Source organism: Papaver somniferum, chromosome 1 (genome assembly GCF_003573695.1).
Source record: "Papaver somniferum cultivar HN1 chromosome 1, ASM357369v1, whole genome shotgun sequence".
Lineage (NCBI taxonomy): Eukaryota > Viridiplantae > Streptophyta > Magnoliopsida > Ranunculales > Papaveraceae > Papaver > Papaver somniferum.
Genome location: NC_039358.1, coordinates 152,596,212 through 152,658,923, shown reverse-complemented (window position 1 = coordinate 152,658,923; position 62,712 = coordinate 152,596,212). Strand labels below are relative to the sequence as shown.

Below are 62,712 nucleotides of genomic sequence, written 5' to 3'. Positions count from 1 at the left end.
TTCCTCAACACATCTTTCTCTTGGTGTTGAGATGTGCAAATTCCTCAACACCACTACTGTGTTGCTAGAAAAGCTTCCTCAACACATTTTCCTCTTGGTGTTGAGACGTACAAATTCCTCAACACCACTACAGTGTTGCTAGGCAAGCTTCCTCAACATATTTTCCTCTTGGTGTTGAGACGTGCAAATTCCTCAACACCACTAGTGTGTTGCTAGGAAAGCTTCCTCAACACATTTTCCTCTTGGTGTTGAGACGTGCAAATTCCTCAACACCACTACTGTGTTGCTAGGCATGCTTCTTCAACACATTTTTCCTCTTGGTGTTGAGACGTGCAAATTCCTCAACACCACTATTGTGTTGCTAGGCATGCTTCCTCAACACATTTTCCTTTTGGTGTTGACGTGCAAATTCCTCAACACCACTACTGTGTTGCTAGGCAAGCTTTCTCAACACATCTTCCTCTTGGTGTTGAGACGTGCAAATTCCTCAGCACCACTACTGTGTTGCTAGGCAAGCTTCCTCAACACATCTTTGTCTTGGTGTTGAGACGTGCAAATTCCTCAACACCACTATTGTGTTGCTAGGCAAGCTTCCTCAACACATTTTCTTCTTGGTGTTGAGACGTGCAAATTCCTCAACACCACTACTGTGTTGCTACGCAAGCTTCCTCAACACATTTTCCTCTTGGTGTTGAGAGGTGCAAATTCCTCAACACCACTACTGTGTTGCTAGGCAAGCTTCCTCAACACATTTTCCTCTTGGTGTTGAGACGTGCAAATTCCTCAACACCACTACTGTGTTGCTAGACAAGCTTCCTCAACACATTTTCCTCTTTGTGTTGAGCCGTGCAAATTCCTCAACACCACTACTGTGTTGCTAGGCATGCTTCCTCAACACATCTTCCTCTTGGTGTTGACGTGCAAATTCCTCAACACCACTATTGTGTTGCTAGGCAATCTTCCTCAACACATCTTCCTCTTGGTGTTGAGACGTGCAAATTCCTCAACACCACTACTGTGTTGCTAGGCAAGCTTCCTCAACACATCTTTCTCTTGGTGTTGAGACGTGCAAATTCCTCAATACCACTACAGTGTTGCTAGGCAAGCTTCCTCAACACATTTTCCTCTTGGTGTTGAGACGTGCAAATTCCTCAACACCACTACTGTGTTGCTAGGCAAGCTTCCTCAACATATTTTCCTCTTGGTGTTGAGACGTGCAAATTCCTCAACACCACTACTTTTTTGCTAGGCAAGCTTCCTCAACACATTTTCCTCTTGGTGTTGAGACGTGCAAATTCCTCAACACCACTACTGTGTTGCGAGGCATGCTTCCTCAACACATTCTTCCTCTTGATGTTGAGACGTGCAAATTCCTCAACACCATTGTTATGTTGCTAGGCAAGCTTCCTCAACACATTTTCCTCTTGGTGTTGAGACGCGCAAATTCCTCAACACCACTATTGTGTTGCTAGGAAAGCTTCCTCAACAAATTTTCCTCTTGGTGTTGAGACGCGCCAATTCCTGAACACCACTAATGTGTTTCTAGGCAAGCTTCCTCAACGCATTTTCCTCTTGGTGTTGGCACGCGCAAATTCCTCAACACCACTACTGTGTTGCTAGGCAAGATTCCTCAACGCATTTTCCTCTTGGTGTTGGGACGTGCAAATTCCTCAACACCACTACTGTGTTGTTAGGCAAGCTTCCTCAACACATTATCCTCTTGGTGTTGAGACGTGCAAATTCCTCAACACCACTACTGTGTTTCTAGGCAAGCTTCCTCAACACATTTTCCTCTTGGTGTTGAAACGTGCAAATTCCTCAACACCACTACTGTGTTGCTAGGCATGCTTTCTCAATACATTCTTATTCTTGGTGTTGAGACGTGCAAATTTCTCAAAACCACTACTGTGTTGCTAGGCAAGCTTCCTCAACACATTTTCCTCTTGGTGTTGAGACACGCAAATTCCTCAACACCACTACCGTGTTGCCAGGCGTGCCTCCTCAACACATTCTTCCTCTTGGTGTTGAGACGTGCAAATTACTCAACACCACTACTGTGTTGCTAGGCAAGCTTCCTCAACACATTTTCCTCTTGGTGTTGAGACGTGAAAATTCCTCAACACCACTACTGTGTTGCAAGGTAAACTGCCTTAACATATCCATCCTCTTAGTATTGAGACGTGTAAAATCCTCAACACTCATCTTAGCCGTTCAAAGAAGCGTTATCTTCTCCGCTTCATAGCCAGCCAACAACGCCATCTTCTCTGCTCCATAGCCAGCGCCAACAGTCCGCTCCACAGCCGGCGCCAACAGTCCGCTCCACATCCGGCGCCAATAGTCCGCGTCCTAGCCAACGACATTCACCTTTCCATAGCCAGCAGCGCCATTGACCTAGTCAGCCAAAGCAGCGCCATCTACCTTTCTGTAGCCGGCCAACACCCGTTCCGCGGACCAAGTTGTAGTGCTACCTCTGCTGATCAGTATCCAAAGTTGCAGCGCTGACGCCTACCCACTATGCCCAAGACGAATTTATGCAAAGCCACCAACGAAACGGTCACAGATTCTTCAGGCCTCCCGACAAAGGTTAGCCAAATCTTCCTGACAATCTCTTCATGACTTGCCGTTTCGATTTTATCCTTTTCTGCCACCATCTTATGCTTACCCCGCAACAATGCCACTATTACGTGCCAAGCAGGGGACTTAATATTGATGGTGGTTTTTAGCTTAGGGTTAAAATCGTAAAATCTTGCATCTGACGTCACTCTGCAAGAAAACGGTGCCGTGAGTGCTAACCTCTCCACCGGCATATTTATTGAGTCATTCGATATATTTACATGAAATTTATCCAGACTGGAGAATGTAGCAACCATCCCAAACACTCTGTAAATTTCGTCACATCGCCAATACAAGACTCACTGAGTACTTTCCTGTGCTATGTTCCCCGGAAGAACCCTTAAGGCCATCGCACGAAATGCTATGTTCACTCGCGGCGGAGTAGCCTGAACCTCCAAGTACCAAAGTTAAGGCCATTGCACGAAATGCTCAGACGGAAAGCACACTGCATTCTGCAGATAAGGATTTTTGTGGCAGCATACAAAATCCAGCCAATTATTGTGATAACTCACAAAAAGCTCATAAACCCGACTAATTTGCAAAACTAGGGTTTCGCGCCCCGCGTAGTACACTAGGCCCCGTTGGTCGAAAAACTATGTTTAGGCGATTAAATCCTCCACAATGCTCTGGAAGTGTGGCCACGCCATAGCTTGCAGGCCCCACTTCCCATCGACCAATCAGGTCGCTTTAAATCCGCGACACTCACACAGAAGTGTAGCCACGCCCATGCCTGGCCGGCCCTCTTACATTAACCAATCAGGTTACAGTGTTGAAAAGAAGGAAACCGCGCCAGATGGCCGCAAAGCCAATTAGTTTCCAAAAAATGCACCATCATGCCAAACACACATACCAGGCACACATGCCAGATCACATGCCAAACGCGCCAAACATGGCCACTCACCCCATGCGATGTGCCATATAGGATAATTAGGGTTTCGACAAGCCAAACCCTAATTTAGGCAAGATTTCCACACCAACGTGCCAAAATTTCAGTGGCTATAGCTACGCGCGCAACTGCGCCGAAGGCATGCACGATCCATGCCAGTCATGCCGCAATGCCGATAGTACAAGTTAAAGGCGCCACTGCCAATTAAAGGTAGCCATGATCGACGGCTACCTTTCCTCCTGAGATGCAATCTTAAACATCCAAGTTCGCCACCAAACTAACAGGCTTATGGCAACTTTTGAGCAACCATGCCACCAAACCCTAAACTTTGGCCGCGACATCAAACCCTAAATTGGCCACGACGCCTAATTTCGGCCACAGTGCCAAACCGTAAATTGGAAACGGCGCCAAGCCTTAACTTTAGTCACTGAGCCAAATCTTAAACTTTGGCCATGCTCCAACGCCACGGCCACTGGCATGTCGCTAGGCCACGGCCATTAGCATGTCGCTATGCCGCGGCCACTGGCATGCCGCTATGCCACGGCCACTGGCATGCAACCATGCCACGTCTACTAGCATGTCGCTATTCCACGACCACTGGCATGCCACCATGCCACAACTACTAGGATGTTGCTATGCCACGGCTACTAGCATGGCGCTATGCCACGACCACTACCATGCCACAACTACTAGCATGTCGTTATGCCACGGCTACTAGCATGTCTCTATGCCACGGCCACTGGCATACCTCCATGCCACAGCCACTAGCATGTCGTTATGCCATGGCTCCACCACACGCTACTATGACAATGGCGCCACTTCGCTATACAACAAGATGCGGCCATAATCAATGGCCACTCTTCCTTATGAGATGTAATCTCAGCCATCAAAATTCGCCACCGAGCCGTTCAGCTCGTGACAAGTTTTAGGCAACTAGCCAAAACGAGCCTAACATCACATATGTTATTTACCTACGACAAGCCTCTCATTCTTAACTTGCCACACGTAGCAAAGTGCTACATGTTTTCCACGGAAACACTCGAGACATCAAAACATGTCACAAACTGGGGGGATACTCATCAGGGTATCGGTCTGGCGGTTTACAACGTGCGGCGTGCAATACGCCCGTTACAGAAAGTGTCATAAAGCGGGGCGGTTAGTAATGGCAAGAAGTAATGGTGTAAAACGTATCCTTCATTATGGAAACATAAATTCCAGGAGTTACCCGTTACTCCCTTCTTCCACCACTCAATCGTTTCCACTTCCTATAAGACCAGGGTACGTTTTGTTGCGACTTGTATAAATAGGTCTCACCTATTTTCCACCGAACAACAAGTTTTGGTCAGGAGAATAATACAACATCCAGAAATCATCTAATAGCTTTTCATTCAGCTAGCCAGTTCAACTTTCTGATACAAGTCACGAAACACCCACCTTCCAGAATCAACTATTCTGGTCTCAACACTTTCTTCGCTTCCCTCCCTAAGACCAGCCCTTCTCCTTCACTTTGTGACCGAAGCAAGCCCGAAACGACCATTTCTTGGTTTAGGAAAGGATTGTACAGATTGATCTCTCGAATCAAAAGTACTCCCGTGCAGTACATTGTTTAGGGTTTAGACTTGTTTCTCACCCACACACACGAAATTACCGAAATCAGCAGAAACATTTTTCACCCACAAACATCATGCATGCTACTTCAACACATTTTTCCTCTTAGTGTTGAAACATGCAAATTCCTCAACACTCACTACTGTGTTGTCAGACATTACTTCCTCAACACATCTTCATATTAGTGTTGAGGTGCACAATCTCCTCATCACTCACTCGTGTTGTCAGGCGTCATTGACTCAACACATTATAGCGTTGGCGGCTCCACCACCTCAACACCATCCTTGTATTCAAGGATCAACTTCCTTAACACTCATCAGTCGAGGCTCCACTACTTAAATACATCATTTTAGTGTTCTCGGCATCAACGTACCAGAAGGGTGATTGTTACTTGCCTCGACATTTTATTAAACATATCTTGCTCAAGAGCCGAGCCAGCCTCTATCCTGGTAATGTACGCCAAGCTTCTCTCGTGAATATCTTTGATTGTCACCATCTAATGCTTACCCCGCAATAGCGTCGCTATTACGTGCTAAGCAGGGGACTTAATGTTGATGGTGGTTTTCAGTTTAGGTCTAAAAATGTAAAACCCTATATTTAATGTGTCGTCTGCAAAAGGACTGATCCATTTAAAAGTAAGGAGTTCCCGGGCCTTTCTACTCACACATATACTGAGCAATTCAGTATATTTATTCAGAATGGTGCATGTAGCAACAATCCCAAACATTCTGTAAACTCTCGCCTACATTATTTATTAGTGTATGGTTTATTAAGTATTTTCCTATGTTATGTTCCCCAGCTGAACCCTTAGTATTGGTATGACATGAAAATTAGTGTTCACTCGCGTCTGAGTAGCACGAATTTCCCGAAGTATCAAAATTAAGATCTGCATGAAAATGCTCAATCAGACGACATGGTAACTGCTCTCTGAGAATAAAAGAATTTTGTGTCAACACACAACGTTTGTCAAATCTTTTCAATTTTGTGATAACTCACAAAAATCAAGTTTTGACCTAATTAATTTGCAAAAATTAGGCCTTTTTGCGCCTGTGCAAATATCTCGAACCCTATTGGTCGAGGACAAACCTAGGAAAGCTAGGAAACTAATCCTCCATGGAGCTAGTAGGAGCAAAGTCCTATCAGAAAACAAGAAATAAAAGAGGAGCTGCAGAAAATAGGAGCAACAACAAAATGAGGTGTGGCCATGTCACATGGCCGACCAGTTTAGGCGCCACCCGCAGATGGCCGCGCCCCATGTTGCTTGACCATCCCCCTCCTTCCTATCGACCAATCAGGTCGCTCTAAAGCCTCCACGCGCACTAGAGATATGGCCACACCCCTATGCTGCTTGCCGGCCCTCCTCTTTCCCATCGACCAATCAGGTCGCTCTAAATCCGCCACATGCACATGGAATATGGTCGGGCCCATACTTGCCGGCCCTCTTTCCATCAGCCAATCAGGTCGCTTTAAATGTGCTACACACACTTAGAATCTGGCCAGGATTTGCCGGCCCCCCTTTCTTTCCACCGGCCAATCAGGTCGCTCTAAACCCGCCACAGTATTAAAAGGGGGAAATTACACCGGATGGCCGCAATGCCAATTAGCTTTCCAAATCGTGCCAGTATGCTAATGGCATGCCAAACATGCCATTCCACGCCAAACATGCTAATCGGCATGCCAAACGCGTCATTCCGCGCCAACATGCTAATTGACATGCCAACGTGCCACAACAAGCGCGACTGCGTGATAACTCACTTTTTGATCGTGGCCAACGTCATAACAAACCCCAATTAGGGTTTTCTGATCAAAACACGACTTTTTCTTCAATGTCATTAGTCGAAACCCTAATTTCTGGTCGTGGCCCAAATTACGTCACTCTGTCCCCACAACATGCCACGAGCCATGATGTGCCCAGGAAACCCTAAAAATGGCGCCATGCCGTGGTCACCCATGGTTATCCTTGTGCCTGTGGTCATTCCCACATTATGGCCCTGTCATAATTCCTTTGGCGCAAGCACTGCACAAAGAATATCACCGTGCCGCAGCCACATGCCACACACGCTAATTAGGGTTTTGGCATGCCAAACCCTAATTTAGGTAATGTTCCTACACCAACCATGCCAAATAATGCTACCTAGGGAATTAAGTTTAATACGGCAACCAGAGCCAATATTGCCGATCCATATTTGGATCCAACACCAATATTCCAAAGATATAACGACTGCGGCAACGCCAGGCGCTATTTACGCCACTATCACACTGGCATATGCCAAACGCGCCACTATGCCACTGGCATGTGCCAAACACGCCACTACGCCATCACCAGGTGCCAACGAGATGTGGCCATTATCAACGACCACCTTTTCTCATAAATTGCAATCACGGTCGTCCAACTTCGCCACGGAGTTAACCGCCCCATGATAAGTCTCAGGTTCACACGCCATTTTCCTGCGGCAAGTTCCATGGCTTGACTTGCCACAACATGATCATCCGCCACCTAGCTGGCGCACGATTGATCAGAATAATTAGGTCTTGCACACAAGACCCACTCAGCAATCTGCTGCACATTTTCCACGAAAATACTCGAGACATCAAATATGTCACAAACTGTGGGATGCTCATCAAGGTATTGGTCTGGCAGTTTACAACGTGCGGCGTGCAACACGCCCATTATAAGAAAGTGTCAGGAAAGCGGGCAGTTTATGGCGGCAAGAAGTAGTGGGTGTAAACTAAACCGTTTCCTTCATAGTGGGGACGTGGTTTCTAGCATATACACATTACCCCACTTCTCCATCACTCAATCACTCCCACTTCCTACGAGATCAGAGTGCATTCAATTATGACATGTATAAATAGGTTTCTACCTATTTCAACCGAGGACAAGAGTTTTGGTTAACAACAACACAAGTATCCAGAAAAACACCAAAGAACTGACAGCTTACATTCCGCAAGCCAGTTCCATATTCTGATACAAGTCATAAAACAGTCACACCTTCAAGTTCAACCATTCTAGTCTCAACACCTTCTTCACTTTCCTCCCTAACACCAACCCTTCTCCTTCACTTTGTGACCGAAGCAAGACTGGAATGGCCATTTCTTGGTTTAGGCCAGGATTGTACAGATTGATCTCTCGAATCTCAAGTACTCCCGTGCAGTGCATTTGTTTAGGTCTAAATTCGTTTCTCATCAACACATCCAAATTTACCAAAACCGGCAGAAACAGTTTTTACCCAAAAACACATCTTATTCATTGCATATCTTTGGATGACCAATATATGTGTGTAGTTGCATCTTTTCTGATGACTACACCCAAGTAGATCTAACGACTATAAAACTATAAACATTCAAGACTCAAGGGAAAATAAGATGAACAAAACTTAGAAATAAAGAAGAACACAAGCATATAATGTGGTTCAACCATGTTGGCCTACATCTACGGTGAAACAAACTATCTCTTTATTATTGAAGGTCTTACCCTTAGATGAATTACAAATCTCACTTATACTTTTCACTATATTCTCCTCTAAATCTCTCCCTAGAATTCTCTGTAGAAAGACCATCTAAGATTACATGTCCATCTTCTTCTACATGGACTGGTATTTATAGACAAAATGGACTTGTGAAGGTGCAAGCCGATGTGTCTCGGCTAATGACGCTATTGTACATCTTGTCTTTACTCGGACTGGTCTTCTATCATTCTCCTTATAGGTGCATCGTTCGTGTATTCTCTCCGAGTTGTCTCACCTTGTTAGTCCTTCGTGTTGTTCTCTCTTTTGGGGTATCGTACTACACCTTCTTCGGATAATGTTAATCGTCCGAGTATCTTACACGATGTACTTCTATCACATCTGTGTCACACATCCTCTAATCCTTCATTAAATATTTTGTCATCTTTTTAGACTTGACCTTCTGGGTGATTTGACTACTCCCTACACGCTTCGTTCATGAGGCTATGTAGCAGATGTATCGATTCAGTTGCAATCTCCTTTTTGGGCATGATTTGGTGCTTCCTTCTAACCTTCTTATCATGAGATCACCTCATGTGATGCTTCCACATGGAGATCAGTTATTTTACCCTCATAATTTGTTCATTTTCTTTTCATCTTACTAGGGGTGCGATGGGAAGAAAACGTTTGATTGTTTCACCTTTTCTCGCCACGTGTTGAAATTTTCACCACGTCGTCATATTTAATGCGTTTTTACCTGTTGGACTGGAAGCGCCGGTTTATTGTCCAGAGGTTTTCATCTCCTATTTAACTCTCCTAGGACAGAGAACCATGTTTTTATTTTTTCCTTCCGTTTTGCAGTGTTCATAACTTTTTGTTTTCTTTCTTCTCTGTCTTTTCTTGTTCCTTCTTAACTTCTTGGATATTATTAAAATCTCCAATATGTCTGGTAGGAATTATCCATCTCGAAGACGATAAGAGTTACTTAAGGTTGTTTCCTGTATTAATGGCGTCGCCGTGATTACTGTTTTGTTGGTTTATCGCCATTGTCTCAGAACTCTTCTCCTTCATGGTTTCGCCGTCATTGTTTCTGGAAGGTTTACTTTCTTCATTAATGGTTTTTATCAGTTCGTGTTTCTGATATTTTCCTCTTTTTATGAATGTTTGGTTTTCACAGTGCTGATAAAAGACCGATTGATACTCCTTCTGGTACCAATCGTCCTTCTGGGATGTCTAATACCACCTATTTGGAGAATCTGAAGGTTAAGTATCGTCTTCAGAAGTTTCAAGTTTCGTTTGCCAGTCCGGAGGTTCAAGCCGGAGTTTTGATCAGAGATATCGCCGAGCAGCCATGCATTCCGAATGAATCATCGTGACTGACGGTCAGCTAGAGGCTTGGCTTCATCTTCCCATTATTGTCCCTTAGACTCGTTTCAGTATGAGGTGCTTTGCCATATTAATCCTCAACGAGGCATATTCCATCCTAATGGAAATTTTTATTGGATCGTCCGAGAGTGCTCTCGCCGAAGCCAAGGTAAGGTTATCGAGCACGAGAAGAATGATTTTATTCCCGCTCAGAAAGATCTCTATACTGTTGAGAATTTCGTGGATAAATACTGGTGTCAACAATTGGAGAAATTTGATAGCTTTGGAGTGGGAATATCACAATATTCCCGTGCTTTGAGGGGTCCCTTGCTCCTGTCCGATTTGGATCCTCCCCATGCCAGTAACTATACTCTCCATAAGACAAATGATCCAAAGTGGTTTTCAGTTCCTCTTCGGATCGTGGGTCCTTACATTTATGGCTGGGACGATGTGGGTGGTATTCTTTCTGAGCTCCCCTATATGCACGACCATTTTCCGACTTATTATCCCTGGAAACTAAAGTGGTTTGCTCCTTATGGAAGTAAGCGCCGTGTGAGGACTATTCGAGCTGCTGAGGATGCTAAGGTAGAAAATATTGTTTTACTATTTTAAGGTATATATACATTGCCCCTGTTTTATAGTTTAGCATCAGATTTTATTTATGTGCAGCGAGGAGGCCTGAAGATGGTTCTGGCCCGTCAAATACTATTGGGGATGTTCCCGAACATGGTTGGATGTTTATATGTCTGCTCTTTTGGTGATGATGAAGTTATGGAGTTAGATGGAAAGTTCTTTGAAGATGTGTACCATGAGTTGTTGCATGAGTCTTTCCCTTCTCGAAATGATGAGACCAATCCAATGTCGGATGTGGAAATACCCCAGGCGAGGGATATCGCTGATAAGGGTCCTTCCTCCATAATGGCAGGGAGAGATGTTGGTGGACAGGATATTAGTGTTGCTGGAGGCAGTGGGGTGCCTATTTCTTTTGTTGGTGGTTTTCCAAGTTCTGCTATAATTCCTTCTCTTCCTTCTTTTACCATCTTTGGTGGTGGTGCCAGTCCTGCTGTCGTGTTATTCTCCGAGGAGTATTCCAAGCTGAGCGACGAAGAACGGGCCTGAATCTTAACTACCCTGGATAAGGCTTCTCAACAACGGCTTGTGATCTCGGTATGTTATCATATCTTAATTGTTTGTATTATATGTTTGTGATTTCCCCAGTCTTATGTGCGTTGTTATCCGATGTACTAAAGCAACAATTTGAGGATCGGCATGCTAGCCGAGGCTCGGCTCGCTAGGAGACGAGCCAGGGGTGTGGAAAGCGATGTCCACCGATTGCATTTCGAGTTGGAGGCTGCTAAGCAAGAGGCTATGTCGTTGCGCTATGATAACAAAGAATTGGAAGGTATTTATCCTTCTATTTACTTATGTTTTTGGCAGAATGTTAGGTTCCTTCTGAACTAGTCCCTCTATTAGTAGTCTCTGTTCGTTGTTTGGAGGAGAGGATAGACATTAATGCTCATAAGCAAGATAAAGAGCTTTGTTTTATGAAGTTCGATCTAAGCTCCCGTCAATGTAAGATTGATTCCTTGGAGAATGAAATCACTCAGCTTCATACATACGTGGATGTTCATCGAGACCGTATTGTGGAAATTCGTGGAAGGGTAAAAGACATAAAGCAAGTGGCAGTCACTCGTGCGAATGAGATCAAGCTGCTCCGAGCTCAGAAAGACGAGCTTATTGAATGGCAATCCGATAATCTTCCCTGGTTAGCACAGGCAGAGGATGATAGAGATGAACTCCAGCGTCTTAAGAGAGCATATGTCAAGCTTGATAAGGAGCGTGATAGGCATTTGTTATCATGCCTTTCTGACAATGGTGTTATTACTTCATCTGAGGCACAGATTAGTGCATTAGATAATGAAAAGTTCCAATTGGAACATACCTTAGCTTCTGTCTTAGATGAACATTAAGGTTGATGTTAACAACTCTTGGTTTTTATAAATCTATTCCCTAGAATATTTTGGCATATGAAATTTATTGTCCTATATCGCAGAGGCTCGTAAACGCAATGCAGAGTTGGAAAAGCAATTAAATGAAGTTACTGAGGAGAAGAAGAATCTGGATGATGAACTCAATGGCCTAGAGACTCGCTTCGAGGTGGAACTGGAGTCTGGGTGTGCATAATGGAAGAAGAAGATAAGTGATCTTCATGCTGAGTATAGTATGAAAATGACTAAGGCTTGCAAGGTTGTGCTTCTTCGTGAACGTCAAAGGGTTGCTGCTCTTGGCACGCCGAATACTGTTATTCCTACCGAGCCTGTCGAGCCTGATACTGATCAGTCTACTCCTGGTGGTGGTTCGACCGAGGAAGACAGTCAGGTGTACCCCGAAAAAGATTGAGTTCATCCATGTCCTTCTGTAGTAGTTGTCGTCTTGTTTATTCATCGTTGTGGTTGGTAAGTCCTCGTTCTCCATACGAGGCATTGTTTAAAGGTTGTTCTTTGGTAAGTCCTCGTGCTTCATGCGAGGCAATGTTTAAAGGTTGTTCTTTGGTAAGTCCTCGTGCTTCATGAGAGGCAATGTTTAAAGGTTATTCTTTGGTAAGTCCTCGTGCTTCATGCGAGGAAATGTTTAAAGGTTGTTCTTTTGACTATGTTACTAATCAAGTCCTCTATTTTTTTGAGGCATTATTTTACAAACCATATTTGGTTGAATCCTCATCTGTAGGAGGTTACTATCATAATTTTTTGCGAATTTAATCGTAGGATGCAATGTTTATTCCATCATATCTTACTTGTGATTCTGAGAATAATTTTTGATATTCCAATGGTTCAACCATGGGTGACAAGGCCGAGGAGTAATCAGTTCCTATTCTTGACAGGTCATCTCTTACGGTGTTGAATCAGGAATAAGTCGAGTTTTTTTCTCGTTTTTGTTATGTGCCTTTTAAGGTCTTTTTTATTTTTAGTAGTGCTCCATTTTGGTTGCACTTACCCTTTGGTCGGGTGATCAGATGTTTGAGTCACCTTCTTTTGACCAATGTTTGTAGGGTGATATCTCTGCCGATTGATTCTTGTCTTAGCCAAAGATAAGTACATCAGTTCTGTATATCTCCTGTATGTCAGGACATCATCCGATATGGGATCATGATGGCATTACCTTAGGTATGTTTCCGTCTCAGGTAACTTAGGGTGTCCCCCGCATCATCTCACTTCATTAGGTTAGATGGCATTGGCCGAGGTCAGTTTTTCCGTCTCAAGCATCTTAGGGTGTCCCCGCATCATTCTGTTGTAAAATGGAAGGTGTGGCTAGCACCGTGCCATATACTTGATGGGATTTGATATAGTTTCAATAATGTTTCACAATATCATGCAATGCAGGAAAGGAAAACAAGTAAAGAAAATAAGTAAAAACCAACAATCAAAAATGAAAAACAACAAAAACAAATAAAATAAAAAAGAAATTAAAGCAAAAGTAATTATGAACAAAAGGTGGAACATTTCATTGACTTCAAAAGAGGGTGTGTAACCCATTGTACATTAGGATAAGGTATCATAACCTTTTACAAACTAGGAATTTTGATCTTATTCTTAACCTTTGTAGATTTAAGCATGGTATTTTTTAAGTACTTGATATTATAGGGTCGTTCTAGATCTTTCCCGTTAGGTTTGAGCAGTTTGTATGCTTCACCGCCCGTCTTAGCAAGGATTGTTAGCAGTCCTTCCCATACGGGTGAAAATTTGCCTGATTCTCTTTGATATGGTGGAATTTCTCGCCAGACTTGATCGCCTGGATTAAAGTGTCTTTTGTGGACACGTTTATTATATTCTCGTGCGAGTCTCTGATGATAATTTTCTATCTTTTGAAGAGCTATTTCTCGGTTTTCCTTGAGATCGTCGAGCTTAGTGAGTATCATATCCGAGGTCAAATTCTTTTCCCAAGCCTAAGTCTTGGTCGTTGGGATCATTGCCTCGGTGGGTATGATCACTTATGTCCCATATGTCACTGCGAAGGGGTTCATTCCTGTGGCCTCCCTTCGGGTAGTCTGATAAGCCCAGAAAACGTTATGTAATTGTTCACACCAGTTGGCTCCATGTCCATCCAATTTCTTTTTCAGCATGTCTGCAATAGTTTCGTTGGTGGCCTCTGCTTGGCCATTGCTCTCAGGATAGATGGGTATGAACTTGTTCTTTCTAATTTTGAAGCAGTTAAAGAGGATATCAATATTCTTTCCTCGGAGTTGTGCTCCATTGTACGAGACGATGGAAGATGGGATACCAAAGCGACATATGATGTGCTCAAAAAGGAATTTACAAATATCGTGGTCTATAATATGTCTTAAAGCTGCTGCTTCGACCCACTTCGTGAAGTAGTCTGTGGCGACAATTAAGTACTTTCTTTGGCATGTACCGGCTCTTAGTGGCCCCAAGATGTCAACACCCCATTTCGCAAATGTCCAAGGGCTTAACACGGATTTTAGATCCGTGGAAGGGGTGTGCCTTCGTTTACCATATTTTTGACACTTGATGCATCGTTGTGCCATCTGTTTTGCGTCCTCGTTTATCCGAGGCCAGAAATATCCTTCAAGCTTAGCTTTTTGTGCTAATGTCCTTCCCTCTCTATGATTTACAGCGTATCCTCAGTGTATTTCTTTTAATATCTCATGTCCTTCATTGAAGGATAAGCATCTGAGTAGAGGTCCTAAATATGACTGTCGGTATAACATTCCTTCTCTTAATTGATAATTTCATGATTTGGTTATTATTTTGTGTGCGAGTTTCTGATCGCTTGGGAGATCACGCTTTAATAGGTATTTTATTAGAGGTGTCCGTCAATCTTCCTCGGGCAGAGCTTTTGGGCTCGTGCTGACATTCAAAATTTCCAAGTCCCCTTCTATTGGTATGGAGGGGAGGAGAACCCTCTCGACCTTCACGGCAGTTGCCTCTGGGTCTGCCATCATATGTCTGATGTATGCTAGGGTATTTACATGTCTATTTTTATTCCTACATAAATGTCGGAAAGTAATGTTTGGGATCTGTGCAATATAATGTTTAGCCATCTAGAGATATCGATGTAGACACGCATCTGAGGCTTGATATCTTCCACAATTTGTCTTATAACAAGTTATGAGTCGCTTGTGATTCTAACTTCATTAACTCCAAGTTCTATTATTATTCGGAGAGCATGTATGACTGCCTCGTACTCGGCTATGTTATTTGTTGATGGGAATTCTAGCCTCAGTCTATATACGATCCTTTGGCCTGTCGGTGTCGTGAAGACCATTCTGATGCCAGATTCTTCCGAATGACATAACCCGTCAACAAAAACTTCCCATCTCCTGGGATTTTCAGAACAAGTAGCTCAGGTGGTTCGTCCATCTCGTTATCCATTCTCGGGATTTCTTCAATCTCGTCGGTATCGTCCAATGGAAAGTCAGCTAAAAAATCCGCAACAACTTCGGACTTTATTGCCGTCTGGGGTTGATATTTAACCCCAAACTATTTGATCCGGGATCCCCATTTGGAGATCCGTCCAGATCGATCGAAATTATCTAACACAGATTCTATTGGAGCATGATAACGGTTATGGTGTGTGCGTGAAAGTATGTGCTTAACTTCTGTGTTGCGTACACTATGGAGAGTACGAGCTTTTCAATCTTTGTATAATTCTTCTCTGCTGAAGTCAGAGTCTTGCTTATGAAGTAAATTGGTTTTTCCGTTCTTTCGTTTATGCGAGTCAATACTGCACTTATCGATGTGTTTGTAGCTGAAAAGTATATGTACAAGTTTTCCCCTAGATCGGGCTTCTGTAATATGGGTAGGGAAGCTAGGTTCTCTTTTATTTTTTGGAAGTCTTCCTCGCACTAAACACTCCATGAGAATTTCTCGCTCTTCATTAAAATATTAAAGAAATTTTTACATTTATTGGACGACTTAGCTATGAATCTTCCCAAAGCTGCTAATCGCCGTTCAATCTTTGCACATATTTTACTGTGGCCGGCGACGGCATGTACTTTAGCCGAATCCTCCTCGATGCCTCGCTTCTTAACCGTATATCCCAGGAATTTTCCTGAGGTTACTCCGAAGGAACATTTTGCTGGATTAATTTTTATATTATATTTTCTCATCTGTTCAAAGATATCTTTGAGATCACTGGCATGGTCTTGTGGGAGATTTCTCTTGACAAATATGTCATCCATGTACACCTCTGGGGTCTTATGTATCCATTTGTCGAACATTTTTTTCACAATTCTCTGATACGTCGCACCAGCATTTTTCAGTCACAATGGCATTTTAGTATAACAGTATAAGCCTCGTGGGGTAAAGAAGGCGGTGTGTTCTTGGTCATCTTCGGCCAGGGGAATCTGATTATAGCCCGAGTACTCGTCCATTAACGATAGCAATCCATATCCAGATGTTACTTCTACAAGCTGATCAATGTTTGGTAGTGGAAAACTGTCCTTTGGGAAAGCCTTATTTAGGTCACTAAAGTCAATGCAAATTCGCACTCCTACATTCTTTTTTGGTACAATCACCATATCTGATATCCATATTGAATATTGCACTTCTCAGATGACACCTGATGCCTCTATCTTCTTAAGTTCGTTTTGAATGGCCTCGTGATATTCTGGCGCCACCTTTCTCATCCTTTGCCTCGTGGGTTTGTGCTTTGGATTAATTTTTAAGTGATAGCAACAAACTTCTGGGTCGATTCCAGGCATGTCTTCCATGCGCCATACGAAGACATCGAACTACTCTTTTAACACATGTGTTAATTTTTCCTCCTCCTCTTTGCTGAGGAGGGTTCCGATTTTAACTATTCCTGGGGTTTCGGTTGTTCGGATGTTTACTTCCTTTGTAGGCTCTGAGGCCGAGAAATTTGATTTTAGCTCTCCAATATTGGAGAGATTCTGTAATTGTCATAAAGGCTCTGTAGATTCGGCCAAAGCTGGAATAATTTCAGCATTAAATCGTCTTGCCTCATTTGTTTATGCGATGTAAGTATCGATCTCCTTTTGGCTCCTAGCCTTTTTGGCTCTCTTCTTCTTCGCTTTTGGAGTATTGACCTTATTCTCACCATTATGTACGTCCATGTTGTAACAATATTTATCCTCGCCCGAATCTCCTATGATCTCATAGATCCCATCAGGTGTTGGGAATCTTAACCTATGATGGTATGTTGATGCAACCCCTTTAATGCCATGGACCCAGGATCGTCCGACAATGACAGTGTAAGGTGAGATTACATCGACCACACATAAGGTAGTTAAAGTCAGGATTTTCCCTACACGTATTTCTAAAGTTATCTCGCCTCTTGGACAAGTGGATGAGCCATTAAAGCCAAAAAAGTTATGTGTCGACGGTATCAAATATTCATCTTTTAGGCCCATATGTTTGAACGTCTCATAAAATAAAATTTTGACAGAGCTTCCTCCGTCAATCAGTATCTTAGGCAGTGCCCATGGCAGAGCCTTGGGATTATCCTCTTCACCCTCATGTTCAGGGAGTGCGATCGTCATTGTGACTACTAGCGGGTCATTGTGATTTCTTCCGTCGTCTGGTGCTTGTAGGGATGAAAATCTAATGGGTTTTTTCATCCATTCCTCGATCGGAGGTTCTTTTGCCACGCTAAAAACTTCAGTTCCTTCAGATTTCCGTTTGTGAATTCTTCATGTAATATTTCCCTCTATCATAGGAGATGTAATAGAAAAATGAGAGATCGTGTTGCATCCTAAATATTGTGCCTCACGAGGGATCTCCACATGATGTACCTGAGCTCCAGTCTCCCGTGGGGGAGCTGGTAAAGCGATGTATTTGGAGTTTTCCATCATCAATCATGTCTTGCACTACCTTCATCCTGCACGAACCTGTAGGATAACTATAAAATTGATGGAACTCACGGTAATCTTTTCTGTTTTTTGCGTGCTCGGGCTACTTCCCTCGGTTCTAAGGGAAAAATAATCTTATATTTCCCCTCAATCTTCTTAAAGATTTCAGAAATAGGGGTGCTCAGCTTCGTGTAGACGGGGTCTACGAACTTCCCTTTTTTCTGTTGGGCCTGGTATCGCCCTTTCCAGCCTCCCACTTCTTTGCTTATCGAATCGTGCGGGTTCATTACGAGGTCGCTTAGTTCCTCGGGTTTGTACTGGTGGGGCCTGTGGTTCTACCACAATTGCTCCTTTACTATTTCCTCGGACCATCTTATCGTACGTCCCGTCCTGGAGTTCTTCGAGAGCGATATAGTCCTCCTGAATTTCCCTCAGTTTTCCTAAACATGGAGGCATTGTTTCATACATTCTTACAAAAATGGGATCTGTCTTTCGCAGACTATTTTTGAAACCTAAGATCGCATAGGCTTTTGGAGCTCGTCCGATTTCCGCACAGAGTTTTCTCCATCGAGTCACCAGGGATCGAAGGGATTAATTTGGTCATCTGTTCAATTGAAATAACATGTCGATTCCTGGTTTGACCCGGCTGTTATGCATGTTGGCTTCTAAGAAAATCTCAGACAGATGTGCAAAAGACATGGCCGACTCCCTCGGCAGGTTATTGAACCACATCAGGCCTCTTCTTTTAGGCTAGCTGGGAAGAATTTGCACATTACGACATCGTATTGGCTCCACTGTGTTAACGTCATGCGGTAGGACCGAAGATATCGATTGCATCGCCAGTTCCATTTAATTGAGTAGCAAAGTTAGGGAGAGAGCATTTCCTTGGAAATGGTTTATCCAACAAATTTTCAGATAGGGGTGATTGTCCTTCCTCTTGCATCACCTCTGCCAACTTTTGTCCTCCTTGTCTCCCGGTGGCTTTGACGAGGTGTCAACTCGCAAATAATATTTCTCTACTTCTCTTTACACTAGCAAGTAATATAATGAAAGCAGATTCGTCCCAAGGGAGGTATGAAGCAAAAGTTGTTATGCAAATACTCTTAGCAAGATTATTTTGTTGTAGAAAATCTGAAAATTGTAATGTTGTATTCAAATATGAGATGAGATTGATTAAAGGTTCATTCTCGGCCACGTAATATAAACCAAATTTATATATAACCACGTTTTTCGCATTATCTCGTTACTAACAACCCTAGGATAATTAGTACGCTTTACTATTCCGTTATTATCTCCTAAGCTCATCGGATACGGAAGCGCTCGACTACCGGATTCTACTGATTCAAGTTACCTAGAGGTACGCTTACTATGTATGATTTAAAAAAGTGCTCTAAATTTTATGAGATAAGGTTGCTCCTAGTGATGAACTCAAAAGCTTGAATCACCTAATAGTCTTGGTTCAGCTGGAAATAATTCTCCATTTCTTCCATGTTTATTAACCCAAAATTCAATCTAACCGCAGCCTAAACCTTCGTTTCCCTATTGTCTTTGAATGGTTGTAGAGCCCTGGCGATTACCCCTTTCTCGGCATCTCAAATCCTTCCCAAAACATCCATCAATTTGTGTTACATCTCCTTCTCCGTTCTCAGCTTCATATGAGACTGTCAGCCCTTGAAATAACCCATCGGCATCATGGCTAGTAGAACCGCCGACAGATTTGGTTGATAATTAGTCGCTGGAAGAAGAGAGACGTCTGGGTTGAATTAAGAGAGAAATGGTCTTTACCAGCTTGTCACAAAGAGACCTAAATTCTCACTTCTTTGGATTGTTTCCTCCACCAGCAAACACTCACCTCTTTTACTCCAGCTGGTACCACTCATCCAGACTAATGCTAGGCCCATGTCACAATTTCAGATGGTCTCAGTACTTGAGAACCACTATGTCATAGTGCCTTGTTGATTTCTTTTGTCTGCATCGCAAGGGTTTACCAGCTTATCTCGGCTAGTTATTGATGAAAAAATTTTGTTGACGAGCTTTGAACGTTTATGCTCATTTCGATGCTCTTTCTTCCTTTTTCGCTAGCTCCAGCAATTGTATTTAAAAGAATAGAAAAGAAAACGTAATATATAATTTTACAAGAAAATTAATAAGAAAAGCATGCAAAATCGATACTAAAATTAGGTGTTTTAGACACCTATCAGGCTTCTTTATACATTGCTTCTAATTGGCATAATCTCACTTGCAACTGATCATCGATATGCCTCCTTTGCTCCTTATTTTTTCGTCCTCTCTCTCTCTCGGGAGAGAAGGATACTTCTTCATGATGAAATCTTGACCATCCCGAGTCCTCATCAGACTGCTCATCATACTTGGTTCGACCCGACTTCTCTTTTGAAGTTTCACCTCGTCTGGGATTTCCACCTGTGGGATTCTCGGATAGATTATTAGTTTTAATCTCGTCCTTCTTTGATTTATCACCTTGTTTATGCCTGGGGGTAATATCGGACGAGCCTTCAGAATGATCAAATTCATGATCTCGGGCCACCTTACTTCCTCGTGGGAATCGGTCCTCTGTTGCCTCGTTTGAGGTATCGGGTAGGTCAATTCATTCATCATCTTGTAAATTCTCTAGGGGATTCTCCTCCGGGCCGGTGAATGTCATCTTACTTTTCCTCAGACTCCCCAACCTTCTGTTTTTCTTTTCTAACTTTCTGTTGCGTGATTCCAACCTTCTCATTCGCTCTTCATGCGCATTTTGTGCTTTCATTATGGATGCAAGGGAGGCAATATTATTGTCAAGGCTATAAGAATCATCCTTCTTTGCCCCGTTGTTTGTCACCTGGTTCGGTAACCCTCCCGGTGGAACCAAGTGAATATCGCCTTGTCCTTCGAAGGGATTTTCCACTTCGTCTGAGTTATCTGTTAACCCCTCCCGATATTGGTTATCGGGTTGTCCCTCGCCTTGGGGCATACCATTGAGAAGAGTTTCTCCGATCTCCATCGCGTTAAGTCCTTCGTGTGGCGTGCCACAAGTATCTCCTTAGCTCGTACGAGCAGATCGTCTCATCACCATCGTCTTACCTGTGAAGTATGCAATAATGCTTAACTTGTCTTTTCTTTCAGAAAAGTGGGATCCCAAATTTGCAGTCTTGTGCAATTTTCTAAGCCATAGTTCAGACTATGCAGTTTTTAGTTCCGAAAGACTTTTTCAGTGAGTTTTGTGGACATGTGATGATGTTAAAACAATCCCCGGTTGGATAAAGTTTTAGTGTCCGGAAAAGGCATCTTGCTTTTTCTCTATTATCGAGTAAACTGCCTCTTCCTGGACGTCATACCTTTAATGGGTAAAAACCAAATTATGACTATTGAGTACAGTTTTCCACGTTTGAAAGTATTTCTCAACTCCTTGAATTTTTGGTCTTGACAAACTAAAGTTTGATGAATGATTATGTACCCCTTTGACCCTTCCTCTTTGCTTAGATCTGAGTTTCTAAGAAGAAGATTTCCGGCCATCTGGAGTTTCAAAAGACGAAAGGTATTTCAAAACTGCTTTCTCTTGAGTTTTTTCAACTGTCGTAGCATATTTTCCTTCTACGAAGCTTACTTACTCATATTCATTCCCAGCACGTTCATGGAGGAGGTTTTTCACTCGTTCCCACTTCAGTTTCAGTAATCAGAAGAAATGGTGCGCATGAAGATATCTGTTTTCGTAGCTTAAAGCATTTAGCGATGTTGTCAATCTTTTATATATATATTGTTAGAGCATAGCTCGGTTGAACCCACCAAGCGCTGGTATGTCAAGTTTGATTGTCATATTGTAGTGCATCAAAACTCAATTAAAGAGTCGCTTGATTATATACTAGAGACAACTTCGTATAGGTTAGGCTAGAAATAATAGGATTATGAGACATACAAGTATTACTCGAAGACTTGAAGAATGTGAAGAAGTAACAAGCTACATCGACGACATCACCCTTCCTCTTGAGGTTAGTAATATTTTGACTTGAACTGTTTCATTCCCAACGTATCTTTCAAGTCGTGTTATATTGAAAACATAACTGCGAAGCTGTGAATGATTATACTCTAGTAGACATATTGTTAAGAAATTAGAATACGAAGTATAATGCTTATCTTTTGAACTTTGTATATAAGACATCGACATAATCGTATGAATGCTATTGTGATTATGTGTATGGGTAAAGGTGAAGATTTCATCCTAGGAAACAATGTCTACATTTTTTTAAAGGAAGTACATGCATGAACTTATTTTACGAATCGAAAGGGAAATCGCTAGGCTTATTGGTATTTTTATTCATTGCATATCTTTGGATTACCACTATGTGTGAGTTAGTAGAACCGATCATAACTAGTTATGTATCTTGGTAAAACTAGTCACAATGCCTGACTTATGTATTGGTATGACTTTTATTAGTGTAACCGATCTTATGTATTGTCCAAACTTCCTTGGTCTAAAATACCCAAGTTTTCATTTCAAGCAAACTATCCTAAGAGCCAGCAAAACTACCTTGTTGTGTTGTTACTGGTGGAGACGTCTATTCGGAGAGGAAAGTACCCTAATTAGGCGAAATCTCTTACGAACGCTCGTTTAAAGACTTCTATGGGATCAAGAAGCTCTACGAGTACCGTTGGTGGGAAACTAGATAATTGCAGTATTATTATTTTTCGATGATTTGATTGACTAACAGTTTTTGAACTTTGATTGCACCTAGTTTGTTTATTCTTGAGAATCTTCTCTTCTGATATAAGATTCACTCAAACTAGATCGAAGTGTCGACGGGATCTTTAGAACTGTTTGTAGATCTAAAGACGTCTTATGATAATCCATTGTTAACAGACTCCGTTCTATGTGTGATTGATCACAAGAGATTCAAGTAGTGGTGTGCATGTGTTTATTGAAGATTAAAGAAGATTTGAAGACAAAGAAGATTTCTTATTGGTTTCATATCTTTGGTGTGCACAAAACTTGATCGACTGGGATCCAACTATAATCGGTTTATCTTTGATAGATTTGATTGATTAGTTACGTAGATCGGCATCATTATATAGTATCTTGGTAGATTCTATATTTGATTGCAAAATCTAAACTCTGCTACTTTGGTAGTTGTTGGATAGATAGATCTAAACCCGACAAAGGAGTTTATTGGATTAAACAGAAGAGCCTTTGTCTAACTCATATCACTGAGATTGAATAGAGTTGTTAACGAAGAGATTTGTTATTTATTTACTGTTTGGAATAAGAACCAAAGGAATTGTTCCAGTGCGTGCACTTATCAAATGTCGGAAGCGCAGGGATACTGAAGAAACTAGGTGAACTATAGGTTTAGTTGCTTGGTCTCAACTATACGAAGTTGGTTTGATTTTGTATAGCGACTTAATACTGAGAGTATTCAATTCTGGACTAGGTCCCAGGGTTTTTCTGCATTTACGGTTTCCTCGTAAACAAAATTTTGCTGTGTCATTTACTTTTGTTTTACGCAATTATAATTGTTATTATTATAATCTAAACTAAATTACACAAACATTAACTCTATATTACTTGATAGTGATCCTATAGAGATTGGTTAAGTCTGAACCTATTATCAAGTAATCACACTTTGATTGTTGTATTGTATCGATCTCGTATCCATAGACGATCATACAAAGTGTGAATACCGATTCGTTGCATTGTCTCGACTCAGTCCATAGACAATCACTTTCGGTAAGAGGACTTATAGGTGGAAAAGTTTAAGATTGTGGTATATTTGGGTACCCTCGTCTTTTCAATTGGTATCAGAGCAGGCAAACACGAAAAGATCTAACAATCTGTGTTTGGTGCGATCCATCCTATAAGAGTTGAATCCAATGGATGATTCAGTTAACGTTTCAAAGATACTAAACTCTCTTTCAGAAGATTTTGAAAGGAATTTTTCGGTACTTCTCAAGATGTTAGAAGAAAAGATTGAAGAGAACTGGTCACACACTGAAGATATCAGTAATATCATGATTGATAGAGGGCTGGTCAAGAATACAGAAGATCTCCATGAAAGGAAGTCTAACGAATCTTCAATACTAACATCTCGACATTTGAAATCGAATAAGAAGAAGCTATCTAAATATATTCTTCAAAAAGGATGGTATGGTTTAACTCAGAAGATTTGTTGTGCAAAAATTCTGATTAAACGTGTTAAGAGATTATATAAGAACTTAACAAGACATCCTAACTCAGAACCAAAAAAATCTGGAAAAACTGCTGAACAATGCCTAGGAGCATTTGCACTTAAAACTACTTCTCCATTCCAATGGTTTCTAGATAGTGGTTGTAGTAGACATATGACAGGTGATCTTTCTTGGTTCACAAAGACTGAAGACTACAAGGGAGAATCTGTAAACTTTGGGGATGGAAGCAGCTGTCTTATTAGCAAAAAGGGAACTATCAAAATTCCAGGTATTCCTGAAATACATGATGTAGTTTATGTCAAAGGAATGAAAGCCAATCTCCTTTCAGTCAGTCAAATTTCTGATAAGGGTCATAAAGTGATCTTCAATATGGGAGGATGTGATATTGAAGATAAGTCTGGAAAAATAATTTTTCGTGGACGAAGAAGTATGAATAACTGTTATCTCCTTGATATACAGTCTAATTTATATTGTAATTTGACCAAGGTAGAGTCAACCCATTTGTGGCATGAACGATTTGGTCATATTAACTATCGAATGCTGGGAAAGCTCATTAATCATGAACTTGTTAGAGGCGTTCCCAAAATAAATACTAAAATAGAAGGTGTATGTGGTGCTTGTCAAAAAGGTAAGCAAGGAAAAATTCCACATAAACTTTCTCGAGACATAGTCACTCGTGCTCCTCTTGACCTCATTCATATGGATCTTTTTGGTCCTATTCAACAAGAAGCTGTGGGAGGAAAGAAATATGCTTTAGTGATGGCAGATGATTACACACGGTTCACATGGGTTGATTTCCTAAAACACAAAAATGACACACTTGAGGAATTTAAGATTATTGTAAATAGAATCCAAAATTAACAAGGTTGCAAACTAAAGAAAGTAAGGAGCGATCGTGGTATAGAATTCAAGGATACGAAAGTATATGAATACTATAATCAACTTGGAATTTATCATCAATTTTCTTCTCCCATTACACCTCAGGCAAATGGTGTAGCTGAAAGAAAGAATAGAAATATTCAAGAAATGGAAAGAGTAATGCTTCACAATAAAAGCTTACCATTAGCTTTTTGGGGAGAATCTGTGTTCACAACTTGCTATCTTATTAATAGAGTTTATCTAAGGTCAAAAACTCTAAATACTCCTTATGAATTATGGTATGGAAGAAAACCCAATCTGAGTTATTTAAGGGTTTTCAGAAGCAAATGCTATATACCTAAGGACAGGGAACATAGAGGAAAATTTGATTCCAAAAGTGATGAAGGAATTTTTCTTGGCTATGCTTCTGATAGTCGTGCCTTCAGAGTATATAATCTCAAAACCAATGTAACAATGGAATCTATTACTGTTGTTATTGATGACATTAGTGACTTTCATCAAGACAATCATATTGCTGCAAAACTTCCTCCTTCAAAAACGGTTAGTAAAGAAAAACAGATTGAAGACGAACCAACAATTGATCCTCTTGTTAGTGACGTTGATGATAAATATGATAATGATAGTATTGTTGAACAACCCAATGATACTGAAAATATTGTCCACAAACCTGCTAAGTTGGTGCATCAAAGACATTCCACTGAAGATATTATAGGAGATGCCAACGCTAGAGTTATGACTTGAAGGGAACTCCATATTGTCTGTCACTACACTTGTTTCTTTCCTCAATAGAACCAAAAAATGTTGAAGAAGGTCTCAGTAATCCTACTTGGGTAAGCTTAATGCATGAGGAACTAACCAATTCAAAAGACAAGGAGTATGGGAACTAGTTCCTAAACCAGAAGGAATAAATGTTGTTGGAACAAAGTGGATTTTCAAGAACAAATCAAAAAAATTTGGAATAATTGTCCGAAACAAAGCCAGACTCGTTGCACAAGGATATTCGCAAATTGAAGGTATTGACTTTGATGAAACTTTAGCTCTTGTTGCTCGTTTAGAATCAATTATACTTTTACTTGCTTATGCATGTAATCTTAAGATAAAACTTTTTCAAATGGATATTAAATCTGCATTTCTCAATGGGGATTTAAAAGAAGAAGTTTTTGTTACTCAACCAAAAGGATTTAAAGATCCATTATTTCCGGATCATGTCCTCAAGCTCAAAAAGGATTTATATGGCCTAAAACAAGCCCCGAGAGCTTGGTATGATAAGTTGACTTCCTTTTTAGTTCAAAAAGGATTTTCTAGAGGTGGTGATGATAAGACACTTTTCACCAAGTGGAATGGAAAGAATGTTCTTGTAGCAAAAATTTATGTAGATGATATCATCCACCTCAAAATCTCTAACATATGAATTCCTAAACTTTATGAATGGAGAATTCAAAATGAGTAATGTTGGAGAATTATCATATTTTCTTGGTTTGCAAATACAGCAACAAAAGGACAATATTTTTCTTTTTCAAGAAAAATATGCAAGGAATTTGGCTGAAAAATTTGAGCTAAGAGGTGCAACACCTACGGCGACCCCTATGCCAACTACTAGAAAACTTCAGTCCAGTCCAGAAGAAAAATCGGTTGATCAAAAATTATACCGATCTATGATAGGAAGCTTGTAATACTTGACTGCAACAAGTTTGGACATTGCTTTCAGTGTGGGATGTTGTGCCAGGTTTCAAGCAAATCCTAAAGAATCACATCTAAAAGCTGTAAAACGAATCATAAGATACGTTAATGGTACACTGGATTATGGTTTATCATATTCTATGGATACGAAGAATAGTCTTGTTGCCTATTCAGATGCTGATTGGATAGGATGTGTAGAAGATCGAAAAAGCACTTCTGGTGGCTGTTTCTATATTGGTCAAAACCTTGTGGCCTGGCATAGCAAGAAATAAAACTCACAGTCTTTATCGACCTGTGAAGCAGAATATATTGCTGCCGGTACATGCTGTACCCAACTTCTGTGGATAAAACAAATGCTCATTGACTATGGAATAAACATTCCAACTATGAGTATTCTTTGTGATAACTCAAGTGCCATTCGTCTAACAGAAAATCCTGTAGAACATTATCGTACTAAACATATAGATATTAGATATCACTTTATCAGGGAATTGTATGAGAATGGAGTTCTCAAAGTAAAGTGTACTTGTATGCTATCTAATATTGAGATGTCATCCATAAGGAATTTCGTTTTATTAGTTGGATATTAGTTGAAATTAGAAAAGACCGAAAATTGGTGTTTATTGCATATTAGTTGAAACAAATTGCGGAAATTCTTTGGGGTCCGATTTACCTTGGTATATAAATAGTGAAGTTTGTTCTTGTTATAAACTTATCTTGACACATGCACTTCATTTTATAGTCTTTGTGGTAGACGACTTATAGTTTTACTTGTAATACTATATCGGAGAGGAGAATAACCTAATTAGGTAAAATCTCTTACGTCCGCTAGTTTAAAGTCTTTTGTGGGATCAAGAAGCATCCGGATAGTATTGTAGGTAGGAAACTAGAATCTTATTGTTATTTTAGTTTTTGATATTGCTTTGATTGATTAATGAAGGTAGAACCTAGATTGAACCTGGTTTGTTATTCTTAAGATACTTCTCTTCTGACATAAGTTCACTCAAACTAGGTTAAGGATTGACATAGTTCAGATCTATCTTTAGATCTGATAATAAGCTTGTGATCATCCATTGTTAACATAGTTCGTTTTGTACGTAATCAATTACAAGGGAATCAAGTTTTTTTGTGCATGTTTATTGGAGACATTGAAGATATCTTATTGGTTTCTGATCTTCGTGATTTAGTTCGAACAAACACTTGATCGGCTGGGATACAACTTAGATTTGTTTATATCGATAGAGAACTTATAGGTAGTCTTACAAATCGACGATCTATCATTCAGTGGTTCTCTTCAGGATCATAATCTGAAAAGTTGTGAACAAAGATCTGATTATCTTGATAATCTTGATCTTGGTTGATCTAAAACGAACAAAAGAGTTTAAATTATTTAAACGGAAGATCCGTTGTTTAACTCAACATAAAAATATCTGATTTTTTTTTTTGAGATTGATTTAGCGGTTACCAAATACATATTAGTTCTTTATTGTTTCGAAAGACGATCCAAGGAAGTTGAGTGCAAGAAGTTTTCACAACATGTGAAGTAACTTAAGATAGCGGACTCTATCTTAGGATTCACGTGCATTGGAAAGATTGGTTATAAGCGCAGGGATACTGAAAGAACTAGGTAACTTAGAGTTAGTTTACTTGGTCTCAACTATGAGAAGCTGGTAGTAGTTTTTGTATGACGATTTAATTATGAGAGTATTCAAAATTGGACTAGGTCCCAGGGATTTTTTGCATTTGCGGTTTCCTCGTTAGCAAAATCTTGTTGTGATTTTACTTTACTTTCCACATTATAATTATTATTTTAGTTATAATAAAGTAATTGCAGTTGTACATTAATCCAACACTTGGGTTTGATCCTAATAGTTATGTTCAGTTTTCAAATATATAATATATACCCAGTGTCACGTTGTTGAAAAGTAATTTATTTGAAAGTGCTTGTCGTAATTAGATTACACAAGGTGTGTCTTGCATAGGTTGATATCGAAAAGATTGTGTTGTACTTGGTAGCCTCGTCATTTCATTTTATTTTTTTTACTAATATGAATGTTTATGCTTACATGATAGATCATTTAGGTGGCCAACTGAATTGATTTGTTATTTCATCTAAAGCTAGTAAAAGTTGGGGGATAAGTAATAGTTTCTTGTCTCTTTACATAAGTAGAAAACACGAAACCTTGTAGAGCGATTATGTGTGTAAAAACGATATTAGAGAGTGAATCGAGCGGACCGAGTTTAACTACTAGTATCAAACCTAAATTCATAAATATTTATCCGTTCAATTGAATTACATCTTGTAAGAGAACCTTAAGTTAGTTCTTTAGAATAAAATATGATAACTAAGCGAACCTGTTATTCAATGGTACAAGGAATTTTGGGGTTATCTAAGCGAACATACTTTCCCCGCGGTTGATGATAATTTGTGATTAATAAAAAATATACAAAATACATAATTTGATCATTGTTTTTTAAAGAAAAATGATTCCTTGATCTTATTTCTCGCATTAATTTCAACTTTATCTTTTTAATTGCTTTGTTTATTTCTTTTGCTTTTTAAAATCTAAAATAAAAAACCCCCTTTGTTACATTAAAAGACAATTAAAACCTCGTTCTCCTCGTAGGACCGAACTTAACTACCACTATATTACTTGCAAATTAGGTAGAAAAATATTCACTAATTTGTTATGGTTACGGCGCTCATCAAATTTTGTCTCAGCTGCTTAGCTTTAGTTGTTTTTCCTTTCTTTTCTTTTCTTTTCGTTTCGTTTTACTTTTAGATTTAGTTACTGAACCGTGTATAATGACTGTTCGGTTTGGAAACTTATCCAAAGAAATAAAAGCTATTTAATATTCATTAATAAATCATAGTTCACGCACATAAGTGTTTAAGTGATCAATGAAGTCTTAGAAGTGTTTAAGAAAGTTCTATCAATGCTAACATATTAAAATAGTAAGTCTTTAAGCATTTGCTAAACATTATTGAGACAGTTGATACAACGGTTTGCCAAACGTAGGGCTTGTTCACGAGTCAGGGTGCTGCGGTTCGTGAACCAGGTTCGACAACCCTACTAGACTACCGAACTCAGTTGATCTCGGTTCGAGAACCGGGTTTCCCAACTACTAGCTACTTATCCAACCTATAAAATCAGTTCACTACGGTTCGCCAACCGGGTTTGTGAACTGTACCCAACTGAACTTGCAATTTGCGTACAAGTTTGCTAACCTTCCTGTATTTATATATCTCATATATCTTTGGTTTGTGAACTGGTTCGCCAACCTACCTTGAGTAGAAATTTCAGTAAGTTCATATTTCTCTCTTATGATGTTTGAAACATTCCCAAGTGACATAATAATTTGCATGAGCAATTTTCAATTGATCCACAAATTAATTTATAGAACTAATATTGTTAAGGACCTTTGAACATCTAACCGCCAAATCATATTTTGAGATTTTGCACAAGACAATAGCTTGACTCAAAACATCTTCTTTGTAAGTCTACTTTAAGTCATATGACATATTCTCAATAGATAGAATGATGGTATAGTGAGTAAAATGGAATGGTTCAGTCTTCACATACCTGATACAGAAGTTCTCCAAATGTCTTCGTCGATCTTCAGTCTTCATGGGTGATCTCTAATACTCAACTACAATTCTAACCTATCTGAAACTTGACTTAGTAGACTAGAAATCAAGATATAGTTTTGATCACCTAGCATTGAGAACAAGCTTGAGATAGAAAAACTTGTGGGTTCAATCGAGCAATGCTCTAACAGAATTTGATAACTAAGCGAACATGTTATTCTGTGAAACAAGGAATCTTTGGGTTAGCTAAGCGAACATGCTTTCCCATGGTTAATGATAATTTATCATAAATAACAAGTAGATGAATACATAACTTGATCATTGTTTTGTAACGAAGAACGATTCCTTGATCTTATTTCCCCTATTGATTTCAACTTTATCTTTTTAATTGCTTTGTTTATTTCTTTTTCTTTTTAAAAATCTATAAAAAAAACCATTTGTGATATTATAAGACACTAAAACCTCTTACTCGTGATGGGAATGAACTTAACTACTACTATATTACTCGTTAATTAGGTGAAAAATATTCACTAATTTGTTGTGGTTACGACATGCATCGCCTACAAACGACATGTTCACCCTCCATCAAGACACCGCAACGTGAGAAAGAGAAAGTGATGATAATTGAAAGTCTCAACTCCTCCCAAACTCGTTGCCAAAATGCCAAGTCGAATGAAGGCCAGATGGTAGGAGCTGGAATGCCAACTCGTCAAATTAAAGTGTGCATGATTTGCAGAAGGATTTATAGGTACACGCGAAGCGGCAACATAAAAATATAAAAAAAGATAGGCTTTATTCAATGAATAATGAGAAAAACGGGCACGCCAAAGGTGAACCCCTCGACGATTTAGGAGAAATAACAAAATCTCCAAAGAGAAATTACCCTTGAAATCTCTAAAGACGCCAACGAAGTTCCTAGAAGCAAATTATCGTGTAACGAGGCATGCCAATCGATGAGAAGTGACCCGTTATATTTCTTGGAGGTACCGGGCTATTCTTTTCCTGAGGATTACATGTCAATAAAATTTAAAGACTACAACGGACAAAGGAATAAACGAGAACACATCAACCATTTTTGTGTCTTCAATGAACGAATATGCGCCAGATCACAACTCCTGTCTAAAGATGTTCCCCAAATGACTCACCTACACAATAGTCACATGGTATAATAACACTCAAGTCAGAAAGCATCAAGTCGTTGTCGGGTATGATTCAATTATTCCTGGAAAAATTTATTCCGCCAATAAGAAATTACAACTATCGACCTGGGAATATGCACCAAACGACTAGGGGAGGAAGTTGCTAGATACATCAAGCGGCTCCACCATCTGATCCTAAAATATTGTGATGACATCGCGGAGAAGTGTTGTTGTGGCTACCCTATTTGATAGGTCCCCATAAGCCCAAAGTGCTAGTATTAAGTATGGACGTTAAATCCAAGTCCAAGTCTAGGAATATTATATAATGTATGTGTTAGAGCATTGCTCGGTCGAACTCGCATGCGTTGCTATCTCAAGCATGTTTGTCAATGTTAGTGATCAAAACTATAAGTCTTGATTTCTAGTCTACTATAGCTAAGGTCTCGGACTAGGATAGAAAGTGTAGTTGAGCTCAAGAACTCCATGGCAATCATCATACAAGACGAAGGACTACTCAAGGAACCAGTGGATCTTCATCGACTAAAAGGTATGTGGAGACTTGAACTCATCTATCACTCAAAAGTCTATTTATCTCCTATCTTGAGACAAAAGTCGTTTTGCTATATAGACTTAGATTATACACATTTTCTATTTTGAGCCGAGTTTATCTCGCCTATCTATTTCTCTAAATATGTGTTGGTAAGCTTTCGCTTTAACCAAGTTCATCTTTACCTAGTGAAGAAAGTCATGACAAGTTTCAATCACTTTGGAAATTGCTTACTTTGACGAAAAGTAGTTTGTGAATAACAACTATAGAATATCAACGTCCTCTAAGAATGTACCAATGATTGAAACGAGAGTTTAGATTATATAACCATTGGAGTATATAAGCATTGTTGTGGAAACACATATATGTATAAGTCCTTATTCCTTGAACAGAAGTTTGCGAACTTTGTTGATCAAGAGAACCGGCATGGTGGCGTGAGCCAAGTCCGCGAACTCAGTCGGTGAACTGGCGGAAGTTCTTGTCCCGAGAATTTCTGCTGGAGTTTGTGAATTCCGTCCGGGAACTTAAGTCCGCGAACCCAGTCCGCTTACTTGAGTAGGTTATATCTAAAAATGATGTTTGTGAACTTATTATTATATAAACTAAGGAATGCAAATTGCAAAACGTGGCTATTTAGTTCATGAACCGATTCGAGTGAATCAAATCGTTTTTGCTTCGATTTTGTCTTGTGTATTTACATAAGATTTCCTTGCAATTGAAAAACTCTCTAACTAGTTCATTTGAGTCACTTGAACTAGTTATGGTGAAGAAGAATATTGTGGATATGAAAGTGATCATATGGCTAACCATTTGGTTAACTATTGTTGAACCAACAAATGTTAATGTTTGGGAACAGTTACATAAACCCAAAATTGGACATTTCATTTGTGTGTAACAAGCTAAGGTTTCGATCCAACGGTTGAGAAATATTAGCTTGAATCTAATCAGGTTTTCATCTAACGATGAATATTGAATGCATTGTTACCAAGCTAACATTGATCGCAAACCCTGATTTAAAAGACTATGTAAGGGAGAACTCTAGCAAATGGGAAACCTAATCCCCACACCTTGTGTGTGATACTAGTTGTGCTAAGCTAGAGTCGATTCTCCTTTAACCTTTGGTTTCTTCTTCTAAACCAGGTTAACGACTTAAAGACTTCATTGGGATTGTGAAGCCAGATCGATACCACTTTCTCGTAGTTGTGTGATCTGATCTTGCTGTGTACGAGTATAGTTGTAATAATTGGCTTGAGATTGATATCTACGATAGGCAAGATATAAAAGAAATCACAAACACCTCGTCTCATCGTTTGTGATTCCACAATATCTTTTTTCGCTGCGTCGATTAGGAATATTGTGAGGTGATTGATAATACTAGGCTGTTCTTCGAGAATATAAGTCCAATTTATCAATTGGTTCCTGTTCACCTTGATTTATCAAAAGACAGAACAAAAATCGTAGGTATATTCGTGGAAGACGGATTTATCTATTACCGTAGACTTTTCTGTGTGATACATATTTGTTTATTAAAGTCTCCGACTTTGGGTCGTAGCAACTCTTAGTTGTGGGTGAGATCAGCTAAGGGAGTCAAGTACGTAGTATCCTGCTGGGATCAGAGACGTATGAGCATAACTGTACCTTGGATCAGTGTGAGATTGATTGGGGTTCAACTACAGTCCAGACCGAAGTTAATTTGGAGGAGGCTAGTGTCTGTAGCGGATTAATACAGTGTGTGTTCAATCTGGACTAGGTTCCGGGGTTTTTCTGCATTTGCGGTTTCCTCGTTAACAAAATTCTGGTGTCTGTGTTATTTCTTTTCCGCATTATATTTTGTTATATCATTGAAATATCACAGGTTGTGCGTTGTTCAATCAATTAGAATATCCGACCTTTTGGTTGTTGATTTAAATTGATTGACACTTGGATATTGGTCTTTGGTACCATCTAAGTTATCTCTCTTTGATAAAGACTCGCAGATTTCTATTTTCTTGAGTAAAGATCAAATCGAGAGATTGAGATATAAACTATTTGATATACTTTTTGTCTAGATTGAGTCTGACTGTCTAGTTGATTCTCTAGAAAGTATATTGGAGTTTGTCCATACATATTGCTAAGCAAAATATTGGGTGTGGTTGTTGTACCCCCACTTTTTCAATTGGTATCAGAGCAGGCAAACACGTTTAAGACCTTACAAGTCTGTGTTTGTAGCGATCTGACTCTATGGACAGAGGTGCTATTAACGTACCACCAGTCTTCGATGGTTCAAACTACCCATGGTGGAAACCTGCTATGCACCCTTTTCTTCAAGCTCATAATTTTTGAGTAGGGGTACTTGTTATTAATGGCTATGATCCTCCGGTTAATACAGAAGGCAATGTATCTATACCTAAGGAGTAAGGATGTTGGTAGTTATAGTCCACAAGAAATTCTAGCTGCAAAGCAAAATTCTGAAGGCTTAAATGCTATCAGACATGCCATTACCCCAGACCTTCAGCACTATGTGTCTACTTGCACTAAGTCTAAAGATTCCTGGGATATCTTAGAAACTACTTTTGAAGTCAACAAATACGTTTCTAAGAAGTATACCATCGATGGAGGAAATAACCTCAACACTCTTTCCAAAAATATTTTTTTTGGAAAGGTAAGAATTCCTGATCAAAATTCTATTCAAACTATTACATTCAATGCTGTTTCCGACACAAGTGAATCCTTTACTTTGTCTTGGGCCGATGAATGCTGTTCAGATGGTATCTAGTTTGAAAAACCATTGATAACAGAAATGATCAAAGAATTTGTGAAAAGAAGCATTAGACGTGACAAACATATTTTATCAACCTCCACTGCTAATGATTCCGTGAAAGAAAGATCTCTTAGTGTCAACTGTTTGAATGGATATGATAAACCCTCAACTCTTACAACAGAAACATCCACATACTCAAGTTTTGATTCAGAGTTTGAGTCTGACACAGAGATTTCCGAATTCTTGAATAAAGAGGTTCTTCAAGAAAATCTTCAATTAAAAGCTTTATTGAAGAAACTAGAATCATTACTCCAGGTGAAAAATCTTGAGATAGACTGTCTTAATGATAAACTCACCAGAACCATTGCTCTGAAGGAGAAAGAGATTAATACTCTTAAAGATGATCCACAAAGATTGTCTGGAAGCTCTGACAAAATCTCAGCAATGTTATTTGGTCAGAAATCCTTTGGAAACACTAATGGTTTAGGATTTAACAGCAAGTGTGCAGGCATTGTCAACCCCGTTGCTTCTATTGATCAGGGAAAAATAAAAGTTGACTGTTGTGTTAAATAGAAGGCACCTCAACAAGACAAAGGGGCCTTGATCTGTTCGTTTTTTGGACACGCAAATCATGTTCAAAGTACGTGCTGGAGATTCAGAAGGAGAAATAAGAATCTCTCTAAACTGCAGAAGAACATGCAAAAGATGAGTCTGGATGATCATCGTGGCACCCATAAAACCAGTGTTTCCAGAATCAAAAGAGGTAGGAATTCTGTTTACACAACAAACCTTGGTAAATCACTATGTGATAAATAAGAAGAGCGTTTATCTCACAACGTCTCTATCTAATACGAGAGATGTTCGCATCCTCATTTTTAACTTGAGAAAATGGGGCTTTGTGTCTTTGTGACTCAAGTAGTGTATTTATTGTTGTTTAGAAAATATTATCCTAACAATATAGATATTGATTCTCTAAACTATGGAAGACTTGTTCTTCTAGGGTTTAGACGCTCTATAGTCTATTTATCTCATTTGTAGACTTTTTTTCCTTTCTTCCCTAAAAAGATACAGTTTTATGCCTCCTGTAACTAGAGGCATCACAAGCAGAGATGCAGTCAAAGCAATCAATGTGTATCTTTGTAAGGGAATGTCTTCCTCAAGGGTGAAGAAAGCGAAGACTACAAATTGTGGAGAAGGTTCTTCCTCTAACTACCTCTTGTCCTTCTATCAACTTGATGATAACTTCAGGGGTTTGGTGAAAGATTTCATCAACAGAAGAAACAATTTAAAATCGCAAATTGTTTCGTCTTTAGAAGAGATAGCTCACTATGAAAAAATGTTGTCTCTTTCAAAGAACACCTTACGTGAGCTAAAGAGAGAACTTAGTGAGTTAACTGATATTTCTGAAGATTTGGAGGAATTGAACGATCCCATAATCAATGGGTTTTTCAATAATGAGAAGGAATTCTCTCTAGAGGCTTTGAGAAAGATCTACAACGACTAGTAAGTCTTCGGATAAGAATTTTATTTTTCTTGTTTTGTTTAGAAGAATAACTAGAGTTTGGAATAACCATTATTGTGTTTACACATAGCTATGTCCAATGTTTTCATCTTCATGTTTTTAGATTTATTGGTTTAAACTCTAAATTTGTTTGGAAGATGATTTTTCCAGTATTAATCTTTACGGTTTTATATATCGAAAATTTGTTATGGGATATGTGTGTTTACGTCCGTGAACTATGATTGTCCCATACCTTGTCAAAAGTAAAGTATTTCGTATGTCGATATGCATATATTGATAAAAGAATGAATACACTTGTGACAAATACAAAAGTTAAGCCTATTATGTCAATTATTGATGGAATATAGGTTAAAATCTTTTGTTTGCAAGGAATTATGTCTATTGAATGTCGTTATGCGAATAATGATGAAAAATAGAATGAATCCTTGTGTATTCCGCAGTATTGATCTTCCCTGATCCATATTTTATGTATTATTGTGAGGCTCTGTAAAGTGTCTTATGTTGAGCATTGAACGACCAAGTTGATTATTTTTATGATTAGCTTTGTTGTTGTTCCGTGAAGTACTTTATGTCGAGCATATTCAACTAAATTAATCATCTTGTTTGGTTATTTAGTTGTTGCTCCGTAAGTTTTCTTATGTTGAGCATGACCAATTAAGTTTATTACTTTTGTGATTAGTTTGGTTGTGTATTTCGATTAGATTAATTATGAGTTCTCTTGTGATTAATCTAATTATATGTTTTTAAGTCTCCATAAGTTCACTTATGTTGAGCATTTGTCAATTAAATTAATCATAAGTTCTCTTGTGGTTAGTTTAATTGAATATTTTTGGATTCAAATTCATACTTGTATGTGATTTGTTATGTCCAAAGAAATCCTTTTTTTTCTTTCGAAATTAAGGTCGCTCTTGTTGTTCTTTCGGGAATGACATTTTATGGGGGACAGTTCTTAATTGAACTTGTGCTTAGTTACTAAATCTTTGTGGGGAGTGCGGTTGTGGAATATTATAGGGGTTATCTTGTATCTTTACAAACTCCTTGATGAATGCATTTAACTTCGGCTTTATGATTGCATCTAAATAAGATGATATATTTTTGCTTTATTTTGGTCAAGAAATGTCTCTTTCGGAAATTTCATTAGGATCCCGTTCTTGTACCTTTGCCAATTTTATTGACAAAAAGGGAGAGAATTAATATGTAGTTCACACTACAAATACATATGATTTTCGGATCATTATGTAAGGGGGAGTGGTTTCCATGTGAGATGGAGTATTGACTAAGGGGGAGTGATACATATCACCATAGTATTGTTGTTGAAGTTGTGATACAATTGAACTTTGACGTTGTGTAATGATACTATGACACTGTATAACAATGATTGAGAACTCTTGTTTTCACGTTGTTATAGCTATGGATTTTCAACAACGGTGATGCTGAACTTACAACCTTTGGGATCATTGTAGTACTTGGAAGTGACGAAGATTTCAAGTAATATTGAAGATTAGGCGTATGAAATAGGAGCTACAAAAGTTTATTTATTTATTTTTTTGTATTCCATATGTATTGATAGTTTTGTCACTAAAATTGACAAAGGGGGAGATTGTTAGAGCATTGCTTGGTCGAACTCGCATGTGTTGCTATCTTATATTTGTGTTTCGATCCTGGGATTTTCTTCCCTTAGCCGTTAAGGAATATCTTTGAACAATTATAGAAATAAACATTCTCAGCACGTGTTCAAAGTTTTTCGACATCTTAACTTTGTAAGTTCTCTTTCACACTTACAATCTTGAAACCGGTTTGGCACACTTTCAAACAAGTTTAGAATTGGTTCATCTGACTTTCAAGAACTATGTGATTGATCAAACCAACATTCAATCACAATCATGGGTTTACGGTTCTACCAAAACAAGTTTCGGTTCTACCTCCATGTGAGTACTACGCATAGTCACACTAGCTTCCCAAAAGATTCGGTTGACTAGGTACTAGGATCGGTTCCCCACATATATATGGTATCTAACTTATATGTGTTGCACATGTTCACATGATCGGTTCCCCAGTCTGCTGTAAACCTTGCTGCACTCCATACAAGGATCGGTTCCCCTTGATGTACTGCACCCCTTACAAGGATCGGTTCCCCCTTTCCCATACTAGGATCGGTTCCCCTTTCCCTTACAAGGATCGGTTCCCTTTCCCCAAGGAAGACATAATCTGATCATACCAAGGTGATTACTTAAGATTGGTTTTACTAATAAAAGTTATACCAATACAAAAGTCAGGCTTTTGTGAATAGTTATACCAAAAACACAACAAGTTGTGAACGGTTCTACTTTGTCACACATATTGGTTGTTCATAAGATATGCAATGAATAACAAAACCAATAACACCTGACAATTTCCTTTTCGGTTCAAAAAACAAGTTTATGAACTTACTTCCTTAGAACACATGTAAACATTGTTCCCTATGATGAAATCCTCACCTCATACCTATACATAATCACAATAGCATTCAAATGATTATGGCGATGTCTTATCTATAAAGTTTAATGGTTAAGCAATAAACCTCGTATTGTATTCCTTAATACTATGTCTATCTAGAGTTCAAATATGCTTGACAGTTATGTTTTCAATATGCACGACTTGAAAGATACATTAGGGAATGAAACAGTTCAAGTCAAATATCACTAACCTCAAGTGGAAGGATGATTGTTGTCGTTATAGCTCCTTGCTTCTTCACATCTTCAAGTCTTCTCCATACTTGTAATGTCTCATATCCTAATACTTTCAAGCTAACCTATACGAAGTTTAACTTTAGTAATAATCAAGCGACTCTTAACATGAGTTTTGATTCACTAAAATATGACAACCAAACTTGACATACCAACGCTTGGTGGGTTCAACCGAGCCATGCTCTAACAATCTCCCCCTTTGTCAATTTTTGTGACAAAACTCTTACATCATATGGATAAACAAATTACAATAATTCATTACAATCCGCTTGATTCCCGATTCAACAGCACAGTGAAACTGCTTACATTCAATCCTTGAAAATGTCGTTGTTGACATTATAATAACAAAAAAAAATACTCCCCCTAAAGAAGATAGGTAGATATTCAATCCACACGTCTTTGTTATACCAACCTATATGACATGTTACTCCCCCTTAGTCTGTGCTTTCACTCTTTCGTTAGATAAAACATTCAAGTACCAGTGTTCTTTTCCTTAGTGATACCAATTAATATAAAATCAATGCCAGTATCACTTGTTTACTCCATATATTTCTCCCCCTTTTTGTCACAAAAATGACAAAGAAACGAAAAAAATAAAGAACAACACGAAAAAAATCTTACAAATCTCAAAATAGACTTGCAAACCTGTAGAGTTAGGCACGAGGGTTCCACACATCATGTTCTGATAACCAATATCAAAACCAAAACTACAAGTAGTATTATTTTGATATGTTACCAAGGAAACAATTGCCCGAAATAATTTTTCCCATTTAATTTAGCAAACCAAAAACGACTAATCACATTAGTTCTTTTGCTAAACCGATTGTTCAAAAATGACCGCTTAATTCGATAAGACCAAAATAAAGAATAAACTCCATTTTTCTCATCAGGTTCTAATTATCCATAAACTTAGACCTTTCAATTTTAAACAAACCAAATACTACGTTAGTTAACTAGTATTTCTTTGTTTAGGCATTCGATTAGACTTGAATAACCGAAACCTCACTTTGATAAGACAAACTAAGATCATAATTAACTTAGTTTCTTATCCGGAATCGAATTGGACTAAAAAACTCATCCCGTACACATATTATTTCGTTAAGCCATAAATAATTCATACAAACGGAAAAAATAATCAACTTGCATTATTATTCACCTCAACCGGAAGCAATTGAAACAATAATAGACATTATAAGCACCGCAATTGCACCGTAATTTTGTAAGCCTAAACGATTGATACCATACAAAAGCAAGATAACAATAGTTTTTCTTAACCGGAACCAATTGAATCACACACACATTAATTGTACCGAAATTTTGTAAGACTAAACGACTGACATCACACAATAAAGCAAGATAACAATAGTTTTTCTTAACATGAACCAATTGAAACACACATCCACACACACATCATGGAATAAATATCAATTGAACCTAAATTTCGTTAAGCAAAAGCAACAATATATATAATATAAACTCAGGCTTTTCTTAAACAGGAAAATAATTAACTAAGAAGATTGTTACCTCAAATTTCACATCCACTTCTCCAATATGATTGCATCTTCGTCCAAGGAGAATTGATATTGAAATATCACCACGTTGTCATCCTTATGGGTGAACAAAAGAATAACAACATACCTCAACATTTACCATAGAAAGGTTGAAAACTGGTTTTAACTATTGCAAGCAAAAGTTGAAAACCGTCGAAACACATATGCTTTTATGCTAAACCAAAACCGATTCAACATATTGTGACTTTTTCACATACTGTTTCTATTAGAACCCCTCATAATCCTTTGATAAATCAAAAAGTCACCCAAACCATGAGGGTTCACAATATGTGAGATCGAATATTAAGGTAATAAAACCGAAATCAAACATCCCATAAATTGAATATTCAAAGCAAAGATATAAATATTCATTCATATGAATTTTCTTCTAGGAATCGGTCATACCACAAAAGCAAGAGCTACACATATATGATCAGTAGATATCAACATCATTAACTTAAAATTACCGTTTCTACCAAAATCTCAAATATAGATAGAAAAGGTATAAGTATAGAAGAAAATAAATCTCCCTATAAATGTTAATTAGTCATATAATAATCGAGAGATCATGTGCTCAGTTTTCTCATGTGCTTCCTCACCTTTCAAAAGATTGAGCACCAAGGTGAGCATGCACATATCAACACAACTAGGTTGTGTTGAGTTGATCCTTGTCTTGTTCGTCACGAGTGACTAAGACGGAATCATCATTCTTGACCTCTTTCTTGGTTTTTTTTCTCTTGTTCCATCTCTTTTTTTTCTTCTTTGACTTGTGATGAAGAGTGTCATTATCACAACCTTTACTAGTACTAGATATTTCACACATAATGTCTTTCTTTAGTCTTTCAAGAAGACTCTTGTAATTATTGTCACCAACAATTGACAGCTGGGAGCCATTCTTGTGATTAACTTTTGGTCCCTTTTTGGCTATGGAGGACTTCGAGACCCATTTAATGTTGGGTTTCGCATGAGCAGCTTTCTCCTTCATTTCATTAGGATCATTGTCCTTTTGAATATTTTGCGAAACACCCTTTCTCCAATTTGGAACATCAGATCTTGTCTTTGCATTTAAAAAGTCATCTCTCTTTCTATAATTGGATCTTTTATGGGATGACCTTGTCGAGTGATATGCAAAATTTGAACTATCATTATAATAATTCTTTTGCCTAAACTTAAGACAATAACGATCTCAGTTCTTATGAGGAGCAAACTTAGCCAATTCATTTGATACAAAAGAAAGAACATCTTTCATCATACGAACCTTGCATCCCCATTGCAAGTGTCCTTTATTACCACAATAATAACAATGCTTAGTATAAATATACGAAGTATGAGTTTTAATGTTACCTTTTTGTGGATCCTCTTGCATTGGAGCTCGACGAGTCTTCTTCTTCTTATCCATGTTCAACGTTGTTTCTTTCTTGACATTTGCATAAGTGCCTTCTTTGATTACTGCTGGTTGAACACTATTCTTAGACTTGACAGATTTTTCTTCTTCACAAGAAATATGAGCATCTTTGTCATCAGTGGAAGCCTCTGATTGAGAAGAATTTTTAGCTTTAACAAATTTTACCTCTTTGTTAATATTTGAAGCATCTATTCCCTTATAGCCCAATCCTCGTGTATCACGATGATTTCTACTTGCTTCTAACATTGAGGTTAACTTGTTTGAGCTTTCATTGGATTTTTTCAGTTCCAAATTTTCCTCTTCCAACATCTTGATTTTATCAAGAGCACTGGTTAGATCAGCCTCAAGGTGTTTTTATCGTGAGAGATATACACCTACTTTATCTTCAAAAGTCTTTTGTTGAGAGTTAATCCTTGCATCAGATTCAACAAGTTTTTCTTCCAACAAGTGAATTTTTTCTAGAGCAACATCACGTTCTTTCTCTAAAAATTTTGTTTGAGAGAAACTAGCACTGGCATTTTCTTCAAGACCCTGTACTTGTCGAGAATTAAACATTTCTTCCGATTCAGCACGTTTCTTTTCCGACAAAAACAATTCTCTTCGAAGATTTTCACATTCTAATTTCTTAGAATTTAGATCGTTTGTACGATATTTAAGAAGATAATAACAGTTTTGGAAACCAATATGATATCCTTGAAAAACCTTCTTCAACTTCTTGTTCTCACGACAAAGAGGAGTTATAAAACCAAGTACATCTGAAGTTCTTAGCTTTTCATTTTTCAAAGGTTATAGCAGTTCAGAGTATTCTGAGATATCCTCTTCTACTTCTTGTTCAAAATCTGAGTCATCATCATCGGAAATTTCATCTAATCTTTCTTGTAGACGTATTTTCCAGTCGTCATCGGTTTCTACATTATTAACAAGATTAACTTGTCTAGTAGAATCTCTAGTGATGATATCTTCAGATATTGATTCGTAGATGCCATCATCAAGTGTTAATCCAGAACTCTTGATGTCTTTCTTTACGTTAACTGAATCATTCATTAGACTCAATTCTTGTAGGTTGGGTCGCACCAACCACATATTGTTAGATCTTTTCGTGTTTGCCTGCTCTGATACCAATTTAAAAGGCGAGGGTACCCAAATATACCTCAATCTAAAACTTTTCCTACCTATAAGTCCTTTCTCTGAAAGTGATTGTCTATGGACTGAGTCGAGAAAATACAACTAATCGGTTCACACTTCGTGTGATCGTCTATGGATGTGAGATCGAGACAATACAACAACGAAGCATGTTTACTTGATACAAAGGTTCGGACTTAACCAAACACAATAAGATTGCTTATCAAGTAAATAGGAATTAACGTTTGTGTAATTTACTTTAATTATAATAAAACAATTATAATGCGGAAAATAAAAGTAAATGACACAGCAAGATTTTATTAACGAGGAAACTGCAAATGCAGAAAAACCCCGGGACCCAGTCCAGAATTGAATACTCTCAGGATTAAATCGCTACACAAAATTACGCCTAACTTGGTATAGTTGAGACCAAGTAACTAACCCTATAGTTCACTTAGTTCCGTCTGTATTCCCACGCCTCCGACCTATGAATAAGTCACGTACTTGGAACAATCCCTTTGGTTCATATTACAAACAGTAAAGGAACAAGAAATCTGTTTGGTATCAACTCTATTCAACCAAGTGATATGAGTCGGACAAAGTCTCTTCCGTTTTATCTTAACATAAACTCGTTCGTCGGGTCTAGATCTATCTTATGTTCAATCACCCTAAGGTAATCATTTAAGATTAAGCCAATCAATACCTTTAATCACAAGGAAACATATTGATGCCGATCTACTCAATTAATCAATCCAATCTACCACAAGGATAAACCGATTATTAATTGGATCCTCTTTTACCGAAACAAGTATTGTGCACACCAAAGATTATAAAACCCAAATCAGATCTTCAATATCTTCTTTGTCTTCAAATCTTCTTAAATCTTCAATAAAAACCTGCAAACAATCACTTGAATCTCTTGTGATCAATCACACACAGAACGGAGTCTGTTAACAATGGATTATCACAAGATCGTCTTTAGAACTAACAACAGTCTAAAGATCCCTGTCGAAACTCTGAACTAGTTTGAGTGAATCTTATATCAGAAGAGAATATTCTCAAGAATAAACAAACTAGGTGCAATCAGATTTCAACCATCGTTAGTCAATCAAATCAATCGAAAACAAAGATAAACGCAATTATCTAGTTTCCCACCAACGGGTCGCGCTAGAGCTTCTCAATCCCAAAGAAGACTTTAAAACGAGCGGCAGTAAGAGATTTCACCTAATTAGATTACTCTCCTCTCCGATAGGCGGCTACACCAGTAACAAAGACAAAAGAGGAAGTATGTTGTTACGAAGGATTAGTTTGCTAGAAAGGCAAACTTCGTGTATTTATAGACAAGGAAGTTTGGACACCAAGGAATTTCCAAAACCGAAAATATTCTCAAGATATTCATAAATGCACAGATTCGGTTTTCATAATTCCTGGAAATGCTCTGTCCAAAAACAACAATCGAAATCTCTTGGAAAATATAATTAGTAAATGCATATTACTAATTCTGTAATTTCCATACAAATGAAATTAATAACCTTAATTAAAAGATTCTTAACTTATTTGTGTTTCTATCCTGGGTTTCTCTTCCCTTAGCCGTTAAGGAATATCTTTGAACAGTTATAGAAATAAACATTCTCAGCACGTGTTCAAAGTTTTTCGACATCTTAACTTTGTAAGTTCTCTTTCACACTTACAATCTTGAAACCGATTTGCAACACTTCCAAACAAGTTTAGAATTGGTTCATCTGACTTTCAAGAACTATGTGATTGATCAAACCAACATTCAATCACAATCATGGGTTTACGGTTCTACCAAAACAAGTTTCGGTTCTACCTCCATGTGAGTACTACGCATAGCCACACTAGCTTCCCAAAAGATTTGGTTGACTAGGTACTACGATCGGTTCCCCACATATATATGGTATCTAACTTATATATGTTGCACATGTTCACAAGATCGGTTCCCCTTTCTGCTGTAAACCTTGTTGCACCCCATACAAGGATCAGTTCCCCTTGATGTACTACACCCCTTACAAGGATCGGTTCCCCCTTTCCCATACTAGGATCGGTTCCCCTTTCCCTTACAAGGATCGGTTCCCTTTCCCCAAGGCAGACATAATCCGATCATACCAAGGTGATTACTTAAGATTGGTTTTACTAATAAAAGTTATACCAATACAAAAGTCAGGCTTTTTTGAATAGTTATACCAAAAACACAACAAGTTGTGAGCGGTTCTACTTTGTCACACATATTGGTTGTTCATAAGATATGCAATGAATAACAAAACCAATAACACCTGACAATTTCCTTTTCGGTTCACAAAACAAGTTTATGAACTTACTTCCTTAGAACACATGTAAACATTGTTCCCTATGATGAAATCCTCACCTCATACCCATACATAATCACAATAGCATTCAAATGATTATGGCGATGTCTTATCTACAATGTTTAATGGTTAAGCAATAAACCTCGTATTGTATTCCTTAATACTATGTCTATCTAGAGTTCAAATATGCTTCGCAGTTATGTTTTCAATATGCACGACTTGAAAGATACGTTAGGGAATGAAACAGTTCAAGTCAAATATCACTAACCTCAAGTGGAAGGATGATTGTTGTCGTTGTATCTCCTTGCTTCTTCACATCTTCAAGTCTTCGCAATACTTGTAATGTCTCATATCCTAATACTTTCAAGCTAACCTATACGAAGTTTAACTTTAGTAATAATCAAGCGACTCTTAATATGAGTTTTGATTCACTAAAATATGACAACCAAACTTGACATACCAACGCTTGGTGGGTTCAACCGAGCCATGCTCTAACAAGTTGTTTGTGAGGTCTTTGTTTGAAGAACTCATACGTGAAACTCACTTAAAAATCCTTGCATTTTTAGGGGCGAGCCCGAAATAATCAGGGGCGACTAATAAAACAAAATAGGGTCATCCAAACCTAAAACGAACCCACCCCTTATCTCCCATTTTTCATAATGCCAATTCTACCCTTAACAGTCGCTAAATTAGTTTACAATCAGTAGTTTAGTTTATATAGAGGAAAATTGTTTTAATTTTGTAGTTTTAAGGTTTTAGAGTAAAAAAAAAGGGAGAATACCATTTCTTCTTAAACCAACAACAAACATGGATGAGTATGAAGAAGAAGATGAGAAACATCACGAAGAAATCATGTTCGAGGTTCAATACTGATTAAAGAGACGATTGAATGCATTCAACACCATTAACATGTCAGAATCGGTAGATAATAGAGTACTTTATCTACCGGTTATACCTTTATGTTCAAATAGATAAGCACAATCGGTAGTCTTGTGATGTTCATTATCAACCGATTGTTTAATCGGTAGTCTTGTGATGTTCATTATCAACCGATGGTAGTAGCCCCAAATTCAAAATTTTCAATAACCAATAGAATATTGGATTTTTTTATTTTCACAACGGTAGTTTCGTGATGTTTATTATCTACCGACTGTACAACCGTAGTTTCTTGATGTTCATTATCTCCTGATTGTGGTAGTAGCCCCAAATTCAAATTTTCAAAAACCAGTGGAATTTTTGCTTTTCTCTATTTTCACAATCGGTATTTTTGTAATATTTGTTATCTACCGATTATGTAATTCTTTACTTTCACAATCAGTAGTTTCTTGATGTTAATTGCCTATCGATTGTACAATCGGTAGTTTCATGATGTTGATTATTTACCGATTGTGGGGGCATTTCTTTATTTTCACAATCGGTAGTTTCTTGACGTTAATTGCCTACCGATTGTACAATCGGTGGTTTCGTGATGTTCATTATCTAACGATTATGGTAGTCGCCCCATATTCAAAATTTTAAAAAACCTATAGAATTTTGAATTTCTCTATTTTGACAATTGGTAGTTTCGTGATGTTTATTATCTACCGATTATGATAGTAATACCAAGTTTAATTATTTTTTTCAAGACAAAGCAACGAAGAGAAGAACACAGTCATAATCGGTTGAAAAAACCAATACTAAACTACCGATTATAAAAGGGCATATATGTATTTTCTAACTATTAGGACATCCTATAACCTTACCTATGGGATGAGAATAAAAAAATCGCCCCTAATTTTTTCGGGATCACCCCTAAAAATGCTAGGTTAAAAATCACAATCAAAACCCTCGTAGATAAACTAGTTACCAACTATCTTGTTACTGTTCAGTTTGGTCAAGATATCAGGATCATATGTCATATTAATTTGGCAAAAAATGACATGTATGTGAAAAGCCAACGGGTCATCCACAAGTTTATGGAACTTGAAAATGTTCCGAGCCTCCAACAGAAAGGACATACCGATATGAGATTGGCGTACTTTCGGCTGTGAGCTTAGCACACATATATAGGTTACAGAGTCATCGAAGTTGTTGTTCGCATATAATGCTAATGCGTTTGGGCACTTCGGACGCAATCGCATCCTACAATAAATTTATCAAATTAGTCGTGCAATCCATAACTAATTACAGAATAGAATCATATGCATCCTGCACCCCATTATATCCTTCCAGAACCAAATGGAATAATATTTGAAAATCTGTAGTTATATAAGATTAAGCAATTAATTAATTTTAATATTCCAGATATTCAAATGTCTCTGGATAATGTCGCCACGACGTAAAATCCCCCTAAAAACGGTTAGTTTTTTTGGAAATGAGAAGTTAGTTGATAAACAGGGAATTTTCTTCATTCTCAAACAACTTCAATTTACATATAGTTCCAAACAGAGATTGCTAAAATTAGGTCATTCTGATTTGTTTTCGATAATCACAAATCTACTCTGTCTCAATTCAATAGGTTTCGGGTTGTGATTATTTTTGACGGAAGTTGAGATAGAATTTTTGTTCATCAGAAACCAGAAAACTTCGAAAAGTTTTCTGGTTTCTGAAAGAGTGGCTTTAAATTTCCCCCGCACTTTTAATTCATATGGGATTTTGTTGATTGATGAGGATATTGAGCTTTAATGGTTTGGGTTTATTTTTGAAAATTCAAAAGTTGTATGGATTGCTGAGGATAAAGAAACAATTCCCCTGTGCATTTTGTTGGGTATAATCAAGAGGAAACAGGAAAGATGTTGAGGTGTTTACCATGTTGTTTCAAGGCAGAGGAAGTCAGGAAATCATTTAAGAAAAACAAGATTGATCAGAAACAGAGGAGTGCTTTAGCATCATTTGTGGAGAGAATCTCTTTCAAATCCAGTAGTAAGTTTAGTTGTTGTCATTTTCTTTTGTGTATAATCTTTACCATATACCTACGCATTAATTCATTTTCTCCATGTAGGATTGAGTTTCAATGAATCATTTTGTTAAGGGTTCTAATATTTTGTTAATCACACTTAGCCAATTGTAGGTAGCATTGTGTCAAAACGTTTATTGCGATTAAGGTCAAGGTTGAGAGTTATCTAGTTTAAATTGTTAATAAGATGTTTGAAGTGGAGTGCTAATTGTGTAGCTCTTATCTGCCTTTATGTTGTTTTCTGCAAAGTAGAGATTATTTCTTTCAACGGATCTCGTTCACAACTCATTTCCACATAATTGTTGTATATTGCATAGACAGTGGCAAGCAAATCATAACAGATGAGATACTTAAGCTTGGTGGGAATGGCAATATTGCTTCTAAGACGTTTACATTTCGAGAATTAGCAACTGCAACCAAGAACTTCAAACCAGAATGTTTAGTTGGTGAAGGCGGGTTCGGAAGAGTTTATAAGGGATTCATTGACAACATAAATCAGGTGATTGCAGTTTCTTTTATTCTTTGTCTCACAAATTTATCCCGATTCTAGTCGAAAAAACTTATTGCGTAGTACTTGTTAATCTACGTGACTTGCAGGTTGTAGCTGTTAAGCAGCTTGATCGGAATGGACTACAAGGTAACAGAGAGTTCCTTGTCGAAGTTTTGATGCTGAGTCTTCTCCATCATCAAAACCTCGTAAACTTGATAGGTTATTGCGCTGATGGAGAACAAAGAATTTTAGTTTACGAGTACATGGCATTGGGCTCTTTGGAGGATCACCTTCTTGGTATATATGCACTGTCTCTATCTCTCTATGATATAGCCTGTCGCCAATGCATATACAAATTAAGGAAAAATTCTGATTTTTAAAAACATTTTGGATTTATAGATGTGCCTCCCAATAGGCAGCCCTTGGATTGGGGTACTAGAATGAAAATAGCTCAAGGTGCTGCCAGAGGGCTGGAGTACTTACACGACAAAGCTAGTCCACCAGTAATTTATCGCGATTTCAAAGCAGCGAATATACTATTAGACGAGGATTACAACCCAAAGTTGTCTGATTTCGGCCTAGCCAAGTTAGGTCCAACTGGTGATAAGAGCCATGTTTCCACAAGGGTTATGGGAACCTATGGTTATTGTGCACCTGAGTACGCAATGACGGGTCAGTTAACAACGATGTCTGATGTATATAGCTTCGGTGTCGTGTTTCTCGAGATAATTACTGGAAGAAGAGCTATCGATACTTCAAAACCGACAGATGAGCAAAATCTTGTTACCTGGGTATGTTCATTGAAACTCCAATTTCGCATCAGAGGATTGACTTCAACTCTTAATATTTTTCTTGATTGAACCTCTCATATGATATTGCAGGCACAACCACTGTTTAAAGACAAGAACAAGTTCACATTAATGGCTGATCCTAGACTGGAGGGGAATTTCCCAGTTAAGGGTTTGTACCAAGCTCTTGCAGTGGCAGCTATGTGTCTCCAAGAAGAAGCAGCTACCCGACCGTTAATTACAGATGTAGTGACCGCTCTTGAGTATTTATCAGTACCAAAGAATGACAACGATGAGGAAACCCCAAAATCTCAATATACTGATAGAAGTAGCTTGGAAGATGTTAGATCAAACTGCGACGGCACCACTGAAAAACACTCGAATGTTGAAGTGAATGAATTATAATAGGCTGTAGCAATTGTAAACTCCAAATTCTTTTTCTTTCCTTGTGTTCATATTTTGTGTGATACGAATCATACGATGGTTTTTATAGTTCATGTGAACAATGCATAGAATTATATGAACAAAAACACAGAAGACGGCTAACAACCTCTTCCGGGTATTGTTAGTGTACCTGAACTTTGGTGATCAATAAATGATCCATAAGTTGTGCTTCTCGTAAGGCGTTCCTTATGCCAAAATCTTAACATTAATCAAATTAAACGTATGGAGAATTGAATTTTGACAGACCTTCTCTCTTTGTTCCTATATCCAATGATACTGTTTCACGTTCCATTTTGTCAAGACACTGATGATTGTGGATCCACAGTGTTGCCTGCTGGGACAAACATTCCTTCAGCAATGATTTTTTTTGATAAGGTGCTGCTCTTGCTTGTTGCATGGGTGGTGTTATTCTCTATGGCAATTTGGCAAAGCCAATGATTTCAGCAACCTGGTTATAATTTCCACCCATGTGAAGCTGAACAGACGGTACCACTCAGATATGTAGGTGTCGAACCCACGTTCCGCCTCCAACCTTATCTTCCTTACTTCATTCCTTAAGTGACGAGATCCCAGCCGGTCCTCTCTAAAATGGGATCGTCAAACGGCGAATGACACATTTCATGAAGCTCAAGCAGTGCATCCTCGTTGTAGCGTTCTCAGATGGATGCACGAGTTAATCCTATAGAGAGAGGATAGTGCGGACTGTTAAAGAAAGAGTTAAGCCGTAACAGACCCTTGTTGCGAATCCATTTAAGAGGCTTTTGTACAACGATTCTCGCCTTAGCTATTAGCACTGGATGGGCCCGCACAACCTTGGTCCGGACCCGGAACAGTGACACCGATTTCATTTTTTTTTATCGGTAAAGAATTTGATGAAGGCGAGTTTCGAACTCGGGTCTCTGGTATCATCACCCAGAGACTTTACCACTGTACTAAAGACTCTATATTGACACCGATTTCGTATCAGCTTCATGTTACAGTCTAATCTCGATTAATGAATACGCTTTGAACAGAAAAAAAAAATATTATTTATTTATCGATAAGTGAATATTTGTATTCATTTTTTACATATATGATTCTGATACTTCTATCACATAAATTGGTCTAGAAGAAGATGTTTAAGAAGATGATTAATAGGGGGAAAATTACTATTACTAGAGGGAAAATTGATTTTGGTGTGAATTTAATCTTTTTTATTGTTATTCGTACTAACCTCATCCTACTTTAATTCTACTTAAATTGTCAAAAATGATTTTTAGACACCCCTTCATGCCCCCTCTAATAGCCAGCCGCGGACATGGTGTCTACGTGGAGTATAACAGGAACAAACTTTTAAATTCATATATGAAGTAGTTTCTCTTTAGTATGGCCTCTTTCTTCTCCTTCTGCCAATATGGCCTCTTAACTCTTTCTTCTCCTTCTGCCAATACCATTTTGTACAAATTGGTTGGAATCTTTTTCAGAAGAACTCAAGAATCAAACTATCGACTGTATTCATCTTGATAATAGTTTACAGATGTAAAGAGGAACATTGCATAAATTGTAGGGCCTCTCTTATTCAACAAATACTTAACAATATCATTCTAATAAGTTCAAACTGAACTTGACAATCTTCTCTCTGGATGGCACAGAATTGAAAGCTCAAAGTGAACTTGACATTCATAAGTGCCATTGAACATTTAGATGGTAGAATTGATCTATACAATTGTTTGAGGGTGAAAACGATTTCTGTTGATTTTGGTAATTTCGGGTGTGTGGGTGAGAAACGAGTTTAAACCCTAAAAAATGTACTGCAAGAGAGTACTTTAGATTCGAGAGATCAATCTGTACAAATCCGGCCTAAACCAATAAATGGCCGTTCCAGACTTGCTTCGATCACAAAGTGAAGGAGCAGGGTTGGTTTTGGGGAGAGAAGCGAAGAGAGTGTTGAGACCAGAATAGTTGATTCTGGAAGAGTAGTTGTTTCACGACTTGTATCAGAAAGTAGGAAGCTAACAGATGGAAAGCTAGCAAATATTTTCTGAGTGTTGTATGCTCCTGACCTGAACTTGTTGTTCGGTGGAAATAGGTAATGCCTATTTATACAAGTCGAAGTGAAACGTACTCTGGTCTCACTAAGAAATGGAAAACGGGTGAGTAAATGGGAGGAGGTGGTGACCGCTAACGCCTGGAATTGATGTTCCATAAAAGAAAGCGTTTCACCATTACTCCCTGTATTTACTAACCGCCTCATCCTTATGACACTTTCTTATAACGGGCGTAGTGTACGCCGCACGCTGTAAACCGCCAAACCAATACCCAATGAGCATCCCCCAGTTTGTGACATGCGTTGATGTCTCGAGTGTTTTCGTGGAAAACATGTAGCATGTTGTTGTCGTCTGGCAAGTCGAGCTTGGGAGACTTGCCGACTCGGTGACCTTCGACGATCGAGATTTTGCATCTTAAGAGGAAAGGTACCCGTTGATTATTGCAACCCTTCGTTTGGTAGCCAGTGGCATGAAAGCATGCTCGATATGGCTTTAATATGGCCTGGTTTAGGCGCGGCCAAAAGTTAGGGTTTTGGCTTTGTTTAGGCGCGACCAAACTAGGGCCAAAAATTGTCATGCGTTAGCTGGTAACCTTAGACGGCTAAGATCTGCATCTTAGATGAAAAGGCGGTCGTTGATCGTTGCAGGCCTTCGTTTTGGCATCCGCATAGGGAAGGTCGGTATGGCGTGGCGCGACAAGGTGGTTGGCATGCCATTGGCACGTGTGGCATGGCATGCCTTGGCGCGGTTTGGCGTGGCCAAAACTAGGGTTTTGGGACAAAGGTTACCATGCGTTGTCTGGCGACCTTGGACGGCTAGGATTTGCATCTAGGATTTAAGGGTGGCCGTTGATCGTCGCACGCCTTCATTTTGGTAGCCGCATAGGGAAGGCTGGCATGGTATGGCGCGACAAGGTGGTTGGCATGCCATTGGCACATGTGGCATGGCATGCCTTGGCACCGTTTGGCGTGGACAAAACTAGGGTTTGGGGCCAAAGGTTACCGTGCGTTGTTTGGCAACCTTGGACGGCTAGGATTTGCATCTAGAATTGAAGGGTGGTAATTGATCGTCGCACGCCTTCGTTTTGGTAGCCGCATAGGGAAGGCTTCCATGGTATGGCGCGGCAAGGTGGTTGGCATGCCATTGACACATGTGGCATGACATGCCTTGGCGCGGTTTGGCGTGGCCAAAACTAGGGTTTTGGGTCAAATCTTACCATGAGTTGTCTGGCGACCTTGGACGGCTAGGATTTGCATCAAGGATTGAAGGGTGGCCATTGATCATCGCACGCCTTCGTTTTGGTAGCCGCATAGGGAAGGCCGTCATGGTATGGCTCGGTAAGGTGGTTGGCATTCCATGCCTTGGAGCGGTTTGGCGTGGCCAAAACTAGGGTTTTGGGCCAAAGATTACCATGCGTTGTCTGCGACCTTGGACGACTAGGATTTGCATCTAGGATTGAAGGGTGGTCGTTGATCATCGCACGCCTTCGTCTTGGTAGTCGCATAGGGAAGGCCGGCATGGTAGGGCCAAGACAAATGGCGCGGACGGCTTGGCATAGTGGGGCCAAGGGTTTGGACGGCCTTACATGGTGGGGCCAAGGCAGAATGATGCGAACGGCTTGGTATAGTGGGGCCAATGCATAATGGTGCGAACGTCTTGGCATAGTGAGGCCAAGGCAGAATGGTGCGAGCGGCTTGGCATAGCGGGGCCAAGGGTTTGGACGGCTTGGCATGGTAGGGCCAAGGCAAGGTGCGGCTGGCTTGGCATGGTCGGGCCAAGGGTTTGGCATGCCATTGGCGCATGGTGCGACCAGCATGGCTAGGGCCAAGGCAAGGTGCGGTTGTCTTGACATGGTGGGGCCAAGGGTTTGGACGGCTTGGCATGGTAGGGACAAGGCAAGGTGCGGTTGGCTTGGAATGGTGGGGCCAAGGGTTTGGCATGCCATTGGCGCATGGTGCGGCCAGCATGGCTAGGGCCAAGGAAAGGTGTGGTTGGCTTGGCATGGTGGGGACAAGGGTTTGGACGGCTTGGCATGGTAGGGCCAAGGAAAGGTGCGGTTGGCTTGGCATGGTGGGGCCAAGGGTTTGGCATGCCATTGGCGCATGGAGCGGCCAGCATGGCTAGGGCCAAGGGTTTGGCATGTCATTGGCGCATGGTGCGGCCAGCATAGTTAGGGCCAAGGGTTTGGCATGCCATTGGCGCATGTGCGGCCAGCATGGCTGGCATGCCTTGGCGCGGTAAACGTGGCTGGCATGGTTTGCCATTGGCACAGTGGTGTGGATGGCATGGTTGGCATGCCTTGGCGCGAAGATGTGGCTGGCATGGTTTTCCATTGGCACGGTGGTGCGGCTGTCATGGTTGGCATGCCTTGGCGCAGAGACGTGGCTGACATGGTTTTCCATTGGCACGGTGGTTCGGCTGGCATGGTTGGCATGCCTTGGCGCGGAGACGTGGCTGGCATGGTTTTCCATTGGCACGGTGGTGCGGCTGGCATGGTTGGCATGCCTTGGCGCGGTAGCATGAGAATTAGGGTTTGACATAAATGATGTTGGTTGTTGTAGTTTTGAAAGTGGTAGTAAAAGTTCGTTGCTCGGACTTGTAAAGATTTAAAAATACAAATATATACAAAAATATTGACAAATTGGTAGAGAGGTAATGGGACTAATGATTCGGCCAATCTTCATAACATAGGGTTCAATGATTTATTCTCAACAATAATCGCTCAAAACATATATGGACTCTTATTTTGCCAAAGTAGATTCTCAAAACATTGGTTGTAAGTGTTAAGCATGGAACATCAAATCACCTAAGCTAAGCATGACCCATCTAATCAAATAACACCCAATTTAATCAAATCATATTTCAATTAATTTTTAATGCAAAAGTCTTAAAAAAGAATTAATAAAATTACCTATGTATGAAGCTCGACCTCCTCCGTCGTCCCAGTGTTGGGGTTTAACTCATCATAGTAAAAATGCTCTCAAAATAATTATTTATTGCTCAAAAAGTGGTTTACAAATGATGAAAAGGTGTAAAACAATTGAACAGAAAAATCGCAAAAGAAATAACTGTTGCAAAGGCGCTGTTCAGCTGTTACAAGAAGAACGATAAATGATAACTGCTGTTGTACGACGAACTACGACCCGCGAACGTGCGTCTTAGACACTGTTGAAGAACGACGGTCTTTGGATGTCTGTTCTTCGTGTTCTTCATCTTCATCAATGGCAGCAGCAGCAGCAGCAGAGAGAAGTCATGGTTCTTGATTCTGCAGCGTTCCTTCTCTCCTCCCAACTCTCGACAACCATTCTATTCAACCCCATAGACATATTTATACTCAAAAGCACCGAGATAATCCGAGTTAAATGCAAATAATTCTCCCTTAATGATTTTTATTTTCACGGGAATATTTTCTTTCCCTGTTCACCTTTCACGCGTCTTCTGTTAGCTACTTTCCTGTTCTCTTCTCACACGTTTGTTCTGAGCTGGATTTCCTTGTTTATCCTGGCTTGATTGGTCGAATCTTGTTGAATAAAGAAGAAAATATTCTCCCATACAGTTAAGTATCATCCAATATCCCGTGATAATCTCTCTTCCCTGTTTAACCAAGACTCGATGTTCTAGCCCAACTGGATCGAATCCATTAACCATACAATCCCTGTTTATCCCAAGTAGGTCAATCAAAACAAAATCCAGTGATTGAATCTCGCTCAAATCCCACAAAAGATCGAACCCAAATTTCTTCCGTGAACTGCATGAACTTCCCGCCATTTTGAATTTTCAAATCGTGAAGAAGGGTGTCCCCCTAACCGTCTGTGGAGTGAAAGTAGCAAATGCCCAACTGAGGGCCCCTTAGTAATTGGGTTGCCCCTTAACCAAAATGAGAGTCTGAATAACAAATTTCCACCGGGGATGCTCCGCATAATTTTTCGAGCCGATTTTTCCAAAATTATTTATTTCCAAAAAATACCTACAAACACGCAAAGTACGATAATAAGGACGAAAAAAAGTACTAACAATACAGAGAATTGAGAACAAAATAGACACATATATGCGTCTATCAAATACCCCCAAACTTATTATTTGCTAGTCCTCGAGCAAAATTTATTCTTGAAAAGTGACCGAGTTAATCTCGGGTGGGTTTATCAGAGGTGTACCCACAAAAATCAATACTCCAGACCCTAGCTATCTACGAAAAATCTTGGAAAGCACTAAAGAACCTCCTTGGTTGGCATACTTATTAATTACAGGAGGAAGTACCCTGACGCGAAATTCCAATTGCTGTATACGAGTTTGCACTCAAGCATACTAAAATTCATATAAGTGACAGAGCTCTACTAAGATAGTTTCACGATGGACATCATACTCGGAGTCATACTAATCACATGAAAAGATTAAGAAGATGGAAAAAGAAAAATGTAGATGGTTGAAAAGCGAACGGTGTTTCCCATATCTGTCTGAAGGCCTCTGCCAAGATGAACCTAACCTAAATGACTGAGATACCGGTCTGACTAATATTAACGCACTGGCATATACAAGGGAACCAGAGGTCAATAAATTAAATATAGATCAACAAACTGGCAAATACAAGGGAACCAACAGTTGACTACACAGAACAATAACCTTTTTTTTTTTTTTTTTTTTTTTTTTAACTTAACGGCATGAATAGATCTTTTTGATCCAAGCGCATGCTTCTTTCAGCAGATTACACGATAGTTCCCACGGGTCTGCATTCCACGCTTGCTTAGGCGACGGAAACAGGGAGAACACACGCATATTGCTATCCAAGTGTTAATACTTATTCCGATTGGTCTAACTGGTCCGGTTTTTTTTTTTTTTTTTGAAAAGGTAACTCAGTCCCTCTATTTCACCCTAGCAAAGGTAACAACTTGAATCGTGTGCCCCACCAAATCACTTGAAATAAAAGAAAACTAAAAATAGAAAGTGAAAAGGACTCGACGAGATATGGCGAAACTATCATGTTATTTCTAACACCTGAGCTCTGTGCTTTTATGAATAGACTCTATAGATGTTTCCATCTAGTCAGATTGGTTCCTCAGCTCCTAAAACAAAAATGTTTCCATCCACTTAGATTGGTTAGTGCTATCCTTAATAGGCGTAAATTTCTAGGCTCTGGAGTTTATTTATTGCAACTTAAAACTAACAAAAAGTTTCTTCCCCACCCCCAAACTTAAATCTAACATTGTCCTCAATGTTCTAAAGATAAAATTAAAAGCATGAACAAGGAGAAACTGTTACCACTTGAAGAAAAAGAGTTAAGGAAAGATATTACCATGTTGCATGAGATTGGGTTACCTCCCAAGAAGTGCTAAGTTTAAAGTCTTCAGCCAGACTTAGAAAAGGATTGGTCAACTCGAACCATAAAGTAACAGTCGAAATAACTGTGGGTCTTCAAAACCAAAAAGAGCTGACCATAGGAAACTGCAGTGAACCAAGAAAATGGACAAGAAAAGCATGCCCTTACCTAGTTTCCTGAAAACTATCGCTAATTGCGGTTCAGGTTCAGGTTCTATGAAAGGGTCTAAATAGAATATTTTCATTGGCTGCGTTTCTTCATAGGTTGGATCCAAATTATTAGGTCCTAGAGTCTGGAAAAACTCAAATAAGAACTTGGAATCACAAAGTAATAACCTAAATAATTGCGGATCCTCTAAGTCAATCAGATATGACTTACAAAATTGACCACAATGAGAATAGTGGTCATTCTTAAGCAAATGTGTCGATTCTAATTTCCTAAGGCATTTAGGTTTAGTCTCACAACTTAATATTCGACACATTTGGAATATAAACGTTCCCACAGTTGGAAGAAAACTATTTGGTGGGAAAACAAAGTCAATCTGGGGATCATAGCCTGGGCAAACCACATCAACCAGAGGATGGGTTTCTAACGACTGAACTTCTTCCTGGATATCATTAGGTTCGGGAAAACGAGTATGAAGGTAATCTTGTAAAATTGTCGAGGCAGAGATATCAAGTCCTAAGTGAAGGGACTTTCTGAGAGTTAAAGGTAAGGCACTATGAAGGTGATAATCACCCCCAAACTTAGAGTTTTTAGTGTCTCTAGATAGACTAGTAACAATCTCCCTAATTTCTGGATCATTAGATTCTTGAAAATGGTCAATTGATTCTTCTAATTTATTATCAGGTAGTTCATCTTTACTCATCTCTACGGGTCTATCTTCTTCTTCCAAGACTATTGTTTCTAAGTCGCTAGACTCTAAAACAGTATTTTCGAAATGAACCCGTTCCTCTAAACCACTATCGGCTCCGTAATCAAAAGGAAAAACTACATCGTCTAAAACGGTGGTATCCCTAATCAAATCCTCGTCCTTTTGAATAGGTGAATAATCATAAAAATTATTTGGATTTGAACTAGAAATAATATAATCATTATAAAGCTCAATTGGATTAATAGATTCCTGATCACTATGCCTACATATTTCAGATTCTTCATTACTACTATCCTCATCATCATAATAGTACAAAGATGATTGAACCTTATCTAAATAAGTAGTTTTTATTCTAACCTCGTCCTCTAGATTGGGAAAATATTCACTATTGATATCAAGGGTAGAATTGGAAACACTATTTTGGAAATTTAGATTATTTCGAGCAGCATTAGCTAACTGTTCATTTTCTGCCTCTAAACGTGCTTGAATTTCACTGAGCGTAACACTTATACGTTCACAAGTCTCATTGAATATCTTAGACCGTTGTGTACTCTCTTCTCTTGAACTAACTGCACGTTCATACTCCCTTCGAATTTGTTGGTAGGTTTCTTCTAGAGATTGAACAGGTTTAGAAATGTCATAATCAGGACTAGTTTTTAAGTAATTTTCCAAAAACGCATGACTAGTACTATAATATTCCTGATTTTCTTGCTCGTAAGACCAATTCGTGTGTGGATAGTAATTGGGCTCACTATGGTATGAACCATAACCTTGAAAAGGTTGGCGTTCCCAACTACTATTCCCACCATGGTCATAAAACTGATGATGTCCATATTCAAATTCAGGTCGATACTCATTGTATTGGCTTCTATCATACCATTTCGACATTCTTAATTGCAAGGGAATTCTACACAACCACAAACAAGGCCGACTCGACTCCACCAAAACAAACCTAAAGATTTATAGCAAACAAAAAGCATGATGGCTCCACTTAGATTGTTTCTAGACCAGCTTCTATCTTTCGAAAGGGAATTCGTTGCAATTTGAGCAAACCCATCTGGAATCAATCTGAGTCAAAGTAAGTTGAATTGAGGCGAGGGAAGCTCAGTGGAGCTTTGATACCCAAGGCCTCACCGCTATCACAAGGCGGCGAAGTCACGCATTCAACTCACAGAAACCATCATGAACTTTGAAGTGTGCTTAAAGAGCAACCAATATTTTTCGAACGAGTTTCCTATTAAGCTCGTTACCCTATCGGTCTCGTTCTGTTCCAAATTTTAAAGCTTGGGTTCGCGTTAGGTTTCGTTTTCCTAAGGCGGGCAAGAAGGGAGAGGTGTTGAAATCCGAACCCTTATCTTGTTTAGGCCAGGCCTTGCCCTTTACTAGGAAAATAAAGACAGTCTGGTTCGTCCTCAAACAATTATCACCTTAAGGCATACAGTAACCCGCTTGCAGGAGATTCGCGGGTGTTTCGATTGGACTTACCTCCCGTACCAGACGGGCGATGAACCGCCGTCGTCGACTCGAGCCACGACTCCTATGCCGTGTGCGAACCCGAGGGGCCGAGACGATATAGTAATCGTCGTCCTTCCCTGCACACAGTTTATATAATTTTTTTTTTTAATAATACCCTTCCGTAGGGTTAAAAAAAACAAAGTCCAATTGTTTAAAGTCCAAAGTCCAAAATAAATAAAAAAAAAAATTACAGTTTTCCTCACACACTTCTAAAAAAATTACAAATTAAAAATTAAATCCTAAAATTGTCCTTTTTTTTCTTCTCTTTTCGCTTTAAGATTTTTCCTCTCCAAGTCCTTAGTTTTGACTTTGAACCTGCAAAATAAAGACAAAAAGAAACGTAAAAAGGAACAAACAATTCTAAAAAAAAAAATAAACCTAAAAAAAATAAATCAATCTATATACAAGTCCGCGTCGGCGGCGCCATTTTGTTGTAGTTTTGAAAGTGGTAGTAAAAGTTCGTTGCTCGGACTTGTAAAGATTTAAAAATACAAATATATACAAAAATATTGACAAATTGGTAGAGAGGTAATGGGACTAATGATTCGGCCAATCTTCATAACATAGGGTTCAATGATTTATTCTCAACAATAATCGCTCAAAATATATATAGACTCTTATTTTGCCAAAGTAGATTCTCACAACATTGGTTGTAAGTGTTAAGCATGGAACATCAAATCACCTAAGCTAAGCATGACCCATCTAATCAAATAACACCCAATTTAATCAAATCATATTTCAATTAATTTTTAATGCAAAAGTCTTAAAAAAGAATTAATAAAATTACCCATGTATGAAGCTCGACCTCCTCCGTCGTCCCAGTGTTGGGGTTTAACTCATCATAGTAAAAATGCTCTCAAAACAATTATTTATTGCTCAAAAAGTGGTTTACAAATGATGAAAAGGTGTAAAACAATTGAACAGAAAAATCGCAAAAGAAATAACTGTTGCAAAGGCGCTGTTCAGCTGTTACAAGAAGAACGATAAATGATAACTGCTGTTGTACGACGAACTACGACCCGCGAACGTGCGTCTTAGACACTGTTGAAGAACGACGGTCTTTGGCTGTCTGTTATTCGTGTTCTTCATCTTCATCAATGGCAGCAGCATCAGCAGAGAGAAATCATGGTTCTCGATTCTGCAGCGTTCCTTCTCTCCTCCCAACTCTCGACAACCATTCTATTCAACCCCATAGACATATTTATACTCAAAAGAACCGAGATAATCCGAGTTAAATTCAAATAATTCTCCCTTAATGATTTTTATTTTCACGGGAATATTTTCTTTCCCTGTTCACCTTTCACGCGTCTTCTGTTAGCTACTTTCCTGTTCTCTTCTCACACGTTTGTTCTGAGCTGGATTTCCTTGTTTATCCTGGCTTGATTGGTCGAATCTTGTTGAATAAAGAAGAAAATATTCTCCCATGCAGTTACGTATCATCCAATATCCCGTGATAATCTCTCTTCCCTGTTTAACCAAGACTCGATGTTCTAGCCCAACTTGATCGAATCCATTAACCATACAATCCCTGTTTAGCCCAAGTAGGTCAATCAAAACAAAATTCAGTGATTGAATCTCGCTCAAAGCCCACACAAGATCGAACCCAAATTTCTTCCGTGAACTGCATGAACTTTACCGCCATTTTGAATTTTCAAATCGTGAAGAAGGGTGTCCCCCTAACCGTCTGTGGAGTGAAAGTAGCAAATGCCCAACTGAGGGCCCCTTAGTAATTAGGTTGCCCCTTAACCAAAATGAGAGTCCGAATAACAAATTTCCACCGGGGATGCTCCGCATAATTTTTCGAGCCGATTTTTCCAAAATTATTTATTTCCAAAAAATACCTACAAACACGCAAAATACCATAATAAGGACGAAAACAAGTACTAACAATACAGAGAATTGAGAACAAAATAGACACATATATGCGTCTATCATTGGTCAATGTTAAGGGTTCTGCCGTGGAACATGACCCATGTAAAAAAAAAAGAAAGGTATCCCGGTAATTCTTACGTAGGCATGCTGACTGATTCAATAAATGTGTTAATGGTCATAGTGACGTCATGTCATATGTGCAGTTTTACGATTTTAACCCTAAGCTAAAAAGCCCCATCAACATTAAGTCCCCTGCTTAGCTCGGAACAAGAGCATTGTTGCGAGGTAAGCATAAGATGGTGACAGGCAAGGACAAAATCGAAATGACAAATCGTGAAAAGATGTTCAAGAAGACCCGGCTAACCTTTTTCGAGAGGTAAGGAGAGTTCGTGATTCTCGTGTTGGCGGCCTTGCATAGATTCTACTTGTGGTGTTGCTGGCTAGACCGTGAAGTGGTGGGATGTAAATTGTTGGCTTGGAATGGAAGCCGCAGGCGTTTGTCGGCTGGGAATGGAAGCCGCAGGCATTGGTCGGCTTGGAATGGAAGCCGCAGGCGTTGGTCGTCTTGGAATGGAGGAAAATGGCTTCGGTCCGCGAAATGGTGGAAACTGTCTTCAGTTCGCAGAATGGTGTAAACTGGTTTCGGAACTTCGTCTACCAAACGATGGTGATGACGCTGGAACTTTGGTTACCAAATGGTAGTGATGGCACCTGGCAACTTTGTTTAAATTAGGGTTCGGCATGCGAAAACCCTAATTAGTGCCCCTTACTAGAATTGTTGTAGAATTTTTGTACGAATTCGGATTTTGACGGTCTGACCCTCCATCTGACCGGAAAAGAATTTCCTATCTCCCTACGCGGGAATATTTAGGTTTTGAGCTTGCTTAAGAGGTGAAAACGGCCCGACAGTGAAACTCAGGAAGAATTCAGGAGGGATGTTGCAGGCCCGTGGAATGATGTCGACTGGCTTCAGTTCCGTAGAAGGATGACGACTGGCTTCAGTTCCGTGGAAAGATGGGAACTGGTTTTGGAACTTCGGCTACCAAACGGTGGTGATGACGCCTGGTAACTTTGTCGAAATCAGGGTTTAGGATGCTGAAAGTAGGAATTACCTGTAGGTACTAATATAGTGTTCTTAGTTAGTGGCAGGTCCACCCACTAAAGCCCAGTAACGGTAGGTCCATAATTAAAAGAAAAGAGAAAAATGGACCTAATTTTTTAAGCCCAGGTCCTGCACACGTGTGTAAATATTACGTGCATTTTTAGAATTCCCAAAATAGCCTTTACTATATATAACGGAAACA

At 39.1% G+C, this 62,712-nt stretch overlaps 2 protein-coding genes across 2 annotated transcripts; one reads left to right on the top strand and one right to left on the bottom strand.

Annotated features, from left to right (window-relative positions):
• Positions 1-16,906: 16,906 nt before the first annotated feature.
• Positions 16,907-17,437, bottom strand: LOC113352395. Its single transcript, XM_026596219.1, has one exon. The coding sequence runs from the start codon at positions 17,435-17,437 to the stop codon at positions 16,907-16,909; it is 531 nt and encodes a 176-aa protein (XP_026452004.1).
• A 30,101-nt stretch (positions 17,438-47,538) lies between these two features.
• LOC113304727 (probable serine/threonine-protein kinase PBL23) lies at positions 47,539-49,979 on the top strand. The gene is made up of 5 exons (XM_026553874.1): positions 47,539-48,050; positions 48,402-48,583; positions 48,682-48,871; positions 48,974-49,365; positions 49,456-49,979. Exons 1-5 carry the CDS (start codon positions 47,921-47,923, stop codon positions 49,765-49,767), a joined length of 1,206 nt encoding a protein of 401 aa, XP_026409659.1. The 5' UTR covers positions 47,539-47,920; the 3' UTR covers positions 49,768-49,979.
• The last annotated feature ends 12,733 nt before the right edge of the window (positions 49,980-62,712 follow it).

What these genes read in the sequence shown, in the direction of transcription:
- LOC113304727 (XM_026553874.1), top strand. Translation starts at nt 47,921, where the DNA reads ATGTTGAGGTGTTTACCATGTTGTTTCAAGGCAGAGGAAGTCAGGAAA. An exon ending in AATCTCTTTCAAATCCAGTA is followed by an intron (nt 48,051 to 48,401) that starts GTAAGTTTAGTT and finishes TATATTGCATAG; the next exon opens with ACAGTGGCAAGCAAATCATA. An exon ending in AGCAAAATCTTGTTACCTGG is followed by an intron (nt 49,366 to 49,455) that starts GTATGTTCATTG and finishes ATGATATTGCAG; the next exon opens with GCACAACCACTGTTTAAAGA.
- LOC113352395 (XM_026596219.1), bottom strand. Translation starts at nt 17,437, where the DNA reads ATGACGATCGCACTCCCTGAACATGAGGGTGAAGAGGATAATCCCAAG.